The sequence below is a fragment of the Gopherus evgoodei genome, chromosome 6 (genome assembly GCF_007399415.2).
Source record: "Gopherus evgoodei ecotype Sinaloan lineage chromosome 6, rGopEvg1_v1.p, whole genome shotgun sequence".
In the NCBI taxonomy this organism is placed as follows: Eukaryota; Metazoa; Chordata; order Testudines; family Testudinidae; genus Gopherus; species Gopherus evgoodei.
The window spans coordinates 116,085,338-116,157,426 of NC_044327.1; the positions used below are offsets into that span (position 1 = coordinate 116,085,338).

At 42.2% G+C, this 72,089-nt stretch overlaps 1 protein-coding gene across 1 annotated transcript; it reads right to left on the reverse strand.

Annotated features, from left to right (window-relative positions):
• Window positions 1–470: 470 nt before the first annotated feature.
• ONECUT2 (one cut homeobox 2) lies at window positions 471–46,441 on the reverse strand. Its single transcript, XM_030567137.1, has 2 exons — window positions 45,289–46,441; window positions 471–1,310 (listed from the first exon to the last, which is right to left on the reverse strand). The coding sequence occupies exons 1-2, from the start codon at window positions 46,439–46,441 to the stop codon at window positions 1,024–1,026; spliced, it is 1,440 nt and encodes a 479-aa protein (XP_030422997.1). The 3' UTR covers window positions 471–1,023.
• Between the last annotated feature and the right edge of the window lie 25,648 nt (window positions 46,442–72,089).

Below are 72,089 nucleotides of genomic sequence, written 5' to 3' on the forward strand. Positions count from 1 at the left end.
AAAGCATCAATTTAAAAAAAACAACACCTAAATAGACTTCAGTAACAATGAAATGATAAGGAGAAACTAGATGCTAATAACTAAAAAGGACATATTAATGACCTAAGGAAATCTAGCTCTCTCAAAATGTTGTGTTTCCTCCATGCACTGTAGCAGTTAAATTGACCTCCTGAGTGTGTATCTGCATTATGTACAAACACAGAATTTGTGACAAACAGCAAAATGTGCTTGAAGCTTGTGTGGTCACATACTTTTCATTAACAACTTCATAAATTAGAGTGTCTTGAAAGAACAGATGTAGAAAGTCCAGAACCATTCTATTTCTGTATCTATTGTCTTTGTGCTTGATACTTTGAGCTCAAGTGAACTGAATTTTAGTGATCCAAGACCATGTGAGTGTTCACTGATAAGTTTAAAAAATAAACCCGAAACATAAAATTGGATCTATTTTTTTTTCTAAAACATCTAAACAAAACAATGCCTGAGATTACAAAACAGGTTCTTGGATTTTTCATTTTCCATCTTTTAAGATTTGTGCTCAGTTCTCATGTTGTCATGTTATGGGTGTGAGCTTTGGTATATTGTGGTGTGGCAAGCCTAAGCATTTGGAAAACAAAGTAGGTCAGACATGTTTGCATTTCTGTTTAGCTACCAACTCTGGGCAATCCTGCAGTACTCCCATCGCCTTAAATGCTGATCCATAGTTTAAGTCTTCATTGTCTCTCAGGAAAAATTCATGTCATGAATGACCCACTTATATTTTGGATATGCTTAGCCTGTCTTGAATGTAATACTATATAGAAAGTAATTAATTTGTGATTTGCGCCTTCTAAAACTGACTAAATAGCCATTAAAAAAGTGTCCTATGTTTATAGCTAGACTAGAATTACTTTCCAAGAGAATTGTGCTTTCAAATCACCAGTGAAGGGCCCCACTCAGAATCCATACTTTTTCTTTTCTTTCATTCTTTTTTTCTCTTTTTTTTATGGTTGAGTTGTGCCCAATTTAGATTCCTTTCTTCAATCATGCTTTGGTACAAGTGCTGGAGGCTGAGGAGGATCCCCCTGTACTCAAATCATCCTGCCATTTCTCAAGGCTGCGTCTCCTAGCGTTCATGAAGAAGTTACTGACAGTGGTAAGTTCCAAGCCCAGCTGTTGGGAGATGGTGATCTGCATTTCTTTGGATGGACGTTTGTTCTCTTTGAAGATGGCAAAAAGTGTTCTGCGCTGGAGATCGGTGAAAACCAGACGAGATTTCTTCTGGGAATTGTTCCTGTCTTTATTTGGTTCTTGTTCTTTGCGTTTGCATGCTTGGGGAACCAGAAAAAAAAAAGAGAAAGAATCAATGTATGCATAAGTACCAATAAACTGAGCTGGTGATACATTGAAAAAAATGGTAAAGCTGTATAGTGGATGTAAACTGTTAAACTTTATTGTGCAGATTGCAGCGCTGTCAATAACCACTGTTCTCAGGTTCATCTCTTAAGAATGTGAGTCACTGATCTGCCTAGTGTGGGCAGTAAAACCAAGGAGATCAATGATCTGAATTAATACTGAGTAAACAATTAGTACTTGAAAAAGCTTTCTAGGAGGAATTATATGGGGGTGAGTTTGGTTCCAACCACAGCTAAAAGGCCTGATTTTTCAAAAGTGACTAATGATTTTGAGTCACGCCAGTTCTAGGTGCTGAGCACCCATCCACTGAAAATCAGGCACCCTCAGGTGTCATCCAAAAATTAAGGCTCCCAAAATCATTATCCTCTTTAAAAATTGCAGGTTTTTAGGTCTATTCCTATTATAAACGACCCCCTTTAAGAAACATATAACTCCCCCATAAAATTTGCTTCATGATCTGACATGTAGAATACAAAATTTCAGCCTAGAAAAGAAAATTCAAACCATATCTGTCTTACCTTTCTCAGTAGCTAACAGATAGCTTCACTGTTTTCAGATATTTTTTGGGAGCTCTTACAACACACAACAAGCTCAGATTTTATTTTGCAAATGAAATTGTGGAGGCTGTTAGTCCATTATGTCAAGTAAACCATTTAGGAAGCGGATCCATGCACAGAATAAATACAAAATGGAAATGACTATTGTATGCAAGCAGAGCATGTACTCCATTGGCATGTTGGGGCAAAAAGCCTTTTCTTAGACCTAAAATTACATATGCACTCTGGCAAACTGCAAAAGGCACTGCACTACAGTGGTGAGGTGAAGGCATGAAAACAGGAGAAGGTAGAGAGCTGAACCAACATAATCCACCCCCACCCCCCTTCTTACAAAGCCTCACCACACAGATACCATCCATCTGGAGCTCTGTGGATTGAAAGGATATGTCAGCATGGTAGCAGTTTGAATCTAGCCGACAGCCCTCTACAATATTATCTGCCAGCGTATCAACGTAATTTCTATGGGAAATTCCAGAGGGAGTGAATGCTGACAGTTCCAGCGTTAATTCCTGCTGCAACCAGGAAGAGCTGCTGAAACACCCCAAGAGTTGTGGTGCTATTTATAGCCTAACTGGGGACAAGAAATACTAGAAATCTGTCAAGCATGTTTATTCTCTAGAGATTTCCAGGCACATTTTGCAAACTTGAGAGGTTCCAATAGAGTTCAGCTAAGAATCAAAAGTCTTGATGTTTATCAGACCATGAGCTAAACTTCTGAAACTTTTGAAGTTCCTGCATTGCTATTGGGAACATGTAGCACGAATGAGACATAGACGTCAATCCAGTCTTTTAATATTATTCAGACGGAAAGCAAACCTAGAATTCAGCAATTTTATTTTGACTAGCCTAGTCCAAACTCCCCACAAAAACCAAACCATACCAATCAACCAAAACCCCAAAAAATCCAAACACCCTCCCCCAGTTCCCCATATCAAATTATAAATCCCTCAAATGATATGCAGATTATATTATCCTATGTTATTTATTTAATATTAAAAACACAAAACCAAGAAAATTCAGTTAAAACTAACCCCTCTGTTTAAAAAGTATATTTCATGGTGCAATATCCTTCTTATTTATTTCTTTGTGCAGTATGAGGTGACCTAGACGCAGTGCTTGCATTCTATGATGCTGAGCATTATGGAGAAACCCTAGACAGCTACATTAGATAGAGAATTATTAGCATGCCCTTTAAAACCTTGATTCAATCAGTCTCAAAATAATATTTTTTGATCAACAACTTAAAGGGCCACTGTCAAGGTCAGTAGGTCCAAAATGTCACTCACCTTTTCTTCTCCTCTGTCTGTCTATAAACTCTATGCAATTATTTCTGGCTTTGATCCTGCAAGGTGCTGAACACTCTGGCCCTGATCCAGCAAAGCACTTAAGCACATTCTTAGTTTTAAATACATGACTCATCCCATGGAAAGCAATGAGGCTAATCACACTGTTAGAATTAAACACATGCTTAAATTCTTTGCTGGATTAGGACCAGAAAGCTCAGCACCTTGCATGATTGAGCTAGGTATGTCAGTTCAAACCTCCCCCTCAAAATCCCAAATGCTTCAATGATCTTCTTAGGAAACAGGAAAGATCAAGAGCAAGTGCCCCAAATTCATGAGCAACCCTACAATAACAAATCAATTTGTGTGCGACAGAAGATAAAATTTTGTAATGTGAAACCAGATTTCAGTTTCAAGTTTCTGTGTATTACTGTAAATCGCAGTTAGAAGAAAAAACATCTGAGATAACCCCTTCATGGCATTTTTTGCTATTGGTAAGAAATCTACAACAAGTGTATGCACGCTTGGGGGTAGAGTATCTGTGATAGCCTCTCATTTCATAAACTTTTGTTTTTTGTTTTTTGCAAAATGGAATTGTTTTCCAACCAGCCCTATTAGGACTTAACATTTCCTTCCTAAATCACCACCCCACCAGGCTCCGCAGGGGACCCTCTCTCCAGCCCAATTGCAGCCTCCTAGCAACATGAGCAGAGACACCATTCCCAACTCCCCCTTCTGTCTGTAACAGATAAACTAGTTATTTGATTCACACCAAGTAAAGAAACAGGTTTTATGGTTAATTTAAAAGCCAACATAACCTGTCAATTATGCCATGAGGTTCAGCAAAACTGTATTTAGAGCTGATTTGCTTGAAACTCATCACAGGTTCGTCAGGCCAACTGATGCCCTCAGATTAATTTAAGGCTAGTGGGGTTGCACGGGTGTCGCTGAGGGCACAATCTGAAGATAACGGGTGGCAGAGGTGTGGCTGATGGCATAATTTGGCCAGCATATTACAACGAGTATGGAACCCTAAAAGGCTCTTTTTACAATGTCATTTGTTGAGGTGGATCAGCCATTTAGTGACAAAATTCCATCATAGGCCTAAGGGCCATAGCAGAACCCAAGTCAGTGGAATCAGTTTCCACTGTACTGGATAAGGCAACTATGGAGTGGGGTAGCTGAGGAACTCCATATGACTAGCTCCATGCTTGCTATTCAGAGAGTAGAATACAGTGGGCCTTAGCATCAGGCTGAGGAGAGCTGTGGGGGCTGCTTCTCCTCTGATACCAGTTTTAGTAGCAAAACTCCACTGACTTCAGTAGTTACTCCTATTTTACACTGGTGTTAAGTGAGAGGAGAAGGGGGTGCCGAGGTATCGTGGCTCCAGTTTCAGCCTAGGGCTACAGACCTGCCCTGTGTCCTGCCTGCAGGATGGACTAGATTCGGTACACCACAACAGTGCATACAGGCTCTTCTGGATATATGTTCTGCCGCCTTGTACATGGCTCATCCACAGCTCTCTGTGTGCAGCACAGGGTGATTAGAGATTTGGGACCCCATAGGAAAGCATTTGGAACTTCTTCTTGTGCAGACTAAGCTGGAGATACTGCCTGTGACTTGTCTATGAGGCTTTCCTTAGGGAGTCGTTGAAGGACCTGCTTGTCTGGGCTGATTAGAGGGGGATGGAAGCAGCCTCCACAGCATCTGACTCTTCTGATGGTCTTAACTCCCTCTGCAGCCTAAGTGGGGAATGGGGGAGCCTCCTAACAGGACCATGGTCAGCAACGTAAATGGAAATGAACGTTCATGCACAAACCCAACTAAATATTGTCATGTGCACAAATGAGCTCCACAGCGCAATCCCAGTTGTGCACCCAACTGAGCAATCAGGTGTACAATGTGCCCTATTCAAACAAGTGCAGGTGGATGCAATTCCATTAACTCCAATTGGCTACACTATAGTGATGGTACTGCAGCTCAAAACATCCCATAATCATAGAATCATAGAAGATTATGGTTGGAAGAGTCCTCAGGAAATCATCTAGTCCAACCCCCTGCTCAAAGCAGGATCAACGCCAACTAAATCATCCCACCCAGGGCTTTGTCAAGCTGGGCCTTAAAAACTTCCAAGGATGAAGATTCCACCTCCTTCCCTATATAACCCATTCCAGTGCTTCATCACCCTCTAGTGAAACAGTGTTTCCTAATATCCAACCTAGACCTCCCCCACTGCAAATTGAGACCATTGCTCCCTGTTCTGTCATCGACCACTACTGAGAACAGCCGAGCTCCATCCTTTTTGGAACCCCCTCCACTTCAGGTAGTTGAAGGCTGTTATCAAATCCCCCCTCACTCTTCTCTTCTGCAGACTAAACAATCCCAGTTCCCTCAGCCTCTTCTTGTAAGTCATGTGCCCCAGCCCCCTGATCATTTTTGTTGCCCTCCGCTAGACTCTTTCCAATTTGTCCACATCCTTTATGTAGTGAGGGCCCCAAAACTGGATGCAATACTCCAGATGTGGCCTCACCAGGGTCAAGTAGAGGAGAATAATTACTTCTCTCGATCTGATGGCAATGCTCCTACTAATGCAGCCCAATATGCCGTTAGCCTTCTTGGTAACAAGGGTACACTGATGACTCATATCCAGCTTCTCATCCACTGTAATTCCCAGGTTCTTTTCTGCAGAACTGATGCTTAGTCAGTCAGTCCCCAGCCTGTAGCGGTGCATAGGATTCTTCTGTCCTAAGTGCAGGACTCTGCATTTGTCCTTGCTGAACATAAGAACATAAGAACGGCCATACCGGGTCAGACCAAAGGTCCATCTAGCCCAGTATCCTGTCTACTGACAGTGGCCAATGCCAGGTGCCCCAGAGGGAGTGAACCTAACAGGCAATGATCAAGTGATCTCTATCCTGCCATCCATCTCCACCCTCTGACAAACAGAGGCTAGGGACACCATTCCTTACCCATCCTGGCTAATAGCCATTAATGGACTTAACCTCCATGAATTTATCCAGTTCCCTTTTAAACGCTGTTATAGTCCTAGCCTTCACACCCTCCTCAGGTAAGGAGTTCCACAAGTTGACTGTGCGCTGCGTGAACAAGAACTTCCTTTTATTTGTCTTAAACCTGCTGCCTATTAATTTCATTTGGTGACCGTTAGTTCTTGTATTACGGGAATAAGTAAATAACTTTTCCTTATCCATTTTCTCCACATCACTCATGATTTTATATACCTCTATCATATCCCCCTTTAGTCTCCTCTTTTCCAAGCTGAAGAATCCTAGCCTCTTAAATCTTTCCTCATATGAGACCCTCTTCAAACCTCTAATCATTGTAGTAGCCCTTTTCTGAACCTTTTATAATGCCAGTATATCTTTTTTGAGGTGAGGAGACCACATCTGTACGCAGTATTCGAGATGTGGGCATACCATGGATTTATATAAGGGCAATAATATATTCTCAGTCTTATTCTCTATCCCCTTTTTAATGATTCCTAACATCCTGTTTGCTTTTTTGACCATCTCTGCACACTGCAGAGCCTCATCTGATTTCTTTTGGCTCAATCTTCCAATTTGTCTAGGTCACTCTGGACCCCATCCTTATCCTCTATCATATCTACCTCTCCCTCCAGCTCAGCGTCATCTGTGAACATGCTGAGGGTGCAATCCATCCCATCATCCAGATCATTAATAAAGATGTTGAACAAAACTGGCCCCAGGACCGACCACTGGGGCATTCCGCTTGATACCGGCTGCCAGCTAGACATGGAACTGTTGATCACTACCCGTTGAGCCCAACAATCTAGCTAGCTTTCTATCCACCTTATAGTCCATTCATCCAATCCATTTTTTTTTAACTTGCTGGTAAGAATACTGTGGGAGACTGTATCAAAAGCTTTGCTAAAGTCAAGATACATCATGTCCACTGCTTTTCTCATATTCACAGAGCCAGTTATCTCATCATAGAAGGCAATCAGGTTGGTCAGGCATGACCAACCTCTCCAGCAGACTCATATAAAATGTGAACTGCAGAGGTGACAGAATAGATGTATTCAGGATAATAGGTGCTGGAACTAGGGGTGCTGGGAGTGCTGCTACATCTTCTGGCTTGAAGTGATTTCCATTATACACAGGGTTTACAGTTTGGTTCAATGGCTATCAGCACCTAATATACAAATTGTTCTAGTGCCCCTGTGCAGGATCCTACACAAGGGAGCCTAGGGTGCGGGAATGTAATTACCTCACACTGCCCATTACCCATCTCACACAGAAAAGGAGGAAGCCACCTAGGAGAAATTCCACGCTTGTCAGAATTCATGAGGGTGGGTGGGTCAACAGATCAATTACATCAAAGGCTGCTAATGGATCTTAAAAAGTTCCGTATAGATAGCTGATTTTTTATCCATTAGCAGGAGGAGAACTTCTAGCAGAAAAACCAATGTCATCTTCATAATGTGTCCAAGGCTAAAATTAGACTGATAGAGGTATCTGCACAAAATCCATGTTTTGACATGCTTAGGTAACATGCTAAGACCAAAATATTCCTATTAGATAAGTGACTGGATTTGCAGATGTGCTGTTGGAGCTAACCTAACTTTAGGCACCTACATTTGAAAATTTAGTATCTCTGGAACTGAGAACAGAATTTGGCTCATCTGCCTCCCTCCACACTGGATGGAAAGGGGTATAAACTAAATTGACATTCAGAGAGGTGCATCCATATGCACCTGCTGCAATAAGGCACAGCTGCACGCTTGATTGCTCATTTGGGTACAGTACTGGGATTCTACTGACAAGATCATTTCTGCACATCAAAATATTTCTTTGGATTTGTGCAAGAAGGTGTGCACTTAATTCAGGGGTGGCCAACCTGTGGCTCCGGAGCCACATATGGCTCTTCTGAAGTTAATATGTGGCTCCTTGTATTGGCACCGACTCTGGGGCTGGAGCTACAGGTGCTAACTTTCCAGTGTGCCGGGGGCTGCTCGCTGCTCAACCCCTGGCTCTGCCACAGACCCTGTCCCCATCCTTTCCTATCCCCTCCCCTGAGCCTGCAGTGCCCTCGCTCCTCCCCCTCACAGCCTCCTGCACACCACAAAACAGCTGATTGGGAGGTGCGGGGAGGGAGGGGGAGGCGCTGATGGGCAGGGCTACCATTGGGTGGGAGGTGCTGGGAGCGGGGTGGGGGAGCCAATGGAGGGCTGCTGATGTATTACTGTGGCTCCTTGGCAATGTACATTGGTAAATTCTGGCTCCTTCTCAGGCTCAGGTTGGCCAACCCTGTCCTGATCATTCTCTTCCTCATAAGTTCTACCACCTATGAATTCCCTGCTTCTAAACTCCCTCTTTATTCCTGTTGGAGCTCTCTATAAACTCTCTTTCCCCCTGAGAGGTCTCTTCTGTACCCCAAAGCTCATATTCCATCTTTACGCTACCAGATAATGCTATCCAATATAATGTTTTATTATATGTCTGAGAGAAAAAGAAGGTTTTAATGTAGTCATACTGGATTTTTCCCTATTGTATTTTACTTAGTCTTTTGTCTCAAATCCAATTCCATGATATGCCAATGAAAGGCAAGGAATGTGATGTGCTCTTATATATTCGCTGAAGTTTGTAATAGGTTTTGGGACATTGGGAAGACTATGATATTTTCTAACATCACTAATTAATGTCCGAAGACATTCTGTGTATTACAGTTATTGGTATCTAATAATAAATAATGCAAAGCTATGTGCTTCTCAATGCATTCAGTAAATACTTTCCTTGAACTGTTAAGTTTACTCTTGAAAAGGAACCATAAAGGCAAATATTTTTCCTTGATGTGCATTTATCAGAAAGGAAAAATGGAGTGGGAACTGTCTTGTGAGATACAGTTATTGTCTAGGAAACTTGCTTACAAAGTGAGACTCATTTTTAAGGAAGGAGAGGAAGTAGCCATTTTGATTTTAGAAAAGTCTTGATTTTATGTACTGGAGTTAATATTGAATGTTGTTTGTAAAAGTCAATAGGTAGTTGGCAATAACTGTGAATTTTAACTGTGGACATTTGGAGCAAGAAATGCAGATGCATCTTTCTTTGCACTAGACTGCAAATAGCCTGACTCATCACTGTGTTACTCCAGTTTTACACATGCATAATGCCATTGACTTCAATGCAGTTACACTAGCATAAATGGTAGCAGCACAGTGGTGAACCAGGCTGTAAAAGAAGGACCATCCTTCCTAAATAAGGACAGTGGGTTTAATCTACAACAAAAAACTAAATCATGGGATCTGAAAGCAGCAGAACTTTTAAAAAAAATCAACAGAATTAAAAAAGACCAAACAGTTTGTCATGGTTGCATTCTTATAATGTCACTTTAGATATTAAGGAGCTGGAATGCAACTCGAAATGGGAAGTCTGCAGTTCAGTCTGAGAAGTGAGGGAGAGATAGGCGCAAACGGAACCAGTCTAACAAGCTGTGCAGTTATGTATTTTTAATCAACCTTCATTGATTAAAAGATATATTTTTTCCACTACAGAGAGACAGATTCTGATCTCAATTACAGTGGTTAAAATTTAGAATAATCTTCATAGTTACTCCAGCTTTTCACAGGTATAATTGTATTGAAATTTGGACGAAGACTCTGGTTCTGACACAGATGTCACTTGCACCACTGCAAACCCAGAGAAACTCTGGTGTGTCAATGGAGTAAAACTGGTGTTAAACCCTGATCCAGTAAAGCACTTACACACAAGTTCAGATTTAATTCCATTGACTTCAGTGAGACGACTTCCAGGCTAGAAGTGAAGCATGTGCTAAAGTGCTTTGCTGGATCTAGGACTCAGTGACACCACAATAAGGCTCTCATTTTTTCCTTTCTAACATATACAGCAGCTATTACATAGCTTTGCTCTGAATATATTACTTTTATAAGTGAATGTAGTGTTTATGAAAGCTGCCTGAAGGAGGAAGTCTTCTGTTTATCAACTGAACAGATATCGTAACTATGAACAACAATACAAACTTCTCTTCACTGCACCTGACCTGGTGGGATGAAGTCTAGGAGTGAGAGGGTTGGTCTTGTTCCAGGCTCATTCCATCCTTGGCCTCTCTACAGAGCTTGCCAAAAAGGCTGCCAGTTAGCATCATTGTCAGTGGTGATTTTGTAATGAGGCACCTGTGTCCAGTAAATCTAGACTGAGACCACCAAGTCATTCCATCTGGGCCACTGGATGGCTTTAAGATGGTAATGACTGTTGGTCACTATCACCCAGGACTGGATGCAACCTGATAATGTAGAGATGAAAATCTTCCTACCCTACTACCCATCCTCTGAGCCACCCAGACCACCTAGCATTGAGAATTTTACTATATTATATTACATGTTCCAGGGCATCTTTAAGAGACTAGTTTACTGTATATGGATCATAAGATACATTCTGGAGTTGTAATTAGAACTGGACATATAGTGCAAAATACTTTTCCTCTAATATTTGTTCAGATTTTTAAATGAATCAGGTTTGCCCATGTTCATGCTCTTTTCTATGAATATTCTAGTGAATAAGTTGGCTGGCAGGAATATTTGTGGAAAAAGTGAATTTAAAGCAAATAATGAAGAATGTTACAATTTGTTTTGAATTCTGGAACATATATATGTGCACCAGAAACTTGATTCTAAGAGATATCTTTTTTTCCAGTAGATACATATCACGTGGCTATATATCCAGTCAAAACTAAACAAAATAACTCAAATTCTGAGTACTGAATAGTCACAACAAATTGCTTGTGCACAATCTACAAAGTACGAATTATCCATAGATACTATTCACTACATGACACTACACAGCTCTAGATGTAAATAGTTAGGAGGGTATATGTATGACTGGAATCAAGGCAAATGCCATTTTGTCTGAAGCAATACAAAATACCGGCACTATATACCAGTGCTAGTTTACAGGGAAAATTATATGTCACTTTTCTTCAGTAATATCAAAAAGTCCCAATTTGTTCAACAACCTAGAAATCTAAGAAAGATGAAAGCACAATGACAAAGATAGATACTTCTCCTCCTCCTCATCATTGTTGTTCTTATAATTTTATTATAGCAGCGCCTAGAGGCCTCCATTAAGAGGAGGGCCCTACTGTGCTAAGTATCGTACATACACATAGAAAAACAGAGTCCCTCTTCAGAAAAGCTTATAATCCAAACAGAAAATGCAGATAAAGGGTTTGTGGAGGAGAAAGTATCAATAATTATTCTGTCAAGGACCCAGTTTGTCTCTGACTGGCAAATGTGACAGGCGCAGCTGACATTCAATCAAACTTTTTTTTGGAACAAATATCTTGTTGCAATAAGTCACTCTACCGTCAGTTCAATGTCCATCCTCAAATCAGTCTCCTTGAGCCATCTGCCCAGACTTAAGAGAAGGACATAGGAAACAAGAAGAATGTAAGCCTTTATGAAGCACTTCCCTGGAACAGCCAAATATGAGCATCATTAAGAAAGACAACATGGTGTGCCTCTCGTAGATGTGGTAAAATTCTTCACAGAGTTATCAACTTTAACAACAACAATACAGGAAGCCTGTCAATAAAACAAAGCTTTTTCTCAGAAGCAGAAGCTGCAGGAGCTTGAAAGAAAGGAAAACAAAGTCGTATGGGGCCATCCTGCCCTATGGTACTGTCATGGCTTAACCCCCATCATCTGCAAGGCAATTACTCATGCTCTGCACCTATGGAGGTGAGTAGCTAATTGGCTCCCAGCCAGAGGGGACAGAGCTAAGTCATAATAAGTAGACTGAAGGAGTTCAGTTGAGAGAAAGAGATGGCAGAGGAGACAGGTGTGTCTCGTTGAGAGAAGCCCAGGGTTAGGGTACACAGACAGAGGCAATGGGGCAGCACACTACAGGGCCAGCATAGACTCCTTGAGATAGGGTCTGCTAGTGAATATACCCAATTAGGAACCTGAACCTGGGGAGGTGAGTTGCTAATTGGCGCCTGACCGGAGAGGAAGGAGCTCAGTTGAGAGAGAGATGACAGAGGAGGAGACAAGTGTATCTGATTGAGAGAAGCCCAGGGTTGGTGAAGGGTCAGAATCCATTAGCTATGAATGTAAGATCTTAACTACAGTTTCTCCTGAGAACTTTTCCTATAGGCCCGGAGTTCACAGCTTGGCTTGAGCTATGGGGGCTGGCTAACAGAGAACAATACATAGCTAAGAGGAAGCTGGGGTAAAAAGATAACCTTGTGTGTTTCAAGTCAATGAGTGGAGTCAGCATAACTCTGAATGTATTGCAAGTTATAGACACATGAAGCGCTGAGAAAGGCGTCATGGTTACTCCTTAATGCAGGGAGGAGATAGTGGTACATTACCCCTCAGATCCCAGACAGAATTCGGGAAGAGGCCCAATATAAAAGACATGACTTATGACACCCTCCCCTCACAGATGTATGCCAATCCTAGCCCACAGAAATGCAAGGGTAAACTTATAAACCATTGTTATTGTTAAGTACTAATTACTGCCTTTTTCACTTTAAATCTCCAGGAATGTACCTGTTGATCAACTGGGAGAGCTGCTACCTCATTCCCCTGGACCCCAAAATTAGGATTTAACCTATACACTTTAATAGACACAGTTTGGGGGTAATTACCTGTGTGTTAGCAATATGTTAATTTGAGCCTTGGGTGGAACCATTATGTAATCTTTTAGACCATTGACTTATTGTGCTATCTTGTCTTGCTGCTAGAACCTATCCAGGGTCTTGGGAAAACCCATCCCCATTGCCTCTCTCTGCGCAATAAACACCATACATAATCTATAGTCATTAATTGTTTTGCAGTGTCTCTGAACCTGATAGGCAAAGTGACACTCCACCAGTGCTGTGCGTAATAAACTCCTCTGCTTGATTCTACACGGTGTGGATTATTGTTCCTTCAGTTGGGGTACACAGAGACAACAGGGGCAGCACATGCTATTGCAAAGGAAGCCCTGAGATAGGGTCTGTAAATAGAGAAGACAAGAGAGCAGAGGAACTATTCAGTTTTGGCTGGATTTATGATACCCCCAGAAGGGGTGTGAAATTAGGTGACTTGGCTGAGGACCGAGACCCCGACAACCTAGGGCCAGAGGGAGGTGGTTGGTAGGAGGGGCTGCAGCCAAAGATAGCGTCAACCTTCCGCACTGACGTGAGTGAGCCCCGCCAAGGGTACATGTAAAAAGCCAGAGCAAGTGGCTAGACACTGTTTACCTTCTCCACCAACCTCTGGCAATGTGACATAAATTATTTTTGCAGGGGCTAAATTCACAAAGGCACTTAAAAGCCTAACTGCTATTTTAGGTTTTTGTGTCCCAGACTTAGGCCCCACTGGCGTTGACAAATCCCACTCTTGGCAGCCACCTAGCCCTGTAGGCATCTAAACTCACTTGGCACCTAAGTTATTGCACACAAAGTTCCCATGAGCCTATGTCTCTGCCTCTGAGCAGGTGCATGGCTGCCTCACCCTAAGCATCCAGATACCTTAGTCCCAGCGAGATTCATGAACTGGGGGAAGATAGTTGCTTCCCTGCAGGGCCGAATCATGTATGTATGCTCAGAACCACCTAACTGTACATCCTGCTGCTGCTGCTAACGGTTAGGTGTCTAACTCCAGGAGAGGGTTCACAACTGTGAATCCCAAGTGAAGATAAGTGCCCCTCTGCAATCCAGGGAGAGAGGCAGGGCTTAGCACATACCCCTTTCAGCAGTTCAGAAAGCTGGCTTTTGTTAATCCCATTCTTAGGCACCTGTCTATCTCCATTCATTGTACAGAGAACCTAAGCATCTAACTCAGCCTTTGTGAATTCCAGTGATTTTCTAGATGCCTAAATCCCTTTGTGAATCTAGCCTCAGGAATACACTATAACATAATAATACGAGTGGTGGCAACTTGGAAATTCCAGACTCAACTGGGAAGCTAATTATAACATCCACGTATCATATGAGGGCACTTCCGTTTATTTAGAAAGCTAAAAGTCCATTTTACGTTCTGATGAGACACTTTTAGTGGCAGCTGGATATTCTATTTAGATGTTAATGTCTGCAGATAAAGCCCACAATTGTCAATGAACATAAGTCAGACAGCTCTGTTTTGGGGATGTTTTTGTCCCAACCATAAAACTGATTAGAGAACCAGTAAAATGATTCACTGAAAATATAAAACATACATGTCTAAAACTTTAAGGCATGGCTGCTCTCACTCACATTGGTTTTATACTACTATAACTCCAGTTATTGACGAGTATTATTATTAATCATTCTTACTGCACTAGTGCCCTGGGATCAAACAAGTCTGGAGCCTGATTGGGTTACATGCTCTACAAACACACAGAGAAGTAGAGAATCCCTGCCTTGAAGAGCTTGCAATCTAAATATGACTTCAATAGATTCACTCCTGGTTTAAACCAATGTGAATTAGATCAGAACTGAGCCCAAGAGTTTCTGATGGAATATCTTCTTGTTAAAAAAAAAAAAAATTATCATCACGGAGAAATCCATTTTAATCTATTTGCAATGACCCACAAAAAAAAGAAAATCAGAACAATTGTTCTGTAAATTCTATATAGAATAAGCCTATATTGTGCAATATATTTTACTCTGGAAACTTATTTTATTAAAAAGAAAAGACCTTGAAAAATGAGATTGGACTGGTATTTTCTTTACAAACAAACAAACAAACAAACAAACCTAACTAACTAACTAACTAACAAAAACCAAGGGAATATTATGTAATTTTGACTATATAGTATTCATGGGGAAAAATTCAGTTTCATTGTGTTTATTATTGTTATTTTATTTTGTAAGTCTTGATTTCTATTTTTTTACATATGCTGGATTAAAGCACATTTCTGAGCTGGTTAGACCTGACTGTTGATAGAGCTGTTCACATTTTTTGTACACTGAAATCGCTTTGGTGTTTCGTTATGTGCAATGGAGATCTGTTTTCTAGGTGATTTTTATCTTGGTATTTCTGAAGGATAGAAAAGTGGCTGTCTGACTCCTAGCTTGGAACAATCCAGAATTCACACAAAGGCAGACTTGTAAGAGAAGGAGTCTCTCTCCTGGGGATCACATTCTTAGTTTGGTCTTTAGGTCCCATTTGTCTCTTTCACCTCTCATATCTGAAGGGTATGCACAGAACCAGCTCCCTTTAGTGTGATCTGCTTTGTGCTCAGCATGGTACAGCCTTTGTCATACCAAGCAGAATTGTTCAGCGCTTATCTTTTTCCACTAGGTGAAGTAACTAATGGGAGCAGGAGCAGTCCTCCTAAGTCAATGAGCAGGCTCCAAGACACAGCTAGCCAGTATTAATGACACTAATGCCTAATGACATTAGGTTTAGTCCTGCACGGTACTGAGCATTCTGGGCCTGATCATAGAATATCAAGGTTGGAAGGGACCTCAGGAGATCATCTTCTAGTCCAACCCACTGCTCAAAGCAGGACCCCAATTCCCAGACAGATTTTTACCCCAGTTCCCTAAATGGCCCCCTCAAGGATTGAACTCACAACCCCCTGGGTTTAGCAGGCCAATGCTCAAACCACTGAGCTATCCCTCCTGATGAAGCAATACAACATTTAACTTTAAGCTCATTAATAGTCCCAGTGATTTAAATGGAACTACTCAAAGGGTTTGCACTCACTTCATTTAAGCCAATGGAAAAACTCCAGTTAACTTCAGTGGTGGACACTGGGGGCCATCGCATATAAAGTTAAGCACGTGTGTCTCTTTGCAGGGCTGGGACCCAGAGCTCAATGTTTTGCACAGTGGAGTCCTTATTCGTGGATAAGAAATGTCATCAACTCTTGAATGCATTGTAACAAGGTGACCATATGTGTAAAAAGCGTAAGTGATTAATGAGTCATAAAAAATATATTAACTGGAAAGCTGAGGTAATTAGTGTGAAAAATCTTTAATGAAACAGGCCTGGCATAGGCTACCATTGAGTACTACGAATGTATAGTGTTATTTGAATGTAGAAGCAAAAATATTATAGCAAAGCGTTAGTGTATTTTATCATCAGATATTATCGAGCTCACTCAAAAGTTATCTTTGGTTATAATAATTACACACCAAAACGCTATGTTAAAGGAACGTTATTTAAATTGCAAAATCAAGCACTTGAAAGTCAGATTTATGGTTGCCTCTGCAACCTTATTTCTGTCTCTCTGTGTAGCTATCTTGTGCACTAAATGTGCACCTTGCACAGAAAACAAAAGACAGGGCCCTGCACCAAAGAATTCACAATTTAGATTTTAGCCATGACGCAGCAAATGAGGAAAAAGGGATGAGAGTCTTGAGACCCGTCTAGGGCTACAACTATAAGATCATGTGGCTACTTAGCTTTGACATATGCACATCTTGTTGGTTCTCTTTTGTTTTGATTTTGAATAAAATAAAGCTTCAACTCAAAACCGCACACATTAGTATAACCACAATAAAGTCTGCATATGGCAAGATGCATCATAGATTAGGCCCTGATTCAGGAAAGGTTATACGCATGTGAGCTGAGTAAGGGAAAGCACGTAGAGGCACTGCCCCAGGAGCAGCTCTGAGGCACAATCCCTGTTTGCTCAGTGGGGAGGGAACTGCATCAGCCTTTACAAGATGCAGCATACTCCCCCGGTTAAGTCTAGGTTGGGTTGAAGGGATCTATATGCGTTTGCCTAGTCTGAATCCTTTCCTGTCTTCCTTACTGCCCAATCAACTGCAGAGGGATGTAATGGGTGCACACAGCCCTTGCTGTTTTTTCTTTAAATACAAATTCCCACATAGACCTAATCCAATTCTGAACCCCTCTTGATTCCGTCTCTAATGTTACATAAGTGAAGCAAGGGAGCTTTAACTGGGTCTCTTGGGTGACTATTTAACAGTATAGAACATTTCACAGAAGGGGCACTTTTCATATCCTCATCTGACATGTTCTTTTTTTAGACCATAAGAATGGCCATACTGGGTCAGACCAATGGTCCATTTAGCCCAGTATCCTGGCTTCTGACAGTGGCCAGTGCCAGGTGCTTCAGAAGGAATGAAAAGAACAGGTAATCATCAAGTGATCCATCTCCTGTCACCCATTCCCAGCTTTTGGCAAACTGAGGCTAGAGACATTGCAGAGCATGGTTTTGTATCCCTGCCCATCCTGGCTAATAGCCATTGATGGCCCTATCCTCCATGAACTAATCTAGTTCTTTTTTTAATCCTGTTAGTGTATTGGCCTTCACAATATCCTCTAACAAATTGATTCACAGGTTGACTGTGTGTTGTGTGCAGAAGTACTTCCTTTTGTTTGTTTTAAACCTGCTGCCTATTAATTTCGTTGGGTGACCCCTAGTTCTTGTGTTATGTAAAGGAGTAAATAGCACTTCCTTATTGACTTTTGCCACACCAGTCATGATTTTATAAACCTCTATTATATCCCTCCTTAGTCCTCTTTTTTCCAAGCTGAAAAGTCCCAGTCTTCTTAATCTCGCCTCATATGGAAGCTGTTCCATATCCCTAATCATTTTGTTGCCTTTTCTGTACCTTTTCCAATTCTAATATATGGTTTTTGAGATGGGGCGACCACATCTGCACACAGTATTCAAGATGTGGGCGTATCATGGGTTTATACAGAAGCAATATGATATTTTCTGTCTTATTATTGTCATAAACAGATAGCTAAGGGTTAATGTCTCTTTCACCTGAAACACCTGACCAGAGAACCAATCAGGAAACTGGATTTTTTCAACTTTGGGTGGAGGGAAAAGTGTCTCTGAGTCTTTTGTCTGTCTGCCTGTTTCCTCTGAGCTTTGGAGAAGTAGTTCTATTTTCTAGTCTTCTGTTTCTAAGTGTAAGGACAAAGAGATCAGATAGTAAGTTCTATGGTTTCTTTTCTTTGGTATTTGCATGAATATAAGTGCTGGAATGCTTTGATTTGTATTCTTTTTGAATAAGGCTGTTTATTCAATATTCTTTTAAGCAATTGACCCTGTGTTGTATCATCTTAATACAGAGAGAACATTTGTATTTTTTCTTTCTTTTCATATAAAGCTTTCTTTTAAGACCTGTTGGAGTTTTTCTTTACTTCAGGGAAATTAAGTCTGTACTCACCAGGGAATTGGTGGGAGGAAGAAATCAAGGGGAGAGCTGTGGGTTGGCTTGCTAGCCTGATTTGGCATTTCCTCTGGGTGAAGAGGAAAGTGCTTTTGTTCCAGGATTGGGAACGGAGAGGGGGAATCACTCTGCGTAGTTTCACAGAGCTTGTGTCTGGGTATCTCTCCAGGAGCATCTGGAGGGGGGAAGGGAACAAGGATTATTTCCCTTTGTTGTGAGACTCAAGGGATTTGAGTCTTGGGGTCCCCAGGGAAGGTTTTTCAGTGGGACCAGAGTGCCCCAAAACACTCTAATTTTTTGGGTGGTGGCAGCAGTACCAGGTCCAAGCTGGTAACTAAGCTTGGAGGTTTTCATGCTAACCCCCAAATTTTGGACGCTAAGGTCCAGAATCTGGGAATAAGGTTATGTCATGAGTGGCAGCGGCGGGATATAGACAGAATCCAGAAGCCAGTAGGAATATTATATTTTTCTTTTCTCTGCTAAGGGTTTTTTAGCAGAGAGAAACCGTTTGGTTTTAAAAGGGAACCAGAGAGAATTTTTTTTTCTGCTCTCTCTAGCAGTTTGTGGTTTGCATGTTAAGCGAGAAGACTGTTAAGGGTCTTTTGTCATGCAATAGCCCTCCCATTAGCAGGCAAGTACCAGCACTTATATGCATGCAAATAAAGTGGTTTTTCTGGTTTCCCTTCATTGAACATTAGCTAGAGAGAGAAAAGGAAAAAAGCACTGTTGCTAGGCAGACTTCAGGAGGCAACAGAGCCTGCAGTTCAAAAGGGAAACACCGGAGGGCACCCCAACACAAGAAAACAGGAACCATGTCTACCAGGACAAAAATGGAGGCCGAAGACCAATTCAAAGAAGCTGAACACAGGCGAGAGATGGAAAAACACAAACAGGAACTAGAAATAAAACAAAAAGAGATGGAGATAAAAGAAAAGGAAGAAAGCCTCAAACTGGCAGCCTTCCAAAGAGAACAGGCAGCCCAAGAGGCAGCACACAAAAGAAAACTAGAAGAAGAAGAGGTGGCCCACCGCCGAGAAATGGAAAAGCACCAAAAAGAAATGGAAAAGCACCAAAAAGAAATGGAAAAACAACAAAAAGAAATGGAAAAACAACAAAAAGAGAATGAAGAGAAGGAAAAACAGAGAAAACATGAACTGGAGATGGCAAAAGCTGGGCTGCATGTGCCAGCCAACCCTAACAACCCGGCGCCAATTATTGCTCCACAGCACAGGAAATTTCCCACCTACAAGGCAGGTGATGACACCGAGGCCTTCTTGGAAAATTTTGAAAGAGCCTGTCTTGGGTACAGCATCCCCGAAGACCAGTACATGGTAGAATTAAGGCCACACCTCAGTGGACCTTTAGCAGAGGTGGCAGCTGAAATGCCTAAGCAGCAAATGAATGACTATAAACTTTTTCAAACCAAGGCCAGATACAGGATGGGGATAACCCCAGATCATGCCCGTCGGCGCTTCAGAACCCAAAAGTGGAAACCAGAGGTGTCATTTCCCAAACACGCCTACTACATTGCAAAAAACTATGAGGCCTGGTTAACAGGAAACAACATTCAAACCTTGGAAGAAGTGAACCTCCTCATACAAATGGAGCAGTTCTTGGATGGTGTTCCTGAAGACATCACACGGTACATACAAGATAGAAATCCCAAAACTATCGCTGAGGCGGGGGAGATTGGAGCCAAATGGATGGAACTGGCAGAAAGCAAAAAAGCTACTGTCAAGGGGAACGATTACCCCAGGGGGCACACAGACCATAAACCCTACAACCGAGGACAGCCAAAGACCCTCCATACCACCCAAGTAAAGCCACAGATACCCTACTCTTCAACCTCACCAGTCTCCAGTAACTCACCTCGGCCCAGTGACCCATCAGATGGAAGATGCTTTAAGTGTAATGAACCGGGACATATCAAGGCCAACTGTCCCAAGAACACCATGCGAGTGCAATTCATTACACCACCATCACACCAAAGATCCCCAGGCCCGGATGCCTCTCAAATACCCTTGGAGCGAAGGGAAAATTTGAGAGTGGGCGGAAAGAAGGTTACTGCGTGGAGAGACACGGGGGCACAAGTGTCAGCTATCCACCAATCCTTCGTTGACCCCAAATTCATCAACCCAAAGGCCAAAGTTACAATTTACCCCTTCATGTCACAAGCTGTAGACTTGCCTACAGCTGAACTGCCTGTCCAGTACAAAGGCTGGTCAGGAATGTGGACTTTTGCAGTCTATGACAATTATCCTATCCCCATGCTACTGGGGGAAGACTTGGCCAACCAGGTGAGGCGGGCCAAGAGAGTGGGAATGGTTACCCGTAGCCAAACCAGGCAAGCTTCCAGACCCATTCCTGTTCCTGAGCCGTCCACAGAGGCCCCGTCTGTGTTACCAGAGACCCAGACAGAGGCAGTGGACCCGGATTCCATGCCTACCACTGAAACAGCCACAGCATCTCCAGTCCCAGGCCCGGAACTGGAACAGCAACCAGCACCAGCGATTGCAACCACATCTTCAAACTCAACGCCAGAGGGCGCCAGCGAGCCAGAACTGGCAGAAACAACAGACAGCCATACCCAAAAGGCTCAGCCAGAGCCTGAAATACCCTCAGGTGCACCAGCGGAGAGCGGTTCACCAGCAACGGAAACAACCCCATCACCTACATCGCTTCCAGAGGGACCAAGCCCAGGTCCACAGTCTGAGGAAGAACTGGTGACCCCAGCCTCAAGGGAACAGTTCCAGGCTGAGCAGGAAGCAGATGACAGCCTTCAGAAAGCTTGGGCGGCGGCACGGAGCACCCCACCGCCTCTTAGCTCTTCTAATCGATCCCGGTTTGTTATAGACCAAGGACTTTTATACAAGGAAATTCTTTCTGGTGGACACTGGGAAGAATGGCAGCCGCAAAAACAGTTGGTGGTTCCAACTAAGTACCGGGGGAAGCTCTTAAGCTTAGCCCATGATCATCCCAGTGGCCATGCTGGGGTGAACCGAACCAAGGACCGGTTGGGGAAGTCCTTCCACTGGGAGGGGATGGGCAAGGATGTTGCCAAGTATGTCCGGTCTTGTGAGGTATGCCAAAGAGTGGGAAAGCCTCAAGACCAGGTCAAGGCCCCTCTCCAGCCACTCCCCATAATTGAGGTCCCATTTCAGCGAGTAGCTGTGGATATTCTGGGCCCTTTCCCAAAAAGACGCCCAGAGGAAAGCAGTACGTACTGACTTTAGTGGACTTTGCTACCCGATGGCCAGAAGCAGTAGCTCTAGGCAACACCAGGGCTAACACTGTGTGCCTGGCCCTAACAGACATCTTTGCCAGGGTAGGTTGGCCCTCTGACATCCTTACAGATTCAGGGTCTAATTTCCTGACAGGGACCATGGAAAAACTGTGGGAAACTCATGGGGTGAATCACTTGGTTGCCACCCCGTACCACCATCAAACCAATGGCCTGGTGGAAAGGTTCAATGGAACTTTGGGGGCCATGATAAGAAAATTCATCAACGAATTCTCCAATAATTGGGACCTAGTGTTGCAGCAGTTGCTGTTTGCCTACAGGGCTGTACCACATCCCAGTTTAGGGTTTTCACCATTTGAACTTGTGTATGGTCACGAGGTTAAGGGGCCATTACAGTTGGTGAAGCAGCAATGGGAGGGGTTTACGCCTTCTCCAGGAACTAACATTCTGGATTTTGTAAGCAACCTACAAAGCACCCTCCGACACTCTTTAGCCCTTGCTAGAGAGAACCTAAAGGATGCTCAAGAAGAGCAAAAGGCCTGGTATGACAGACATGCCAGAGAACGTTCCTTCAAGGTAGGAGACCAGGTTATGGTCTTGAAGGCGCAACAGGCCCATAAGATGGAAGCATCATGGGAAGGGCCATTCACGGTCCAAGAGCGCCTGGGAGCTGTAAACTACCTCATAGCATTTCCCAATTCCTCACTAAAGCCTAAAGTGTACCATGTTAATTCTCTCAAGCCTTTCTATTCCAGAGACTTACAGGTTTGTCAGTTTACAGTCCAGGGAGATGATGCTGAGTGGCCTGACGGTGTCTACTACGACGGAAAAAAAGACGGTGGCGTGGAAGAGGTGAACCTCTCAACCACCCTGGAACGTCTGCAGCGGCAACAAATCAAGGAGCTGTGCACTAGCTTCGCCCCATTGTTCTCAGCCACCCCAGGACGGACTGAACGGGCATACCACTCCATTGATACAGGTAATGCTCACCCAATCAGAACCCCACCCTACCGGGTGTCTCCTCATGCCCAAGCTGGTAACTAAGCTTGGAGGTTTTCATGCTAACCCCCAAATTTTGGACGCTAAGGTCCAGAATCTGGGAATAAGGAACATGCTACAGATGGGTATAATCCGCCCATCTACCAGTGCATGGGCATCTCCAGTGGTTCTGGTACCCAAACCAGATGGGGAAATACGCTTTTGCGTGGACTACCGTAAGCTAAATGCTGTAACTCGTCCGGACAACTATCCAATGCCACGTACTGATGAGCTATTGGAAAAGTTGGGACGTGCCCAGTTCATCTCTACAATAGACTTAACCAAGGGGTACTGGCAAGTACCGCTAGATGAACCTGACAAGGAGAGGTCAGCATTCGTCACCCATGCGGGGGTGTATGAATTCAATGTCCTTCCTTTCGGCCTTCGAAATGCACCCGCCACCTTCCAGAGGCTGGTAGACGGTCTACTAGCTGGACTGGGAGAATTTGCAGTTGCCTACCTCGATGATGTGGCCATTTTTTCAGACTCCTGGCCCGAACACCTACTACACCTGGAAAAGGTCTTTGAGCGCATCAGGCAGGCAGGACTAACTGTTAAGGCCAAAAAGTGTCAAATAGGCCAAAACAGAGTGACTTACCTGGGGCACCAGGTGGGTCGAGGAACCATAAACCCCCTACAGGCCAAGGTGGATGCTATCCAAAAGTGGCCTGTCCCAAGGTCAAAGAAACAGGTCCAATCCTTCTTAGGCTTGGCCGGATACTACAGGCGATTTGTACCACACTACAGCCAAATCGCTGCCCCATTGACCGACCTAACCAAAAAGACCCAGCCAAATGCCGTTAAGTGGACTAATGAGTGTCAAAAAGCCTTTACCCAGCTTAAGGCAACGCTCATGTCTGACCCTGTACTCAGGGCCCCGGATTTTGACAAACCATTCCTAGTAACCACAGATGCATCTGAGCGTGGTATAGGAGCAGTGCTCATGCAGGAAGCAACAGATCACAACTTCCATCCTGTCGTGTTTCTCAGCAAAAAACTGTCTGAGAGGGAAAGTCACTGGTCAGTCAGTGAAAAGGAATGCTATGCCATTGTGTACGCCCTGGAGAAGCTACGCCCATATGTTTGGGGACGGCGGTTCCAACTACAAACTGACCATGCTGCACTAAAGTGGCTTCATACTGCCAAGGGGAACAACAAGAAACTTCTTCGTTGGAGTTTAGCTCTCCAAGATTTTGATTTTGAAATTCAACACACCACAGGAGCTTCTAACAAAGTTGCTGATGCACTCTCCCGTGAGAGTTTCCCAGAATCCAGTAGTTAAAAAGTGTTCTTAAAATGTAAAAGTCTGTTAGTTATATACTTAGTAGTATATGTAAAGGTGCATGTGTTGTATTAATCTGTTTATTTTCAAGTTCTAGAAGGAAATTGCCGCCAGTGAGCTTCCCCACTGTCTGCAATTTGGGGGGCGTGTCATAAACAGATAGCTAAGGGTTAATGTCTCTTTCACCTGAAACACCTGACCAGAGAACCAATCAGGAAACTGGATTTTTTCAACTTTGGGTGGAGGGAAAAGTGTCTCTGAGTCTTTTGTCTGTCTGCCTGTTTCCTCTGAGCTTTGGAGAAGTAGTTCTATTTTCTAGTCTTCTGTTTCTAAGTGTAAGGACAAAGAGATCAGATAGTAAGTTCTATGGTTTCTTTTCTTTGGTATTTGCATGAATATAAGTGCTGGAATGCTTTGATTTGTATTCTTTTTGAATAAGGCTGTTTATTCAATATTCTTTTAAGCAATTGCCCTGTGTTGTATCATCTTAATACAGAGAGAACATTTGTATTTTTTCTTTCTTTTCATATAAAGCTTTCTTTTAAGACCTGTTGGAGTTTTTCTTTACTTCAGGGAAATTAAGTCTGTACTCACCAGGGAATTGGTGGGAGGAAGAAATCAAGGGGAGAGCTGTGGGTTGGATTGCTAGCCTGATTTGGCATTTCCTCTGGGTGAAGAGGAAAGTGCTTTTGTTCCAGGATTGGGAACGGAGAGGGGGAATCACTCTGCGTAGTTTCACAGAGCTTGTGTCTGGGTATCTCTCCAGGAGCATCTGGAGGGGGGAAGGGAACAAGGATTATTTCCCTTTGTTGTGAGACTCAAGGGATTTGAGTCTTGGGGTCCCCAGGGAAGGTTTTTCAGTGGGACCAGAGTGCCCCAAAACACTCTAATTTTTTGGGTGGTGGCAGCAGTACCAGGTCCAAGCTGGTAACTAAGCTTGGAGGTTTTCATGTTAACCCCCAAATTTTGGACGCTAAGGTCCAGAATCTGGGAATAAGGTTATGTCAATTATCTATCCCTTTCCTAATGGTTCCCAACGTTCTGTTTGCTTTTTTGACTGCCGCTGCACGTTGAGTGGATGTTTTCAAAGAACTGTCCACAGTGACTCCAAGATCTCTTTCTTGAGTGATAACATCTAATTTAGAACCAATCATTTTATATGTATAGTTGGGATCTTGTTTTCCAATGTGCATTACCTTGCATTTATCAACATTGAATTTCATCTCCATTTTGTTGCCTAGTTACCCAGTTTTGTGAGACCCCTTTGTAGCTCTTTGCAGTCTGCTTTTGAGTTAACTATCTTGAGGAGTTTTGTCTTATCTGCAAATTTTGCCATCTCACTGTTTACCCATTTTTCCATATAATTTATGAATATGTTGAATAGGACTGTTCCTAGTACAGATCCCTGGGGGACACCACTATTTACCTCTCTCCATTCTGAAAAGTAACTATTTATACCTATCCTTTGTTTCCTATTTTTTAACCAGTTACCAATCCATGAGAGAATCTTCCCTCTTAACCCGACACCCTAATTTGCTTAATAGCCTTTAGTGAGGGACCTTGTCAAAGGCTTTCTGAAAACCTAAGTTCAGTATATCCACTGGATCACCCTGTCTACATGCTTGTCGATTACCTCAAAGAATTCTAGCAGATTGGTAAGGCATGATCTCCCTTTACAAAAACCATGTTGACTCTTCCCCCAAAGTTGTGTTCATCAATGTGTCTGACAGTTCTGTTCTATAGTTTCTACCAATTTGCCTGGTACTGAAGTTAGGCTTACTGGCCTGTAATTGCCAGGATCAACTCTGGAGTCTTATAAAAAAATTGACGTCACATTAGTTATCCTTCAGTCGGCTGGTACAGAAGCTGATTTAAATGATAGGTTATATATCACAGTTAGTAGTTCTGCAATTTCACATCTGAGTTCTTTCAGAACTCTTGGGTGAATACCACCTAGCTCTGGTGACTTATTACTGTTTAATTTCATATTTAATTTCACACCATCACCCCGCTCCTAATTTTTACTCCATTCAGTCTCTCTAAACAAATCCTTTCCTTTCACAGTGCACAGATCCTCCAATACTTGCTGATTTTTAGTGCTAGAACAATAGTGACAAAAGAAGCCACCATTTTTTGGAACTCTGAAAAGAACACATGAAATAACCGCTAACTGGTAAAGGAGCCAAACCTATTATGAAAAATTAAACAGTCCTTCTAATTTGAATTTAAGTAATTTCTCCACATCTTTTGCAAGGGTAAGTCACGCATATTGATCTTTAATATGTTGTTTTATATGTATGCAGTACAAATTCAGCTAAACCAAGTTATCTGCCTGATGGAGCTCAAAAATGTTTCTCAATTTGATTTCAAACAGAACTCAGTGTGGAGGAAATGTAATTATGTTAGTAATACTAAACACAATGAAATGACCATCAAAACAGTTTCCAAAGATTTAAAATGTTTTTCTTTTGATATAATTTAGTTAGGGCACCTCTTGTATGTCTGTGTTACTACAATCTCTTAAAAAGTAGGCCTCAGAAATCAATTTGATTATCTTTCTGAATTAAGTATGCACAAATGAGAGCAATTGAGATCAATATAAATTAGGTTAAGTACTCCACTGTGTACAAAACCATTATGTAACAAGAAACAATTTGAATGAAGACGCAAATAAACGCATTGTAAGCGTGTGCAGCTTGTACATGTTTATCTGCCTATTTCTGTCTGCTACACAGACATTAAACATGCTTGACTTTTTTTATCCTTATTAATGCGCTTTAAAGGCACTTGTCCATCATGATCAAATACGCACACAAATGGCAATGCAGTAGCAAGTGTGGATTCTGTTATTTCAGGGAAGATCAAGCAATGGACTTTATGGATTGGAAAGATCGCTTAGGTCACCTAGCCAAATCCCCATTCCAGTATAGGAATGTTCCTTATGGTATATTTTCTAGTGCTTTTCCCTGGCTATTTTCAAATGCCCCAATATATGGGGATTCCATCACTGTCCCTGGTGGGGATATCTTACACTGCAGCTGGGTGAGAGTCCCCCAGTGCAGATTATCAGACTTGTGTTAGTATTGCTCCAGGTAGTATGGTAAAAATAGCAATGTGGCTGTTCTGGCTTGGGCTTGAGTTCAGGATCTCAAGCACAGAGCGACAGAGCCTCACTTCCAGGTCAAGCTGGAGCATCCATATTGCAATTTTTACCATGGTAGCTTGAGCCCCTGTAGCATGAGCCTGTTAACCCAGGCTGGGAGATTTCCCACAGCCTCAGATTTCTCATTATCAGGAAAATTTTCTTGATAGCCTAAATTTTCCCTTTCTTCATTTCATCTCAAGGATCCCAACTATACCTGGACCACGTGAAATAATTCCTCTTCCCTCAGTGTTTGCCATCCTTCTGATATTTGTCAAGTATCAGGGGGTAGCTGTGTTAGTCTGTATCCACAAAAACAACAAGGAGTCCGGTGGCACCTTAAAGACTAAAAGATTTATTTGGGCATAAGCTTTCGTGGTAAAAAACCTGCTTCTTCAGCTGCAACTCCTTGCTGTTTTTCCGATATTTGGAATCTCAGCAACAAACCCAGTTCCAAAGTTGTTAGCAAGGAAACCTAATAGTCAGCACTTTGTTAACATTATTCATTACTTTAGAAAGGTACTTCACTGCATAGAAATTACACTTTTATTCATTACTGGCCTGTTCCAAGGCCCACTAAAATCCAGTGGATAGGCTCCTATTGATGATTTTAATGGAGGCTCGGATCAGGTCCTAAACGTATTCGTCTCCTGTATTAAAATATATTCATAAAAACTATTCTTTTCCCCTTTCAGCTTCTTTTAAAATATTAATTGTGAAAAAAAAAGAAAGGATGAAAGGAAGAAAGAGAGAAAAGGAAGATGCTGAGGGTTTTGTTTCTTTATGTCCATGTGCAGTATTTAGCAAGTCTCAAGGTAGCTCAGTGATAGGTCCCTTATAAATATGATCTATAATTTAAAGATTAGATTAGAGTGTTATTTTTCGGGGGCAGGGACTATTCTTTACTACATGTTTGTACAACACCTATTATGATAGTGTGCTGATCCCTGACTGGGGTGTCTAAGCAATACTGTAATATACAACAACAACAATAATGATAGAGCCCATTTATTGCACTCGAATGCAAGCGTGAGTGGAGGCGTGGTGTGGGTACAAGATAACTTAAGTGTCGTCCTTTCCACTAAATGGTTGTAAGCCTCAAGCTTGGACTTGTGTAGCCTCCACAAAGCAGCTCCACTCTGCGTCCTGGCAAGGACCCTGACCCCTACACATTTATACACCTGTTGCACAGCCCAGTTACTTATGGCTGACACTGGGCAGGTAACTTGCCCTTTAGTTATTAAAAATGTATTAGCCCTGGTCTGGAATACCAAACTGCTTTGGTGTATGGGTAGAACATTCTAAAGGCAGCTGCTTCAAAACTCTTTCATCATTCTGAATGTAAGAATTGGTGCTATCCATTTTAAAGCTCTGTACAATTCATTGATGCACCAATCTGTTCCTGGGTTATGACTCTTCAGGTAGATTGTATAGCAGATTGTGCTTCAACAGAATATTGCAAACAGCCTACAATAAACCAAATCAAACTTACAAATTGAAGACAGTAACACATTTACTGTAAGTCATGGAACCCATCCCTCAATTAAACAAAAAAGTTTGGTGATTGAATTTGACTAATTACATTTTGAATTTATTTCCTGTCATGGGTCACTTGTAGGGTAATTCACGCTAAGGCTGATCACAATGACAGCAGGACTGGCACAGAACTGGCATCAGAACCAGGGGGAGATGAGGTCAAACATCTCTGTAGCAGCTTTCCTCTCTTAGTCAAATGCCATGTTCACTAGGCACAAATGAGGATGGAGCTCACCATGTCCATTCAGACTTTTCATGCTACATTTATTAAACCAAATCAAGAGTAATTTTGTGCCATTCAGCAAGGTAGGTTCAAACTATGTTCATTAATTATTAATGACTTTGCCCTCTGTCCTCACTAGAAGGTCTCAGAGCACTTCAGAATCAGTAGAGAATTAGGCCTTCCCAACACCTCCATGAAGTTAATGTAATTCTGTTATGGGAAAACTGAGACCTGCCAGTGGCAGGAGTGGTACTTAGATCTCCAGATTCCTAGTCCTATGTTTTCCAGAGATTGTGATTCATGACTGATAAGAGAGAATAATGACTCACTCAGAATGGCTCATGTTAATGGGATACAATGGGGGTTAGTGGACTTTTGTGCATGTGAGTCCTTGTGTGTAATATTTTGACTGAAAAACTTTTATAGTCAGCAACTAAGCCATTTATAGGCCTGATCCGAAGTCACTGAGGCCTGGTCTACACTGGGAGAAACAGCGTAGCTGAAGTCGACATATCTTAGATCGACTTACCTCCCGTCCTCACGGCGCGGGATTGACGGCCGCGGCTCCCCCGTCATCTTCGCCTCTGCCTCATGCCCTGGTGGAGTTCTGGAGCCGACGGCAGAGTATTCGGGGACTGATTTATCGCGTCTAGATGAGACACAATAAATTGATCCCTGATAGATCGATTACTACCCGCCGATCTGGCGGGTAGTGTGGATGTACCTTGAGAGTCTTTCTATTAAGGACCAATGTAGATTGTCCCCAGCCCTTGCTAAGGATGGTTGAGGGAGCAGACTTTTCTCAGCTGAGGAAGGGCAATTAAGTCAGATTGTAGCTTTTTGCTGCTGAGGGGACCAACAGGGGCTGTTCACACATCAGACTGTGAGCAAGTGGGCAGGGTGGGGGCAAAGAAGGGCAGGGAAGGGAGCAGAGTGGAGAGTAATCTGCACATCCAGAAAGGCATGTAGTAACTTCCCCCCTCCCAGAGGAAAGAGGAGCAGGGGAGGAATTGTCTTTCTGCAGAACAGTCCTTTCCTGGAGCACATATTCTTCTCCTTTGTGCCATCCCTGAATCTGGGATGAGCCTGATGGTTCAGTCTAGCCCTTAACTTTTTCTCTCTCCATATCACCAGAGGAGATCTGCTGGAAAAAAGCATGCCCAACTCATCAATACATTCCTCAGTTATTTAGAGACAATTTTGGTCTAAGCGGTAACGTGGATCTTAAGAAACAGCCTGCATCCAGTGCTAGCCCAAAACTTTTTCAGCTGTGCACTTCACCAGTATTTTGAACCCACTTTTTCACAATGTAATTGCTTGATTTTTGTGCTTTATTTTTCCCCTGATGGCTTTTTTCTTTTGCATTTTCCTTCCAAATGAATGCAATGGCTGGTTGACTCCTGAATATTTTGCCTTATTACTAAACCCATCTGAGAGAGGAGCAGAATCCTGCATGCAAAACTCACCCAGAAATCAATGGAAGTTTGCGTGGAAAAGGATGCAGGAGGCTCTTTCATCGAGGAGAAAAAGATAATATCTAGCACACACAAACCGAACGTTGTCTCAAGACATTCATGTCCCAATCATGACTGCCTTTGTGCTAGAGGTGCCCTCTCCACCCTAACAGCTTCCATTCTGAAGGCAGCCATAAAAGGGCTGCTCATCTCTCTGAACCAAGGAGGGGCCTGCTAGTACCAGAGTTAGATGCCCCAGAGGAGGGTGCAGTGGGGGAGACTGGCCATAGCTGAGTGATGTGTGTCTGGAAGGGATGGAGGCATGACCTCCAGTTTGTGGCTGAGAGCCGCACATACTATATCTTTTCCAAAAGTGTAACAAGGACCACTAGCAGGTGTGCTCCTCTGAATCACCTACAGGCATCCTTCAGAAGTATAAGTCTTAGTCAAGCCTACCTACCCTCATGAAGAACAAGGGGGGAAGGACAGTAGAGAGTGATTGACAAAGAACACTTTTGTTCTCTTTTTTCAAGTTTGCCTGAATGTGAATTAGGGATGGGAAAATACGTTCTGCCTACTTTAGAACATCAGAGCTTTGGAAGTTCTGCTTGACTGCTAGTGGTCAAGACGCAGGGAGGAGTGACTGAGAAAAAAAATCTAACAAAGAAACAGAGAACAGTAATAGCCAGAGTGAAAAAAAATACAGAGAGTGATTTAAAAAAAAAAAAAAGAGAGAGGAAAATAGAAATACATCTAATGAAAAACTGAGTCAGACCTGCATTCAGCAACCAATCAAGAGAGTGACAAAAATGCATTGGTTAATAGAGATGACCTTCAATTAAAAGGAGAGCAGAATTGTGATCAGTGTGTTTGGGGATCAGACGGAGCAATAAGGTAGGCCTAGTGGTTGCTTTAAAAAGCTGGCACATGATAAATGCAATTTATCACATGGCAACACAATTTCTTACATGGATGGCAGGTACTACCCACCAATCCATATCTGATGAGGCTACTTCTAACATTTGGAGACACTAAGCACCTTCAAGACAGTTTATAAGAACTGAGATATTTAGTTCAACATTAAAAATACAATTCAAGAGATTATTATTATAAATATATACTATTTATAAATATTTAACGTATTTCCTTTAATATTTATATATGTTGTAACTTCTTAATTTTGAGCTACATCTACAGGAAATAAAATATGCAGTCCCACAAATCCATTCAAAAATTTAGCTGAAATATAGGCAGACATACTGACATAGATGGTAAAAATGCACCAATGAACAGTGAATCATGATGCATTGAAAGACCATCTAGAGGATAAAGAAGTCAGAGCAAAACTATATCCTTATTCTTACTGCTGAAGGCAGTGGAATAAATATAAATGTCTGTGTGTGTCCTAGAAATTGCACCAACAAGTTTCTCCTTATCTAAATAAGAAAGATGTTCCAGTATCCTAACCAGCATTCCTAACCCCTTTCTAGTTCTTTATTAAACCAGCCATCAAAGGGTCTACTTAGCAAATCCCAGGGAGAAGAAAGAACCTCTGGGACTGAGCCCTCTGGTCTGCAGGAACATGCAGATTTGGGGCTGGTCCATCTCTTAGCCCACATAGTCTCTTAGGAAGAACACTGGCCTGATATTTTTGAGGTTGCAAAGCAGTAACTGTTCAAGGTACTGAAATTAACATGAAGATCCAGTTGCAAAAACCATTTGTATGCCTGGTATTACTGTGCAAAAAATGCAAGCACACACTTGCCTTCCACACAGCTATGGCATTCAGGACATATAGTTCACATTGCCAAAGAATGCTATTATGTATCCCAGTGTGTTCCTCTAATTTCTCTGTAATTGCTGTTAAGATGTCTTAACTTTTTAATGAATGTAATGTCATGAACTTCTGTCTGTTATCGTCTTCCTTTGTTGATAAAAAAATTCATATTGAATTTTCCTATCTTAGTGAATATCTTATACTGGCCACAGAAGTTCCACGATATTGCCCATTACATACAAATACATGATTTTACCATATAGCAATAAAGCATAGTCGCAGCAGAAGAAGCATTTCAATCTTGGGGAAATCATCACTGCATCTATGTAGCAGATAGGCAATTAATATAAGAAAGAGGAAGAAGAGCTTTCTTGGGTGCTGGTTCAAGACTGTGGAACAAACTTCCACAGAAACGAAGTACCACCACAAACCTCGCCTCTTTCTGTACCAAATGCAAGGTACACTTCTTTGACCTTGCCTTTGCTAATAGTAATATATATCTATCACTTAACAACAACTACAATAATAAAAGCCATTGCACACACAATTTCTCTCTTGGGAAAAGCATGAGAAAGAGAGCGAGAGCAAACCATACATGACAGATATTAGCCATATCTCTTAATGCACCTCTGGAAGGTGCTCCGATACCATGGGGTTGAGGGTGGTCTAAGAACCAGAACAGAATAGAATAGACTTTGCCAGCAATTGTGCATACAGTGAATGTTGTTCATGGCTAAGATTTTCAAAGCAGAATTCTTATAGCCACCTCAATCCTTTTTTAGGCCTCTATCTCGAAGTGGCCTGATTTTCAAAGATGTTGAGCATCCACAGCTTCCTTTGACTTTAATAAAAGCTGCTAGGCCCAGATGTTCCAATGGGAATCAATGGGATTTAGGCACCTAAATCCCTTAGGATCTGGGCCTCAGTAACTTTCAAAAGTGCTGAGTACTAATAGCTTCCATTAAAGTAAATGGAAGCTGTGCGTACTCAGCTCCTTTGAAAATTAAACTTCCTTTATTTAGGTGCTTGAATATGGATTTAAGTGCTTAAGTTTTTTGGCCACTTTCTGAAGATAAACAGCTTACAGATAGTATCAGAGGGGTAGCCTGGATCTGTAAAAGCAGCAAAGAGTCCTGTGGCACCTTATAGACTAACAGACGAATTGGAGCATGAGTTTTTGTAGGTGAATTCTCACATGCATCCAACGAAGTGGATATTCACACACGAAAGCTCATGCTCCAGTACATCTGTTAGTCTACAAGGTGCCACGGGACTCTTTGCAGCTTATAGATAATACACCAGAAAATATCATAATGCCACTATGTAAATCCAAAGTAACCCACACCTTGAATACTGCATGCAGTTCTAGCCAGCCCATCTCAAAAACCATATATTAGAATTGGAGAAGGGCAACACAGGTGATTAGGAGTATGGAACAGCTTCCATACAAGGAGAGATTAAAGAGAATGGGTTCACCTTATAAAACAGATGACTAAGGGGGGATATGATAGAGGTGTATAAAGTCATGACCGGTAGGGAGAAAGTGAATAAGGAAGTGTTATTTATCCCTTCACATAACACAAGAACTGGGGGTAACCCAATAAAATTAGTAGGCAGCAGGTTTAAAACAAAACATAACGAAGTACCTCCTCACCCAGCACACAGTCAATCTGTGGAACTCATTGCCTGGGGATGCTGTGAAGGCCAAACATATACCAAGGATCAAAAAAGAATTAGATTAGTTCATGGAGGATAGGTCCATCATTGGCTATTAGCCAGGATGGTCAGGGATGCAACCCCATGCTCAGGTTTCTCTGAACCTCCAACTGCTAGAAGCTGCAACTGGATGATGGAGGATCACTTGAAATTGCCCTGTTCGTTTTATTCCCTCTGAAGGAAGCATCTGGCACTGCCCATTGTCAGATACTGGGCTACATGGACTCTTGGTCTGGCCCGTTTTTTGGGGTGTGTGTGTGTGTGGCGTTTTTTATGTGACAATAAAGCCACTAGTAGATGGTGCTATGGTTCACAACTGGAAGGGACTCTCTTCCACCTCTGTTTGGAAAACAGCAGCTCAGAATTCAATGTCTGTCTCCTGCAGCGTTTGCGTATTTGCCTTCATCTTGATCCTGCATTTATCCAGACTATACTCCAAATAAAAGCACTGTTTGCACATTCATGTTTGCTGAAATGCACAGTAATCAAGTGAATATAAATAAAAAGTGGTCAGTGGAAGTATTTTGCATAGATGAATCATTGATGGCATTTTGGTACAAAAATGTTTCATCATCAGTAACACGATTCAGCAATCAGGAAATGCAAACAAGTTATGCAAGCACTTTGCTGATCTGCCTAGAAAAATCAGAAGTATTTACAGAGTGCAGGATTGGTCTCACCCAGTGTTTTGCCCTCCCTGTGAACTATCATTTTTTGTACACTAGGGCTAATTGTGAACATTGAATTTTCAAAGCAGCAAACAATTTGGGTGGGGTTAACTGCACTTGCTGCAAGCCCTGACTGTGTAAACAAATGTCTTATCCATTTTAATAGAAGCACATTATTCTGAAGCTGATTTTCAGTCCAAGCTGCAGCAGCTGCTCTACAGGTCAGTGGTACCAATAAAGCAATTTTCCACTGAGAAAACACTTCTCACCCAAGGGGACAAGATTTTACCAGGCATTTCATAACCAAGTTGAGCTTGGTAACTTACATAAGACTTAGTAATGAGAGCAATTTTAATTGCATTCTTCATATTTCTGCTTACCTTACATTTGGTGCACTATTTGCTTAACAGAGATTTGGTGCACCTTCTAAGTGATAATATTCTGACTTTTAGTACTTTGCAGGCAACACAGACATTACGATATGGCTTTGTGTTCAATTAACCTGAACCATAGTTGAACTCTGCCCTTTGAACTCCCTAAACAGATAAATGCATTAACTTACCTAGGGATCATTAATATTTTTCATCATGACAAAAATTTAAGAACTGCACAATTAAGCCCAGATCAAATAGAGAATTAAAACAGAATGTCTCCTTATTCGTTATTCATGCAGTTAAAAGGCCACAGAATTAGTGAGACTGATCTAGCAGATTAGTGCTGTAAGCGAAAGAGCCTTTCACAGTCTGTAGTTATTGGAATTAGCACAACACATTAGTATTGTCCAAGGAATGTAGCAGTCATTCCTGTACTATGTCGTATTCTTACAATCCTATGGACTCTTCCCAGGGCCCATCTAACATCATGACTACCCCCAAAATGCCACATGAAAACTCGTTGGAAGAGATCTCAACTGGTGCAAGTGGTTGCAAATCCATTGGTTTCAATATATTCTATACTTAAATTGAGCAGTTCAAAATTCTGGCCTGGACATACATTTGAAAAACAAATTGGCATTGAAATACAAGTGAAAAACTCATTTATTAAGGCTATGTTACAATTTGTAAGAATATTTGTACATGTCCTTTCCAACATGTAAATACACTAAAGACTCAATAAAAAATAACATACAGTATCTGAAGGAGAAATAATTGCACATTTTGGCAAATATTTTAGGGCTTGCCCCTACAAGTCCTTTCTCAGCCAAAACTCCCACTGACTTCAGAATTGACTTTAATGGGAGTTTTACTGGGCCAAGGCTTCAGGATGGGCCCTTAGTTTTCCAATATTTAAAATCCCATTGTATTTTTCTATCTTGCTTTTTGTTTGGTTCTCAGGTTTAATGCTGCCATACTACCCTAGATGAGACCACTTAAAAGAATATTGCAAGCATGAAGGATAAATCTATTGAATGGGGGGTCTTTAACTATGTGGTTTCCTTAAAGGGAAAGATTGGATCAATAGGATCAACACAAAAGGTTTCCCTGGCCCTGCATAAAACAATAAAGAGCTTCTCTTTTCACTGGTTTAACTTTCCTCTCTGACAAATGCAAATCAATGGATCTGTGTTTACAACAGATTCTCTAACAGACTCAGAGAATTCCTGCTTAAACCAGGGGGATAAGGAGTTTGCCAATTGAAGGGGCTGTACTGGAAACTGGGCAGCAATCCCAGGGTCATATGAATTTGCATAAAATGGAGCAGATTGAAGCCGCCCTCTTATATTTAATGTGAAAGTCTGGTCCAAGGACTTAGAAACACTGGAACCTATAGTCAACACAGGACATGCTTGCATCATAATTATGATTAATGATCATTATTGTTATTATTTTTAATAAATTGACTTCAATCATTCACCTAATGGTATAATGAACTAATTAATAACACAGGCACCTCCGAACACTGCACGAAAGTACGTTTAAACCAGTAAAATTCAAAAAAGGTACTAAAGCATAATCACTAAACGAATAGCCTGCTCCTGCTCCCACGGAAATGAATGGAAGCTTTGCCAATGACTTTAGACAGAGCAGGGTCAGGGTCTGAGCATTCAAACCAAGGTATTGGGCCTAACTCTGAACTCTTACTTGTTTTGCACCAATGTAAATCCATTGACTTCAGTAGCGTTGCTGCTACTGCAATCTGTGTCAGGGAGATTAGAATTAGGCCCAAAGAATCCAAACCAAACCCAACTGACTGGGGAAGCTGATGGTCAACTCTGTAGAACCAGCACTTTGGCTACTCCTGAGCCAGCAATCCTCACCAGGCAGGACTCCAATTGCAAATGGCTATTTTATTATTCATAAGACCTGATCCTGCATTGTTTATTCAGGCAAAAGTCCCGTTGGCTTCTGCGGGACATTTGGTTGAGTAACGATTGCAGGTTCCTGGTCAATATAATATTAACAGAAATGAATCAATGACGGGGGTGCCTACATTACATATTGAGATGGTAAACACTCTGAAAAAGGGAGGTGGATGTACAGGAATGCACATTCCTTCCTCATTAAAAACAATCATAGTTATTTTGTCCTCTATAAAAAGTCTGATTCTTTTTTCTTAACTGTTCCCGTTCTGTTTCCTGGTTCCATATGATTAGTACTTGTGACATGCTTCAAAGTAAATATAGACTATACACATTTAAACTATTTTCTTCCTGCAGGAAAAAGTATATGTATATTTGATTACACAAGCTGAGGTCCAAGTCCGATTAAATTACTTTAGAGGCATGCTTATAACCCAAACAATGTCTGCCTGTTTGCATGAGAATAATTCATCCTAAAATGATATAGAGCAGCCCTGCATGAATACAAATATATCATCCTTTGAATATTTTGTGCCTGACTCTTCAGGCCCTACAAAGAAAAAATTCCCAATGAAAACAATAGGAGTTTATCCTGGTGAGCATTGCAAACTAGCCACTTTGTGTGCAATGTGGTCTATAAACTCTTACAGCCATTTTTAGATATTCTGACAACTGCCATTTGAGATTCTGGCCTTTCCTTAGAATATTACTACCTCAAGCTTTGTCATACATATATGACCTCACACAATAGAAAACTTTTGGAAAGATTTGTACACACATGCACACACTGAGGCAATGGAAATAATGTTATTGTATCTTCAAAACATTCGATGAACAACTAATTCATTAACAGAGACATGGGAGCCAAATCTTGGCCCTATTAAAATCAATTGCAAAATTAATGGGATTTGACCCATAGCAATCTATGTATAGTGAGCTTTAGCTATATTCCCCTAGTTCAATAAATCTGAGATCATGACTGAAATCTGTGCTGCCTGAGCTTCTTCTACATCTCTAAGAGCTGGGCAAACACTGCAGACAGTTTTATACCCAGGGTTTGCCCGGAAGGCCATAAAGCTATTAAGCAATTTTGATAATTCAAGTACAGAAACGTTTGGAGATGAGCAACCGACCTGTTCATAATCTATGAAAAAAAATAGAAACACTAGGTTCAGCCACACCGCTTAACGTTACCTGACAAGCAGGGACGGGATTCTCCAGGAAGATAAATAGTTAGCTACATTGGAGAAGAACTGGCAGGAAAGAGGACAGCATGAGGTGCGCGTTACTGTAACCAGAGCAGCGTTTGGTTCTTCCTCTCATTCCAGGGGAAGGTCAGGGTTGAAAGAAGAAGAAAGAGGAGAAAGGAAAAGCAAACACCGAGGCCATGAGACTGCATATTCTCACGTGCCAGCCAGAAATCAATGCTCCGGAGAACGCTGTAATTTACAAAGGTCCTTCCCCGCGGTTCTCCTCTCCCCGGGAGAATCAGGTGCCAGGCTGGACGCGGGCACATGGCAGAGATAGGTGCTGGGATGGGATGTGCGTGAAACAGGGCACTCTTGGCACGCAAGGGCTGCCCTCGACGTGCTCCCTGAATCGGTGGGGCTTCCTGCTCCGTGTTTACAGTGCACTAAAGGCAAGCAACAAAATGGTCAGGCCACGGTTACAGAAAGTGAGCTGCTGGAGGGAGGGAGTAGGCTTTATAAGCAATAATTAAATAAATCCCACACAAAAAAAAAACCCGTCGGGGCGTTTCACTGTTACCACCTGAGCTCAGGGAGTAAATGCGCTCCGGTTTTATCAGCGAGCCAGAGCACAGTATAGTTAGACCATCTGTATCTTCCAGCCCATCCGCACGCTCCGGTCCGCTCGGAGTTTGTGCACGTTTACAAAGCATCCCGGATCCGTGGAGGGGACCCCGCTCTGCACCGAAAGTGTTGGGGGGATTTGCGTTTCCAGAAAGCAGCTAGTCCCAGAACCGGCAGCAATGCGGTAATGCGATTGGAAGGAGAAGCGGGAGGAGTACACTAGTGGCACGGCTGGAAACCCAAAGCTGCCCTTCCCCATAATGTCTCATCGGACACTATACACGGGCTAGGTCTGGGCTAAGTCGTTCCCCTCTTATACACCCGGCGAGCTAGGATCTCCCAGCAGTCGGCTCGGATCAGCTGAAAACCACGGCTTTAGGGACTTGCCAAACTATTCCGTGCAGGAGGCGACAAAAATGAAACGACAAACAAGTCCCTTGCAGAACTCGCTTCGTTCCAGAGGATATCCACCGACCCACGAAGGGAAAACGCCTGGAGAGCACCATTTAGAAGGAGAATCGGGGGAGATAGATTTATCGTTGTTGAGTTTTTATGTTTGGTTTTAGTTTGTTATATGTACAGTTTTTTTTTAAAGAATGCTTGGATACTTCCAATTAAAACACAGAGAAAATTCTTTAGGTGGCAATCTAAATACCTTTAAAAAACGAAATATCAAAACAAACAAACAAAACCAAACGAACAAACAAACAAACGCAAAACCCCACCATCCATCTCATTTTGAGGCTCCATCTTAGCCACAAACAAGCAAACAAACTCGGATCCACTGTATACATTTGGTTTTGTTCTGAACTGAAATATTTTTGTGAGAAGGGTGGAAAGAACTATATAGCAAGAACGTATGTGTTGTGCGTGAGTGTGCGACACACACAGAGGGAGAGAGAAAGAGAGATCAAATATATATATTTTTTACCTAAACCTCAAAAAATATATTCAAGTTTAAAGTTGGAATTTCCTCCTTATCCACAAGTGTGGGCAGGGCTTTCAGGTGCCACACTCCTTCATTTAGTGGGGTCAAGAAGTGAAATAATTTCCACTCGCTAGTGGCTAGACTACACGGGGGTGTCAAAGAAACCCTTAACGCTGAAACTTTTGTGTTTTGGTTTCATTGGATCGTTACTCCCAAAATATTTGGTTGTGCTTTTAAAAAACGGAAGCTTTTAAAAAATGGGCACAAAGAGGTAGAAAAACAGACTGAAGGCCGATTATTCAGAAGAGTTTAAAACGTATGTTATTGCTCAGCGAGTAACTGTCTACTGTGTAAATTACCTGTGTAGGGAGTTTTTAAATCCCTCTGTATTGATCTAAGAGCAGAAACCCCTTGTTAGCTCGTGTGACTAGTTAAGGCTGGGATGCTGTATTTACATGGACATCACGTACACGGTCATTTATAGTATGCAGAGTTTGTAAGCAAGTTAGGGAAAGCAATGACTGCGCATGCACAGCAGCAGCTTTCCAGATTTGGGGGTTGAGAGAAGGAATTGGGAAGAAGGGGTGATGGAAGCCCCACTTCAATCTGTCCCCGTTAGTCTGCTCAGCCTGATGCAGTATCAGACAGCTTCTGCTCGGAGCTGGGAGCTTTCACACTGAGAGCCATCTCCTAGGAAGATGAGACAGGCACAGGGGGTCATTTTTGTATTGGTTCAAGTGAAAAGCGTCCCCCCCTAACGCCGGCCTTTCCTTCTGCTAGCTTAGTACCGCAATGAAGCAAAGCACCCAGCCGTGTGCTCACCTCTGGACATCACTCCTGGGGGAGAGCGAGCCGGAGGCACGACCCGCCGCTTGCTTCCCCACAGGGCTGCAGGATCGGCTCCTTCGGGGAACCGAAACCTGGTTTGTAGGGTGAATCTCCATGTTGGCCATTACCTTTCACAATCTACTTAGCCAACGTTTTGGGAAGATTCGCAGCTGGGCATGGGGAGAGGGAGGGATTGCGACACACACACACACACACACACACACACACACACACACACACACACACACACACACACACACACACACACACACACACACACACACACACGTCTTGTGCTGGGAAAGCCAGCGCCATCAGCTTTACTGGAAACAAGCCGGATCAGGTTCCAGATCAATGAAAACTGGGTCCACACGTTTATGTTACTGTTGCCAGCATTAATGCTCTTTTAATCTTCTAAACATTATCAGCATCGATCTCCCTCCATATACACATTGGTTTGAGAAAAGTGACATAACCACATGGCTGGAAAGACTGGAATAAAAATAAATGTTGGAGCCTTCTCGCTTGATGGGATCCTGTTCCCCGGGCTGTTTCGCGTGTGGTATTCTCTCTCTCTCTCCTACCCTCAATGCTCTCAGGGACCCAGCACTAATGCATATTAGAAAGGTGTTATTGATTCACAGGGGACTCGAAAAGACAAGGACAGTAGTGAGCTAGCTCTTCAATTATTAATTTGATCGGCTCATCAAGCAAAAGTATGTCTGTGTTATGTACAAATTTTAATACACGTTTCTATAGGGCGCAAGGTGCATACTGACTACAGTGACTTGACACCGTAGGTACCGGATTATGTTTTGCATTGGTTATAACAGAATATTCCATGTGATATTATAGTATAAGATGTGGCTACACACATAGGCATATGTCTATTCCCATAAATGCAGCTATGGCTGAGATTCTGTGTGTCCACACACAAACATATTCAGCAATATCTATTCTCTCACTGAAAGAGTTAGAGAGAAATGTGAACGCTCTGTCTAATGTAATTACAGGAATGGGTTAAAATATTAGGAACCCTTAGCCATAATCATTAATAACTATTAGATGCGTCTCTTTACATCGTTTCTACCCTCTCTGGGTTTAGCTGGAAGGAGTGCGGCTAGCATCAATGAACAGGGCTTCCAATATGAAAAGTTAGAGCCCAATCCTGCCGTCCCGGAAAGCAGCAGAAATCCCATGCTGAATTAAATGTGTTAGTCTCTAAGGTGCCACAAGTATTCCTGTTCTTTTTGCGGATACAGACGAACAGGGCTGCTACTCTGAAAAAAAGAAATGCCATTGACTTCCACAGGCTCAGGATAGGGTCTGGAATGTGGAGCTCGCCTCTTGGTGTCAAAGGGACCGTGTCTATAACTGTGCCGAGAAAATAACGCCAGTTACAGGGATCTGGGGCGTGCATCCGCCATGCGAACGGCACTCCTTTGTGGAGAGACAGAGGCTGGGACACGCTGGACGTTACTCGAAATGACAATTTCCTAAATGAGCTATCACAGATCCCTGCAGGAAAAGTCGCATGTTAGAATTAGCGCCACGACAGTTACATCCCCCTCCGCCCTAAAGCTACAGCCGATGACTGGCCTTACTTTTAATTTCTTCCCCGATGTAGATAAGGCAACTGGCATATTCGTCACCTCATTATTGTATGCAGAGCTCCTCTGCCTTCGCTAGTGATGTTTCCCTAATTGAAAATCGTTCAATTTCGTGTGCGCGCGCGTAAGTGATTGTATCACAAAGGTGAAAACCATTAACGCGTGATCTCTTCCGCCTCGAAGGCATCGTAATTTGATTAGTAACATTAAATGTGCATCCCGCTCCTCGAAAGCCTCCTTCCGAAAAGATCCCAGAATTGATTCGACTTCTCTCCTTTGATGCCAAAGACCGTTTCTTTCCAGGATCACATCGCTTCAGACAAACACAGACTCTGCAGCGAGATACACTCATAATGCTGAAAAGGCGAAGGAAGAAATGACCCCGCCGCCCATCTCACCCTGGTGTGTTAGAGAAGATACCATGAATTTTTAATAGTCTACGGAGTCAAGAACAAAATCACCTTCCCACTCCTGTGCTCTTTCCCCCTCCCTCAGCCAGACGGGGCCACTGGAATAGAAGGGAAAAAATTACCAAGCCCACAGCACTGCCGTAAAAATGAATGTACCCAGGTGGCTTTGGGCCGCCTCCTTCCCCCTGGAAATCTCGAAGACCCTCCGTGGTGGATTTAGACCCGAAAGCCCAGGCTCCGGGTTTGTGCCTGTTTAACCCAAACGAAAGTAACGCTGGCATCTCCAGTTGTGGGGCGTGCAGAGATTTCCATCAATAATGCATGGAGAGATGGCTTCTGTTCTCCCCCCAGACCCCAGTCCCTGTAGCTACACTGAGTACATAATACCTACTTACTCAAATGCCCGCTACGGCATATTTTACAACAGGAGAGTGATCTATTGACCAAAATATAGTCTCCGATGATATACAAGTAAGCCCTTAACGCACTTGTGGTTGCTAATAAAACCACACAATAAATGGCAAAATCTCACCTTACTTTAGCTACTAGATGCAATCTGGATACTTGCATAGATCTATTTAAACGCCTCTCAAGAGCAGTATATTTTATATGCTTCTCCTCTTTATTCAGGACTTCAAGTGAACGATCATAACTTATCCTGCAATTTTAGCAACTCTGACCAGTTCCAAACGGTATCTCTGCATGAATCCGAACAGAGCCCCAACTACTCTGTTTTGTACATTGCACTTGGGGAAAAAATCGTGGTTCACACAAAGCTTGCCATATCAGCTACACTACTACCAAAGGGACACACTGCAAGAGTCCCACTGACCGCTGAGATAGGCCAAAGAGATCTATTCACTCAGGACTTCACACGTGAATTGTCCCTAAGACCGAATAAGAAAAGAGGAAGGGAGAAGAACTTGCCTTTCATTGTATAGTGTTTCCAAACTACATTGTTAGAAAGTGTGCCAACTACACACACACACAAACACACACAACTAGAAACAAAGGATTTCAAATCTCACACCAGGTTTCAATGGGACATTCTTAACAAGAATAATGCACACAATTCCTCCTACCTTTTGCGTTTCTTTCCATGATGTAGTGTGTAATACAACAACAACTACTACTACGAATAATAATAACAATCAATAATTATAATTAGTAAGAAATCATCTCAGAAGCTCCAGAAAGAAATTAACAACCAGGAAACAACAACAACAATCACCTCCACTGCGCACAAATGGAGGGTGGATTTTGAAGCAAAAAGTAATCTTTCCGAAAGGTTGTTTCCTATTTACCCTCCGCTAATCAATAATACCAAACGATTAATTGCTACAGATTGGAATCAATCCAACCACAGGTGAACGAGGCACTTGTCAGAGCAGAAATCCCTTCTAAAATGCGTTTGTAAACGTGCAGCTGTCACACTATAAAATGAGCCACACACACTATTTTATTTATATATGTATAATGGGAACAAGTTTGTGGGAAAGGGCTCATATGTGTCAAAAACAAGTTGCCAATATTTTATGTTATATGTTAAAATGTGATGGACAGTGAAGCAAATTCTAATTAATGCAGATATGTTAATTATTGCCTATATATATTTCTTTCCAGATGCAGAGCCAAAGCAATGCTGAAAGGACTGCAGATGTTCGTCTAGGCAAACACTTTCCCTCACTGTGTGGAAACCCAGAATATAGGTTTTTCCAATCTTAACAAGTCTATTTTTGAAGCATAAATACTCTATTGGTTCGCTCCTCCACTGCACACTATATCAAGGAAAGAAACATCTATACATAATCCCATGTACATTTTCCGGATAGCGATTTAGTTTTCAACCATCTGTATTATTATACTCCACTCCCCTCAAATAGCAGCCTTAATGGACGATTTCTTGTAATCTTAGAACAATAGAGGGTTGTACTTCTCTTTGATTACAGCAGAGGGAGCACAAAACAGCTCACCTCACATTAGAACAATATACCAAGTGTGATTGTCTTCTCCCTCGGCTTCAAATCCATCTCTGTGCTCTGTACAAAAATAAGCGCCCGTGTATGCAAAGAGGATATTGCAGCCTTATACTTTTAGATGCAATAAACTATAGCTTAATTTCTCGGCACGTAATTTATCACACGCCTAATGTGCTTCCTTTTACTGAGGAATCTTGGAGACTTTGAAATGATTCACAGAACCTCGACAGTGCAAAGGAAATACACATTTTGTGATTTGTCTAATAAATGTGTTGATGTGACAGCTATCACTACCAGAAATGAGAGATACTGGTGCTAAAGGTGAAAAAATCAAACTGAAGCACCCAAAGCCGGGAGAACAGCTATTCTAAAACTGCCTCCCACAAAATGCGCCATTCTTTATAACAGATTTCTCAGGATCTGATGCTTTTTCGTCTCCTAAAATTGAGGAACTACATCAGACACCACCCCTGGACCTCTCGTTATGTCCAAGGAAGTTTTCCGAGAGAAATAAACAAAACAAAACACCTCTATCCTAGAAACAATAACGTACCTTCCATACATCCTTATCGTGGGTCAAAGCTGAAGAGCCTTTTGCTGGATGTATTAGGGATTTTCCAAGTGCAATAGGAAATGTTAAAAACTCGGCACTATTTTAGCCTAGATCATGTGTAAAGATTACAGAGCAGGGTGAAAACAAAACACCCAAACCATTGTCCTCTTAGCAGTGCCATCACACAAGCCAGTCTGGTAGCACCCAGTAGCTCGAAGCAGTCAAATTAAGAATATTAAAGGGAGACGTTAAATCAAGACAAGGGCAATCAATTCATCGTGAAGCGCCTTTAAAAGACCAGCCTCTTGAATACATCAAGCACTAGGCTATGCCTAAAATCTGTACCCGCAGCAACACATTACACTTTTCAGTGGCGCTTTCGCTGGGACACCTTGTCTATTTGCATGTGCACATAGTATTACTGGTGCCAGAACTCACCTGCAAGTCTTAAGGCTGACATTCTCTGGAACTCGGGTTCCTGCAGCCATTTCCACATTCTCCTGAATGTCTCCCTGCCAGATTTCAGCTTACTCCAGGGTTTAGGGTTCCTTAGCAGGTCTGAGAGGGTCCCCTGAGAACGGCACAGCACCCTCTGGGCAAAGATCGCCTGGGGGATGCTATAGCGCTTCAGCTCTGCAGTGATCCTCTGGGCCACTTCTTTGGTGTTGATCTCTTCTAACTGCCCAGAGTTGTTGACTTGAGATCCAGAGGAGGAGGGCGGCCTTTCCCGGCTGGAAGCCAACACGGGCCCGTGAGGCTGCGCATGGCCAGGGTGCCCAGGATGGTGCATACCGGTTAAGTGGGACATCATGGCCGCAGGAGGGGTAGCCAGCCCCCGGGAGAGGTGCTGCTCACCCCTGGCCAGCATGGCAGTGTGGGCATCGAAGTTGGGGCTGAGCATCTTGTCGTGGCTGGGGGGCCCATAGTTATGGAGGCTCTGCTGGGTATTGTGGATGGACCCCAATCCGTTGCCCAGTGGGGTGCCAGCCAAGGGGGACAGGCTCTGCCCCATGCCGGACATCTCCTTGTAGGGGCTGTAGAGGTTGTTCATGGCCGGCAGACCCCTCTCGTCCCTCATCAGGGTGAAGCTCCCGCTGACATTGCCGGAGAGGCGCTGGTGGTGGTGGTGGTGATGGTGGTGGTGGGCATGGGGGTGGTGATGCGGGTGGTGGAACTTGTCGGAGACGGTGGAGATGGGCGGCAGGGGCTGGAGTGGAGTCAGAGTGGTGTAGGTGCTGCTCATGCCCATGCCAGGGGGCGAGGAGTCACAGGGCATGCTCATGGCATGGTGGAGGGGGATGGACAGCTCCGGGCGGTAATCCCCTGCCCCGTCTAGCAGGGAAGCCATGCTGGACACCATGGCCGAGCGGGAAGAGGCAGAAGCCAAGTCCTGGTGCGAAGGAGGAGGATGGACCCGTAGCGATCCGGCGCTGCGGCTGGGGTGGTGCGGGCTGGGGCTGCCCAGCAGATCCTGCTCATGGCTGGCTGCCCCATGCAAACTGCCCAGACTGTCCATTGTCATCTCCGGGTTCATGGCGCAGGCATCCAGCTCTTTGGTGAGGCATCGATAGGCGGTGTAGGCAGTCTTCATTCAGTTCATGGGGGTGCTGGGCTGGCGGGATGCTCGGAGCTGGGGCGGGGGGGGGATAAGGCCTCTCAGTTGTGTATGTGTGTGCGGGGGAGGGTGCGTTTGTGTGTGTGTGTGTGTGCGTGCGTGTGTGTGTGTGTAGGGGGGGGGAAATCACCAGTCTCTATCAGCCGGGCCAGCGCCGTTCCCTCGCCATGTCCTAGCCCTTTCCTCCTCTTACGTCTTCTGTTTAGGTAGCTGGAGCTGTCCAGAGTGGGTTTGCTGCTCAAACAAGCAAGCTAGCCCGGCGGGGCAGGGCTTGGGCCGGGACTGACAGGCAGCCCAGCCAGAGGCCAGTGTGGGAATGCTAAGCCCTGGCTTTGTCAGGGAGAGCCCGCCAATGGGCAAGGGGATGGGTGGGACTGGAGGCGTAAAGCTTGGCTGAGATTTCAGAGCTCCTTCCCCCCCCCCACCCCCGCCGCTGGAATCAAACGTCAAGGAGAGGGCGAGAGCGTGGAAGATGCAGCGTCCCCCCTTGTCCAGGGGAAAGGCAGGCGCTGTGTCTCCGAGGCGAAAGCGCCCCCCCCCAGCAGCTGCGAATCAGAGATGCAGAATTTGCTCTCAATAATAAGTCAAAAGTAAGATGCTACAATCGTGACTTGACAGAAATACTCGTGTAAGCGACCGTTTGCCGCTGCCTGGTAATTCAGTGTCACGGTGCAATACAGTGTGATTAAGCGCAACCTCCCCCCGCCCCAGAACTGTCTTTACACCGTGCTTGCCAACCAATGGTCAATATTTTAACCCCGTCACAGAGTCGGGGTGGGGGGGGGTAGAGGGATTGCGTTTGCACAGCGCCCGCCAATGTAGTACAGAGGCATTGTTTTAATTGTGCAATTGCTCAAGTTAATTCTCATAAATCGCTCGTTTGTTAAACTATTCTGTCTCTCTGAATCCCTGCCGACTGTAAAACAAAGCTGGAGCTCTGGACACTTCAGAGATGAATATTTTAAACTAAAGTGAAGGACTCAGTAACAACAATGCCCCGAAAGAGTCTAGCTACGTGCTCTAATTACTTGTAGTAACAAAGTTTTGCAGCCCCCCGCCCCTAGTTCTGCAGCACGTCCGAACAGCCTGCTCCAGGCTCATTTGACTTTTTAAAAAGCTGTGCACCACTTTTTCTCCCAAGAAAAGCCAGGCATTATGCAGCACACGCTGCCATATGGCTTTGAAATCTCTGCGTTCCAGAAGGTAATACACTTTTTGCATAGTCCTAATTCTGTTCCGAAATGGATCAGTGGATTCTGAAGGCATGACCAGGGCCTGTCTTTCAGTTTTCCCTCCTCTCTTTAAAAGCCCCTCTACATATCTATTCCTTGAATCTATGTCCTCTGTAAACCGCGAAGAAAGACGATCACCAAGAGAAAGGGCATTGCAGCCAACAGCCCCTGCCTGCCCCCCAAAGTAACAGATTCTTGAGGAGCAGGTTGCTCTCCCTCTGTTATTCTGGAGGTTTGAACAGGCTGAGGTTGCGCAGATGTTGCCTTTGTTTAAAGAGACAGTAATTAAGGGCAGGATGGACATACGTTTGAAAAGCGTGACCTATTTTCTTTTGATCAGCTGTCAAAAGAAGAGCAGGGGGTCTTCTTAAGGCAGCCCCTTCCAACCACTTCCAGCTGTTAGAGAAAACTTGATAAGAAAAGAAGGAAAAGTGCCCAAAATACAGTGTGTGCCGTCTTGACTAGAAAAAGATTTGATTCATTTGGAAAACACTTCTGACTCTCCCTTGACCTTTCCCTTTCTCTTGCTAGCTGCACAGGGAGAAAACATGAATATACAGTAATGTTACGGGGTCAACCTTAGAGAGTTCTGGTCAGTGCAAGTATTCTCTTAACTGACCCTTCCTTCCCTCTTGCACCAGATCTATTTAGTAAGTTGAAGTACAGGTGCTGGTAATGCCTTTTGTAATCTGTGCTTCATATGCAAGGTCTAGACCCGCTATCTTCACACTGGCACAAATTAGAAGCGCTTCTTACATCAATATATTAGCACATTATTTCTCTTCCTTTTCTGGGAGTGGTGTTGAGGTGTGGGAGTGCTTTTGTGCGAACTAAAATAAACCTATTTTCTATCCTGATCAAGATGTACACTGTGAGCAGCACTCCTGGCTTGAGAATGATCACGTGTGATGGAGTTTAAAGGTGAGTTGTTGCATGCTCCCACCTCCGGATCAATACTGGGTTTCTCTGTGAAATCATGCAATCCTATTTCTTTCCTTGTGTATCAACCGGGCAGGATTTCGACAGGTTTCACGTTTAGTTTCTAATGGAAACGGGACATTTTGAGGTTTACCCTTAGCAAACATTTACATGAGAGACGCACAGCCTGAATGAACCACAGACTAAGGTTCTAATTTTAAATGAAGTCTCTCCTCCCCCTTTTAGTAAAATATTGAATTGTGTCTTCCCATTCAGGTTCATTTATAAGTGGCAATTTTGATAGCAGTCAGAGTTTTTTGAAGTGTTAACTTATTTTGTGGGTTTTTTTAATGGTATCATTAGATGAAAACTACAACTCCAAAGGCCACGAGAAGAGCTTTGAAAACTGCACATTGCAGAATTTAAGAGTCCATATTTTACTCTTTTGATTCCATTGAGTTTTCAATATTCCAGTAAACAATGCAGAAAGTGTGATACATGGTCCATACAATCCCTTCGTTAATAATATTTAGCCACACTATCCTGTAAAATGTTATAACAAAGCACATGGTAATATTCCACTTTAAATATGACAGGTTGGAGAGTATAATCACCGTGCATAACAGTGTAATAAAAGTAGACACACAAATATTTGGAAAATAAGCTGTTTCATGCTCTATTTTGTTCTTAAATCAAGACCTCAGGCAAAACAATGAGAAAAAATACTTTCAACTAGTTTAAATATATCAGCAATTAAAGCTTGGTAAATATACATTATTAATGTAAAATAAACAATATATATATACATATATACTTACAGAAATAAACAAATCTCACAACTCACATATGTCTTTACTTATCTTGCTGATAACACAGGTCTATTTTAGAGACTATTTGAGCCATTTTCAGAGTATTCAAAAATGCCTGCAATTCTTTGAAAAAGCATTTATTCTCCAACTAGGGTTATTAGAGAAGCACAAAAAGACACAATAATAGTGAGTTGATTTGAACTACTTTATTTTTGTCCTTACCAAAACCATCTGGCATGTGAGTGCAGGGGTATTGATCAGAATCTGTGTGCTGCAGACCCCATGCTAATCTATAGCGTTACTGGCAATCAGCTTCGCCAATGAATTGCATCTGTCTGTACGGCTATCAAACAAACATCTTCCAAAAAGTTCCCCTTTCCCAGCGTAATCATCCATTCAGGGGTAAGTCAATCCTCTTCCTTTCTGATTCTGCTAAGGAAAATTAGATAGAAAGTTTGTGTTGTTGGGTTTGAAAGGAATGAGAGCAATTTTTCTAGCCAGTGAATGATAATGGTTTTCCAGAAAGGCCTCAAGCGTTTGTATTAATCTGACAACAAATTCAATTTCAATATTGTAGGGGAATTTTTAGGAGAGGCAGAAGAATCATTATGCTACCTAAAACTGGAGAGCTACATTTTAACCACTAAATTCTATTTCTGTAAGAGGACTGTGCTGATGAGTGTGTATACATTTATATGAATATGTATGGAGGCGTAAACATATACAGAGACAGACAATCTCCAAAGTAGATCTGTGTATCTTCTGACACATGTAGCTGGATTCTATCTAACCAGTCAATAGGTGCAAGAGGAGAGGAAAAGTACATAAAGCCAGCCTTCGAGTGAAAAAATATATGATCAACATAGAGACAAAAAAACCCATTTAGATCACGAACAAGAATTGTTTCCCTGGGTAACTGCTGGGAGGCGAGGAATGGCTGAAATGTGCAGGATCGCCTCCTTCGTTAACCAAACGCGAGAAGTTTTTTGTTTTGGCTGAAAGTGCAGTTTTTAATCCAGTTCGTGCTTGCTATGCTGTTACTTCGCCAGGACTCATCACGTCGGGTTGGACTGTAAATACAAGCCGGGAAAGTATTGGACCACCAGACAATGAGTTCTCTTAGCTCCAGGCTGGATCTGGAAGTAACCAGAGCTCAACAACCATCGCTCTGATACAGCTCTGGCCTTCGCACGGATTTGGGAACTTCCCCCGCTACAACTTTGATAGATGGAAGGGGCTGCGGGGGTCGGCGGGAGGGGAGCGCAAGAAAGAAGGAGGAAAAAGAGCAAATTATGCCAAACTCCAGTTAGGCACTGAGTTAGGAATGGGACTTGCTGGCTTTGAACAGGAGGCTATTTGCGGACCCAGCACCAGCGGGACCCGCTTCTTCTGCCTTATCCCGCCAGGGCTGTGAGCCGGGCTCTGAGCTGAAGGCAGCGGGGTGCAGGGCAGCGGGAATTGTTTGGATCTTCGTTGGTGCTGAGTTCGCTGCTGCTAAGTACACCAGTTTTTCTCAGTGCCAGCCAGCTGCAGCTGCAGCCTCCTCCATTTTAATCAGTAACGCAGAGACGATAACTTTGAGAAATGTTGTCCTTGTGTTTTATGCTAATCTTATCGAGGACCCCGATAATCATCTTTGTAGTTTTTTAAGGCTGCATCCATGTATTTTTTTGAGGTGGGGATAAGGCAGATGGTTTTGACAGAACCAGAGAAAGTTCAGTCTGTTTGGATCCCTGAGAAATATCAGGGAGGAAAATTCCTAACAGGAGAAAGGAAAAAAAAAGAAAAAGAAAAAAATGTCCTCAATATTAAAGCAGCTCAGTGTTTTATTTAGAAAAGAAAATTAAAAAAAGAAAAGAAAAGGTTGTGAATTGCCATCCGTTCTGTTTGTGCATATGCAAACTGCGCTCATGGAGTCAGCTTAAAGCAATTTAAAAAAAGTATCCTCTTTCTGTGGTTAAGGATAATTGTTGTGAGTTTGAGGGAGATATTGTCAATCGCCTTATTAAAAAAAAAGATCAAATGGTCAACTCTGTTTTCATGTTACATACATCTATACCTGTAAATAGCTATACAGAAAAATAGACATATTGGTATAACTATAAATAGACTTTATATCAAGATATACTTTGTATATAGCTAGATATACTTTATCATACTTTACATATACATTTATCTAGCTATATATATTTTATTATACTTTACAGATACACTTAGTCTAGCTATATACACTTTACATATAATAAAACCTGGCTCTTATACAGCCCTTTCCTCTGTCGATCCTAAAGCGCTTCAGCTACATAACTATATATCTGTACTTTATATTCATTCCTAAAGCTCAAGTTAGTTTTCAGAACTAGCCCCCAAGTGTGTATAAAATTAGGTCCTCCCCCACCCCCATTGTCAGCCTACGACAGAAAAAACTGGCGTGAGGTCTCTTTGTTCGGGGCAAGTTATGCGTGAAATCTTTTTGTTGTCCTTTCTAAAGGAAGGCAAAAGTTGCAGTTGATTGTAAAAAAGACAAATTTAACTCTCTGAAAGCGGAAATGTTTCTAAAGTTGGCCTTAGACACTAAATTCTGGCGTTGCTTTTAATTTATTGCCTCTTTAAATGTTTCATTTAAACATTAATTTAAACTGGAAGCGCACAGGTTTCTGACCATGGAAATTCAACCGACCCACGCCAATAGAAGTTTAACAGGAAAGTACTTAAATGTTTGTGTATTGAATGCTTACAGCATCAACAAATGACTTCCATTTGGACAATTTTCCCGGTTATTCATTAACAGGAAAGTGGAGTTTTTTTAAACAACTGATGTTAAACATTTTAAAAGTTGTTTCGATTTTAAATGTTAGCATTTTGTTAACATTTTATATCTATCTACACACCGTTTGCTGACATTTATCTATATCTACATCATGTATTTAAATCCAAAGATTTCTATGTAAAACCTTCACACATAAGGACATGCACAGCGGTGTGATTAGTTATTTAGCTGCATAAATACTGTGATCTTTGGATTTCCACAGCTCTGCAGTTTCACCAGGGAAGCAAAGAGGGCTAGCGAGCGTTGCTCCTTTATTGGACAAAACTTTGAAAAGGGACTCAGGGTTTTTTAAGAGCTTTTCACTGACTTTCAAACAGTCACAAAAGTGCAACCGTGTCTGCAGAAAGCTGTCTTTATCTGTTGCCTTAGAAAAATATATAAAAAGCTTCTGAACAGTAGTTAAATGTTAATTTCTAATGGCCAAATTAATAAAATATTTATAGCACCCATAATTATATCAGCAAGTATATATAGGGAATGGGCTATATAAGAGAATATATATGGCTGTGTACGTATTCGTATACATCTATTACCAAATATACATAAAAGTGCTGTCTATACATATACATGCAATTAAAAGAACTTTGCAGTAACAAGATCTTTCAGGATTTGAAATACTATTTAGAAACCCACTGGGGATTATGCTGGCAGATCCAAACCACGGCTTTTGAAGGAATCGATGGTTTTCCAGCTACCTAAAGATCTTGGATTAGAAGGCATGGAAGCGGGGGTGAGGTCGGAGAAAGCAAATTCGAAGGGGAGGGGAAAAATCAACCCGGGTTTATTAATTCCCTGCCTGCTTCTCTCCCCCCACCACCCCTGGGCACCATGCTGCATTGGTTTGCAATATGACTGATTCAAAGGGAATATGCCTGTATAGACTCCTAAAAGCTGTGTTTTTAAAGGCATCTGCAAAGTGTGAGAGGTTTAGGGTGGAAGGACAGTGCACCATCGGGCTGCAAACAAACAAGGAAGAAAGGAAGGCAGGGAGAAAAGCAATCCTGAAAATGTGTTTGAGCAAGAGACCCTTTTCCAGGTGTGTTCTTGAGGCTGGCAACTTGCTGCTGATGTAGTGACGGGCAACTGAAAAGGGATCTCTCTCCTTAGAGCCCTTGAACATTTGCAGTTTTGGGATCCGAGCCTGGGTCCCCAGGGGGGCTCCTTAACGCCCCCTTGACTTCTATGGGAGAAAGGGGCATGTCCGCCCGGGGGAGGGAGGAAACATCTTGTGACACGCTTTTGTGGATGTATATTTGTTTGTGTTATTCTTCTCCAGAAGCAAACCCAGAGTCCAGAAGGGGGTGAATCTCCGCAACTCTGCTGAAAACAAACGGTCAGTGTTTGTGCAGAGATTTAACACCCTCTCCTAAAGGATGGGGGGAGGGGGAAATCAGGCACAAACTCTTAAAGGAGATAAAATTGGGTTAATCAGCCAGATTAGTCTGAGAGGTAAGTACAGTAACAATAACTCAGCCGAGCTCCCAGTGTGAATGCAGGATCCGGCTCCCCAGCTGACTTAAGTATAACAGTGACAACGCACAAGAACTCAGCTTTGCAGGGAATTAAACGAACTCCTTCCTTCCACCCCGAAGAGCCACTTTTCCGGTGGGTTTGGATTTTAGCAGCAATAAAATGTCTAACACAACCCAGGGAAGGGACACATTGAAAAGGACGTCGTGCGACAAACTGAAAAAGAAGAAACGACTCTGAATGACTGTGTTTAGCGCACACCTGATTTTCTAATGCAGCATATTTTGCATACATGGCCCCTTCCCCTCTCCCCTAGAGGCAGATTTGAGGAAGTTAGGAAATTCTCTGAAGACCACTCCGCCCAATTCCTAATCTTGCTTAATGCCAGGAGGCCAGGTCTTTGATTTAATTATTCGCTGATGCAGCAGACAGCTGCAATTATTGTGGACAAGCAGCAGGTCCCATCGCTTCGGTTTTGGCTAGAACTTAACCAGGGTGCTCAAGTTTTTCCCCACTCACGTGAACGGAGGGTTGGACCATTGAAAACTTTGTGTTCCATCGCCCTGCGCTGGTGTGTGAGGGACATAATCCTATATGGCCTAAAAGCTAATCACTTGATGCAATTGGAGAAGTATCATCTCATTATGAAACTAATTAGATCTGGTAATTTTGGGGGTCGGGCAGGGAGAGATCTGGGATAATCTCCAGGCATCACTGTACACTTTAAAACTGTTTTCCATTAGGGTCTCAGTTCTAACCTACTCTATTGCAAGTATTATTTCCTTCAGCAAAACTAAATCAATAATTACAGTGCAATTCCTCTTTCTCTTGCTGTATATACATGTACATGTATATATGCAAACTCAATTTATATATCTTTTTATTTCCCTTTCTCTCTAAAACAGAGCTTAAACAAGGCATGTATTGCAACACACACACACACACACACACACACACACACACACACACACACACAGCAAACTAGGAAAAGGCACAGAGATAGGGTTAACTTCAAAACAGGTTGCTTGTTACTACCCCATTGTAAATAGCTTTATAGATCACAGTCTGCAATGATAAATTCACTGCAGCTGCACAGAAATTCCCAATGTGTGTGTGTGTGTGTGTGTGTGTGTAGGAAGAATTTCCTTCCAGCACAGTACCACCCACTCCAGTATAGTTGTTGCCCTCAATGGTAATGGCCCTTATTTGCTGGGTAAAGATGAGATGTGTATTGAGAAGGATGGACATGGGAATATTGCGCTGTGCTCAGGTCTCATTGTAGCATCTCGGAGGTCACTTGATCCATGAACTGCCAGATTCCCCCTCCTCTGCCCCCACTCCAGGGCACAGGGAAGCAAAGGTCAGCACCTTCAGGCCTGGTCAGCACTGGCTTTCCTATTAGCATGGGCCTTTCATTTCAGAGAGCCATTGGTAGAAGGAAAATGAATGCATTATCTCATTAGGAAGGAGCTCCCAAGTCACCATCTAACCTTTATTTCAACATATTTTGTCAGGTTAGAATTGCAGAAGAGACAAAAAAAATCCACTCTCTATTAGAAGGTTTAGTTTGTTATTGATAAATAATTACATTTGATTATAAATTATTATAATGATTAGTAGTAAAAACAAATAAAACAACAACAGCTTATTACACTGATAGTAAACATTTACATTAGTGATGAATCAAACTTTGAATACAAAGCTATTGTCTTCATTACATTAATAAATTATGCAGCCACGTCACCAGCAATTATATTGTATTGTACATTGTGTGTGCTTAGAGTGATATCTGGGATCCCCATCTCCCTGCCTGAGAGCTAGCTTAACATTCTGCCCATGTAAGCCTGTCAGGAAAAGGTAAGTCATTTTCAGTTGTACTGGAGAGAAAAGCAACAAGCGTTAATCTCTTAAATCTGGTCTACACGTCGGAGGGGGAGGGGTGGGGTGTCGATCTAAGATACGCAACTTCAGCTACGAGAATAGCATAGCTGAAGTCGACATATCTTAGATCGACTTAGAATCACTTACTTTGCATCCTTGCAGTGCGGGATCGATGACTGCTGCTCCCCCATCAACTTTGCTTCCGCCTCTCACTGAGCTGGAGTTCAGCAGTCGATGGGAGAGCGATCGGGGATTGATTTATCGTGTCTTCACTACACACGATAAATCAATCCCTGGTAGATTCATCGCTACCCACTGATCCAGTGGGTAGTATAGACGTAACCTTAGGGAGAAATTCATGTATCCTAGGCAAAGTGCCAAACACTGACCCTATCTAAGGCTATGTCTTCACTACCCGCCGTATCAGCAGGTAGCAATCGATTGCTCGGGGATCGATATATCGCGTCTCATCTAGACGCGATATATCTATCCCCAAACGTGCTTATATCGATTCCGGAACTCCACCAACCCGGAGTTGCGGAGTCGACATGGGGAGTTGTGGACATCGATCCAGCGCCATGAGGACGGTGAGTAATTCGATCTTAGATACTTTGACTTCAGCTACGTTATTCACGTAGCTGAAGTTGTGTATCTGAGATCGATTTTCCCCCGTAGTGTAGACCAGCCCAAATACTGTATCTGAGTAAGAGGCATAGAAACTTGTCAGAGCATGAAATGGATGGATAGATGGATCGATCTCATGACCCTTTTTACATTCCTTGGGTGAACTCCCGGTTCCATTGTAGCCAACCAGAAAACTCCCGTAGACTTCAGCGAGGTCAGGGTTCATCCTCTCTCTCTAAAAGCCAACCATTTGTGGAGCTCTGCTCCATCCAGTGGAGATGGGAAGGTACAGTGTATGTGCAGTGTCTTTCTGATATCAGGGTGGTGGCTGGAGCCATTAAGCCAATCCAAAGACAGAAAGGGGTGGGACCCTGAATACCTCAGCAGCACTTGAGTTGGATACTTCTACTCAGGGTGGCAGGCTCCTTGGCCCCACTGGCTCACAGACTCTGCCTTTGAAGTGGATACCCAAATGTTTTGCTAGTAGAGTAATTTGCTTCCCTACAGCTTCCCTCAACCCCCCACTCCCAAACTGACACCACCACTCACTGGGACAGCACAACACTGAAAAGGCTTACAGTGTAGTTAAACTATACAAGACAATATGACCAGCTAGACAGTCCCAGATCTTTTCTGAAGCAGTAATAGACTCCAACACACAGACTGTTCATGGTCCTCATAAAACAAAACCAAAACCAGATTGACAGCGACCAATAAGCATTGATAGATAAGAAACAAAGGAAGTGACTGCTAGCACCATCATCACAAATGCAAACAACTGAGGCCTGTGTCTGAGGCTAGTAAAATATTCTCTTCCATGAATTGTGTTTGCTGCTCATACCAAGCAAGTGCACCTTAACAAAAACAAGGGATTTACGTTCCAAGTGACAATTTCCTAATTCAAAAGCTATGGCCTCATGGCTGCATGAAAAAATAAGACAACAATGAAATAGTGATTCACGTAACAACACTTAGCAAATAATACTCATTGCCCACTAAAACGGGAAAAATGATTTAAGACCTCAACTGTTTTATGAGAAAAATGTGAATTACTTACTTGTATGCTGAAAAGGTACCTTCCTGTGTAGCAAAAGGGAAAACATCATTGTAAAATACCTGCTCATAATTATATCTACCTGCATATTCATCTATAGAACATAATAAACTGCTCTTTCAAAAAGATTATGCATCTTTTGAATATCATGCCCACAGATTTGTAAAAATGTTACAATACTTGTTGCATAATTTAGTTGAATTAAAATATTTGTATAGAACAAAAATTTAACAGTGCTTCCCTTACATTATTGCTTATTGATACTTTCTTATTTCTAAAGAGCCTACTATCCACTTTCCATCACCTTCCTCTTCAATGTCCTGCTGCCACAAATCCCCCTATCATTGGTTTGGGGGCAGCATTCTTATTTGTTAAGGTTCTGTAGTTAGCTGCTGTAAGCCTAGTGCTTGTATCCTCTTTTCAGATCCATCAGGCAGATCTGAGATTAGTGGCAGAGATGATGGATTATCTCAAATGTAATGCAAAAATGTTATTTGATCCCTCTGTGCTCTAAATCAATTGACTTAAATGAGCCTCAGATCAGGTCCTGAGAGACAGATTTTGCCACCCTTGCTCACAGATAGTTGTACCCTATTCAAGAAGGAAGGTGCTACAGAATGTGGTCAGGGGTGGCAGAATCTAGCCTTTGGATGGAAGACTTCAAGTGTACATCCAGGTGCTACAAAAATGGGGGCCTGATCATGCCAGTGCTCTGAGTACATAACTCCATATAAAGGCCAGATTCTGTCCCCCCTGTTCATATTAAGTACCTTACTCCATAGGGTCATTGAAATCAGTGGGCTAGATTTTCGGAAAGGGGGGGTTGTCCCTTCCCCTGGACAGGGGGGCTTGTTAGTGCGCCATTCATTTGGGCGCCTTTGAACAGACCCCACGAGTTAGGAAAGATTGTTTTCAGAGGGTTTAGTTCATCTGGCTTCTCAGTGAATGTTATGGATTTAATTATTTTTCTAAAAATCACAACGTCAGCTATAACAAGACGTCAGAGCCATTTTGCTGCCAATGTGGAGCAGTCCTACAATGAACATTTAGAATATAATTAGCCACCAATGTACCAACTCTCCTAAGCAGGATAGGAGATAAAGCTTTCACCATATCAGGTAATTTAAACCATGAAAAAGGGAAAACCATGGCAAGAAAAAAGGACGTGTATTCTTTTCAGTAGGAACAGAGAAATCAACTCATGCTTGGAGTTCAGCACCTGCTTAAGGCCCTGATTCAGCAAAGCACTTCATAGGCTTAACTTTAAGCACACATGTCCTGCCTTGAATACAGGGGACTGGACTAGAAGACCTCTCTAGTTCCCTTCCAGTCCTACGATTCTATGATGTCAAAGTCCTATTGACTTTAATGGGACTTGAGCATACGCCTAAATTTAAGTAAGTACTTAAGTGCTTTGATGGACTGGTGCTAGAGTACTCAGCACCTTGCAGCCCCCCTTGAATGAGTTATGCAGCCTCACTCAGTTTAACAGCATTCATATGACCATAATATCAGAGTGCTACTGTCTAGCATGAGTGATTCTGAAGGCTGTATAACTGGAACTGTAAAACAGCTGATCTATTGCTCATTCAATCCCCTCCACAGTGGAATGCTCTTCCACTTGGTGGTAAAATACAGAACAAGTGTCATCATTTCAAATCTGTTTCCCCTTGGGTTTGCGGGGAGCAAGTGTTGCCTAGTGCATAGAGCACTGGACTGGGATTCAGGAGATTTGGATTCTATTCCCCTCTCTACCACTGGTCATCTGGGTGACTGTGAGCAAAACGCTTTGCCTCTCACAGCTCTGTTTTCCCACCTGTACAATGGGGATAATGATACCAACCACCTTTGTAAAGCTTTTTGAGAGCTGCTGATGAAAAGCACTATATAAGCCCTGAATATTAATTATTATTATTAAGCTCATTTTCAGCTGACTTTCAGCATTCCTTTTTCTTTTAGGGCTGTAAGATTTTCTTTACAAAGAGCATTGTAAAATAAGGCCTCAGTCCTGCCATTTACAGAGCAGGCTGGGCTGCTGCACCCTCATGGAGCCCTAGCAGTATAATCCAACCAAATGCTATCTATTGCAGGATAGGGGGCTTCAAATGTAATCATGAAGGTTACAAGTATTATGTTCAGTGACTGCTGCCTACATTACTTACACCTTTATTTTCCTTTAAAGCCTTAATAAAGGGCCCCGAAATGTATTTTTGATTTGAGCAATATGCACTAAACAAACACCATTTTGAACTGTTACAGTTTCATTAGGAGAATGGCAAATGCAACAGTCTCAAATAGATATTGCTGAAAATGCCAAGAGATCTGAAAATTTTAGGGTCTGGTCCTGCATGATGGGAGCAGGCTGAGCCCTCAATTATGCTCTCTTCAGATTAACACTAGAAAAAAAGGAGAAAATGAGCTTTTTGACAAAATGATATTTTCAAAATTCAGGCTATAAACATGGAAATTTGATTTTTTTGTTTTTTTTTAGCTAAGTCAGCTATTAGGATTATTGCATTTTGCAATTACATTGTGTGGTCTCTTTTGATGTCTAATACAGGCAACTCGCCAAATTTACATCAAATGTGGCTGGTAATAAAATGAAAAAACATACAAATAAAATAATAATGTACCGAAAATAAAATTATAATTAATAAAATACCAAGCAACAAAATCAGAATATAGCTCTTTAAGGGTCAGAGCCTCAGCCTCTTCTCTGGCCCCTTTGTGCCTGAGTAAGCCACCTTAACAGGGTATCTGGGGATTCACCTTCCCTGGTGTAAGGTTTGTTTCATATGTGGAAATGGCACATGATGTACTCTGACAATTTGTGCAGGCATAATAGCCTCCAGGGCCATTAGAAGATGGTTCAAGTTAGAGCAGCCCTGAGGCCTCAGGAATGCTCTAACTTGTAATAAGGAATCAATCAGTTTCCAGGATTCAAGGGATTGCAAAAATGACTTAACTCCACCTTTGATCACCCCTGTCAGCCGTGTGGAGTAAGCTTCTGGCACACTTGAGCGTCTGGGCCTATACCCTCAAAGCATTGTATTGAAGTATTATAGGCAAGATTGTCTTCAGCCTCTGCATGGAGCATGAAAGGAACAGAGAGAGCAGAACAAGTTTCCTTCTATCTTGTGGCCCCACAGTGCAAGTGCTAGGATCAACAGTAATCTTTTTATTAAGGGATCACAGGACACCACAGAGCCAGCACCACCAGCCGTTGCAAAGATGGTTGCAAGCCTCTCAATAAAGGCCTCTCCATGGCTCTTCCTCCTTCGACTCCCCCTCACTGGCCAGCAGATCTGGCTGGGTACAAAGAGAAGTGGACATTGTATTCTCTTCAAAGGACTGATGTAGAATGTAAGAATGGCCATACTGGGTCAGACCAATGTTCCATCCGGCCCAGTATCCTGACTTCTGACAGTGGCCAGTGCCAGATGTTTCAGAGGGAATGAATAGACCAGGGAAATTACTGAGTGATCCATTGTGTATTGTTCAGTCTCAGCTTCTTGCAATCAGAGGCTTAGGGACACCTAGAGCATGGGGTTGCATCGCTGACCATCTTGGCTAATGATGAAGTTGTCCTCTATGAAGTTGTCTAATTCTTGAATTCGATTATACTTTTGGCCTGGCAATGAGTTCCAGAGGTTGGTTGAGCATTGATTTAATTATTTTACCCTAATGACTGTTGGTGCAAGAGTGGGTCCTGGAAGTCTGAATACTGGGATCTGCTTAGGTGACGGTAACGGATGCACAAGCCCTGTATGGCAACAGAAGCTGGCTTGACCAGGTGTCATGGTTTTAAACATGATAGTCCTTGTCTATGCTGAGTGTTAAATAGTGCTTTACATTGCATTAGTTAACATGTGTTACATTTCCCACTGCAGGCAAGCCATCAGGACCAGTTGACCCATCAGACTAGAGGACCAGATTTTTATGCGTACCCCTCTCAGGGGTGATAAGTGCACCTATGTGAAAACTGGCACACAATTTCATTCGAAAAAGTGCCATCTGCTTCTCCCAAGTCTGGGTTCTGACTGACCAAGGCTTTATTTCATCATTACAAATTTCTGTCAGTGAACAACGGTAACTCCTCAGTCTCTGTTCAATAGAATCACTGAACAAATTGGTGGTGTCTTTGGTGACACTAACAGTGAGGACAGGGGCTGACTGGAAGGAGATGGTGCTGGAAACCCAGGGCAACTAGCTTAAGGCTTAGACTGTAACAAGCTTTCAGTGCCTAGTGGGAAGAGATGTTTTCCTTGACACACGTCTGCATTTGTCAGGGGCTTTTCTTCTTTCTCTTGAGCATGTGTATGTGTGTTGTGTTTCTTTGTTTCCTATCTCTCTCTTCTTCCCTTCCCCCTATCCTCTCTGTGTGAGAAGGATTCGCCTTTCCTCCATGCCCAATTGCTAGATACAATAATTTCTTTTTCTTTTCTTCCTCTGAAACATCAGGTATTGGACAGTGCCTGAGGCAGCCTACAGGATTTGATGTACCATTGGGGTCTGACCTATTATGCCTATATATTCTCCCTTCATTACCTTTTCAGCTACTTCTCCACTGGGTTTTTTCATGTTTAATTTGCTTCCCTTTTAAGACCATAAGAATGACCGTACTGAACATCAGAAGCTCAGTCCTGCAGTTCCCTCATACAATTGAAGCTCACATTGCCTCCAGTGGAAGCTTTTGATGTCCAAAGAATAGGGGACTGGCCCTTCAGCACTACTCTTCCCCAAACTCTAGAGGAAGAAAAGATCTATAGATCCCTGGGTTCTCCTTTTACCCAGGGAACAAATGATCTCCATGCAACACATGGCCATGTCCTGTTAGCATAAATGTGGGATTTTGCACAGGCACCAAGGGGAATATTAACTCCTAAAACAGCAACCACAAACTAGCGAGTGACAGACACAGACATGCCTTTTTTGCTCCTTTAAACAGACCTTTCTGAGTATTTTCTTGTAATATGTTTACATAACATTTGCAATTCCTTTCCCTCCTGTGTCAAGGCATCAGGACCTGATCTAGCATCTATTGTAATCAATGGGAGTCTTTCACTGATTAGGTGAGAGATGGACTGGGCCATAATGGAGGCATTTGTAAAGCATTTCACCTTGTGTGGGCTCGCTGCACTGGAGTGAGTTTCACTCAGAAGAAGGGAGCAACAATGACTCTCCCAACCTTCTTATGGCCACACACGATAGTCAATTTTGTAATAAGAACAACGGGCAAAACAGTACTGGGCAATAGGTGATTTATTTGTTCCAGGATTTGGCTGTGAGGCAGAATAGGATTTAGAAAATCGAATCTATATTAGAATCTGGAAAGTAACGGTATAATAAAGAGGGATGTTGGCTAAGTGGTTTGGGTACAGCTCTGAACCTTGAAAGATGTGAGTTCAATACTCTGCCTTGTCAAAGATTTCCTGTGAAACCTTGGTCAAATCACTTCATCTCTCTGCCTCATTTGTAGAATAGGGACAATCATGCCCCCCTGCCTTGTAGGGGTGTTGTGAGGATAAATACATTAAAGACTGCAATGGGCTTTGACGCCACAGTAATGGGGGACTTATAAGTACCTTAGCTAGATAATAATTCTCACATTTATACCACAGTACATCCTGATGGATCCTAAACCACTTTTCAAATGTTAATAACTGACTGCACAAGCTATTGGCTGTATTCTGAATATGAACATGGAGATCTATTGGGACCAAGTGCCGTTAGTTTTACTGGGACATGCGTGGTTAAAAAATATTGATAGAGACCCTAATGTGTGCAGATATAAAATATGTCTAATCATTTAATAACTCACTTGCATTTTTACAGTGTATTTCATTCAAGCATCTCAAAGGCAATTTACACATCAGAACAAATAAAGAAAAAGTATGTCTTTCAGATGGGTTTGAATTCTGGCAGGTATTCAGAGACCAGTAATCCTCAATGGAATAGAACTTCAGCAAACAAGGTCAGAGGGCCTGAGTCTGTCCGCACTTACACCTGTTCGACACTTGTGGTAACTCCATTGACTTCAGTTGTTTACTGATCCTGATTTCCATCAGTGTAGGTAAGATCTGAATCAAGCCCACAGTTTGCAAAAATGCCTCTTAATAAATAGCACTGTTCTAAAACAAGCAGCAATGAAAATTTTGTCTGCCGATCAAGGATGCTAGGGTGGGAATGGGAGACAAGGAGAGTTCCTGAGACCCAGGATAATCAGGGAGCACGTAGCAGTAAACAAATGTGTGTATGTGTTAAATAACAACTGGTGGGTGTAAGGAGTCCTAGGGGCAGATTCTCCATTGACTTCAATGGAGCTTTGACAACTGAGGATGCTCTTTAGTATCTCAAAATGTCCTGAGGGTCCAGAAATGTTCTTTTTAGCCCTACCCAGCAAGTTCTGGGTAAGAAGGTTATGCAAGTAAAATGAAAAACATGCATGCAAGCACTGGAAACTGAATATCTACTCACCGTCTTTAAAAAAAAAAGTCAGTGTAGCATTCAGGAGACTACAGCCAGCTGTGACCAGAACCAGGATTTAAACGCAACTCTCTGTAGAATAACGGCGAATGCACTAAAGCATTCCAACCATAATAATGTATTTATCTGGTCATACACAAAAAAGTGAGTACTGTAGTACATATCATTATTTGTGCACCAAACCAAATTGGCTATTTCAGATGTTGATACATACAGTGATAGAGATTTAGAACATCACAGTATATATCAGATCTTTTATGAGCAACGAATGTTTTGTTCTCAATCTGGACTATGACTCCACTTCTGAGAAAGCAAAGCTACAGATGCAATTATTTTCACCTGCTAGGCAAGCCGCATGACTGCACAGACAATTCAGGGACTTAGGTATCTACTTGACCTAAATTGCAAATGGGCAAATATGTGTCATGTCAAAATTTGGTCCAATATTTGCCCCTGCAGAAATGGATTCCAGTGTCTTGAACACATGGTCCTCTATATTTTGGTTTTACACCATATTCTGTATATTAACAAAATAGAAATATACATGTATATCATGGTATGTTTGAACCTTATAAGCTGACATTAATTTTTCATTATACATAAGTTCATTTTCAAGGTCCATTTTTCTGATATAATAAAACATATTTTTATTAATCAGACTAAATAAAGCAGTAGAAAATATATAGTACAACAACCCTCAAATTGGCAGGGGATGAACTAGATTATCTAATAGCCCATTTCTCTAATTTCTATGATTTTACAAAAATTCTTATACACCAGCTAGTCCAGACAACTTCTTACCAAAACCACAGATTCTGACAGGTCCCAAAACTACTACTTCATGTCATTTTTAGTTTTGTTATTTTTCTCTGCAAATATATACACGTAAAAAAACCCTAAACATGTAAGTTGCTTTGCCAATAGATTAGGCTTCAGTGATGGTTAGTGGATCAATAAATAAATAAAATAAAACCATAAATAATGTTAGTAATAAATTATGATGTTTGTACTCATATGGAAGGTTTCATATGAGTATCTAAATGTGCTTTATAGCTATTTAGGCCTACATTTTCAAAGGTACCTACTAGTCTGGAGATTTTCATTTTTGGCCACAGGTTGCCCACCACTAGGATAAGGCATTATACAGAGAAAACAAGACTGTCATTAGATAAAAAGGTGGTAGGCCATCACCTGGAGCACCATGTTCATTTCTGGCCAACTCATCTCAAAATATACCCAGAGAAACAGAAGGAGTTCAGAGAGGGGCAAGAAAAATGTTTAGATTAAGGATCCATATAAGGAGAGACTGATAAGTGCAGGACTGCTTAGTTTCTTAAAGAAATTAATTAGAAGGTAGATGAGAGAAATATGTAAAATCATAAATGATATAGAGAAGGTAAATTGGACAGTCCTATTTTTCAGAACACAAGAACAAGAGGACAGCCAATGGAATGAAAGACAATAATTGGAAAAAGACTAAATAAGGACATTATTTTTTAAAATTTCATAATTAGCCTGTGGAACTCCCTGGCACTGGGTATCAGTGAAGCCAAGAGCTTAATAGGATTCAGAAAAGGATAAAACATTTATTCAGATAATGAGAATATCCACAGTTAAATTAAGCAGAATAAAAAAATAAAGGATATTAAAAAACCCATTATGATTCAACCAACCGCTGCCTGCCAGGGTTAGCAGACTTCCCCATGGAAATTTGTTCAATGATTGTCCATTAAAGGGCTCGTCCTTGATGCAACTGGTACTGGCTTCTCTCAGAGATGTGATGTTGGACTAGATGGACCCCTGACCCGGGCTACCATTGCAGTTTCTATGTGACTGTAGTATGCGAGCTGCCCAAGATCAAACAAGAAGTCAGTTGTTGAGCTGGGAACAGAGATCTGGCCACATGAGGATTTGATGTCAAACAAAAAACCAGAAGCTTCTTACTCCAAGTCCAAAGCTTTTTTCATTTGGGATCTAAAATCCTCATACATTTGCTTGTGAAAATACATACAAATCTCACAATCCTTTGCAGGTACAAAAGATCATGGGACTGTGTCAGTGCTTAAAGTACGTGTGTGTGTGTGTGGGGGGGGGGGAGGTCCATAAAGGGGTGCAGACTGAGTTAAAAATTAAAGTTATCATGGTAATTGAACACTTTAAGCATTCTCTCAGCAAAACTGCTCTGCCTAAACTCTTTGTCTGCACGACTGACCTTTAGATCACTTTAAGCACTGGGTAATGCCAATGGCTTTGGGTGGAGACTCTGGTAAAGTTTGGGGTGGACAATGAGGGGGCCCTAGGAATTATGGGTGACACTGAATTCAGGGCTGCTGGTTATGGGGCTGGTGCTGGGTGTCAGTGCCGAATGTAGAGATTGGGGTTGTGTATGGTAGGGACAGGTGGGATTGTTAGGGAGGGGTGCTGGTGTTGAAAGGAATGGTCACTTCTCCCCTTCTCACTGCGCTGCCAACACAGCACTCAGCTCTGTGGACAGCTCTGTGGAGCTCCAGTGGGAGTGGATTGGAGGTGGACTGAGACCAAGGCAGGAACACAGCAATAAGGAGAAGAGGTATTCCTTCCCTCCTCTTAATTTACTCACTGCCACCAGGTCTCAGTGTTCAAGGGTCTTTGAATGCTGTTTTTCCATTCAACCTGTGGGTTGTAAACCAGTGGATCACTGTCACAAGCTACTTGTGGGTCAGACCCTATGAGCTGAGAAGCCATTTTGTTTTAAGCTGCGGAGAAGACGCACACTCTGCTCTTTCCCAGACACTTTCCTTAGATTGAAATAGTATATTTTGCTCTTTGTATACAGAAAAACAATACAGTTAGGACATGTGCATTCATTAGAAGTCAATTGTATGGGCTGCGATCTTTCTCAGCCAATCTGATCACTGCTACTTTATAAATGCTGAATTATTTAGTTCACACAGGCATTAATCCAACCAAATATTTCAGAGAGTTAATTAGTTCTGAGTGCAGTGGGGGAGTTTTTGGTGTTGGTTAACATTGATTTAGCTGATGTAAAGTGTTTAATATGCTGTTGTATGTAGACTTTGCGGCGGATTGATAACTACACTGCATAAATTAAAAAAAATAAGGAAATAAAATTCCATCTCCTGACATTTGAATAAAAAAATTGCCCTAAATTACTGAAGTCTTCACTAATCACAGGTGCCCAATTTGAGACAATCTGAGATTCAAAACCTGCAACTCCAGGTGAAGTCAATGGGAGCATTCAGCATCTTTGCAAATAAACACATTTCAAGTTGGGTGCCCACAAATGACACCCAAAATTAGTGGGCACTTTTGTGAATGTTGGCTTTTGTCATCTCTGTTGTGCTCTGTAATTTAGAAAAATATTTCTATCTAAATATTGTAACCTGGGAAAAATAGTTTAACTTTATTCATGCAAATAATCTGAATATGTTTTTATTTTAATTAGAAAATAATCATTGATATTGGGATAGTGTATTAGCTGATCAGGGTCATTAGCATGACGTTTAATTTTTGCTAATCAGCTTGAGGCAGTAAGTGTATGAGAAAGATCACTGAGTCATTTTATGGTAGTTTGCAGTGATCAGAGCTACTGATGGTAATTTTTAAAATAATTATTTCTGAGTGAATTTAGTTCTTGGGAAGTATGTTGGTATGATGATGCACTCAGATATAACAGTCTCGGGCATGGCATAAAACTCCAGCTAGAATAACAGAGAAGAATAGACCTGACAAGCCTGAAGACTGTTTATCAAACAGAGTTGGTGCAGCAAGTGTTCCACATTAGCCCAACAATGTACCTCAACTTCTGACTTGGAGAGGCAACCTCCATGGCTCAGAGGTTAGTTCATCCACTATTGTCATAGATGCTCAAGCCCTCAAAAGAAGGATGGTCTTGGAGTTAAGGCAGTAAACTAGGATTCATGAAAGCAGAGTTTAATTCTTGTCTGCCACAGACTTCCTGTGTGTGTCCTTGGACAAGCCATAGTATTTGTTCAGTTAGACCATTGGGATGGCACTTGTCCTTTCCAGTGTGTTTGAACAGCACCTAGCACAATGGGGTCTGATCTCAGTTGAGCCTGTAGGTGCTACTGGAATACAAATGATAATAACAACTGAAAACTGCTGAGCATCCTCAACTCCTATTTAAACCAATGGTTCTTAGGGATGCTTAGCAACTCAGTCCTTGGTCTCTCAGATAAAACTATTTAAAAAGATACCATTTAATACAGTCTTGTGGACACTTGTCTACTATGTACTGGACTGAGGAAATCAACCATATTGTGCTTAGGCCACTGAACACGTATAGGTGTTTGGTCACTTTCTTCTTGAGATAAATCCACATCAATGACCTTGAAGTGAAAGGCTACATATCCCATTATCAGTCTCTTGATTCACCCAGTAAGAATGAATTTAATTTTTATGTGTGTAGCTTTTAGATGTTAAAATCAGACCCAAAGAAAACATACTATTGTATTGATTTGTTCTCAGATACTTCTGTGCCTGTTTTGTATCCTGCAAAATATAAAATACTTTTTGATTAAAATTTTGTTAAGGAATTCAATACAGTGTTAGCATCTGACCCAGCTCAAGCAGTCAAAAGCAGGACTACAAACTACAAACAGTTAAAAAATATAGGAAGGAAGAAATACACACTGCTGAGTTTCACAGATTTCCAATGCACAATAAAATATTTTATTTAAAAACAATGCATTCAATATTGTGTTTTGGCACGAGTCGATGTTGCAGGCACAATCACACCGAACAATAACATTGTGAAAAGATTCAAAATGAATCATTGCGTTTCCCCCGCTCCCCACAAACTACAGTCACAATAAATATGCAGGATTCCTCTACAAAAGGAACAGGTTCCTTGTTCACAAATATGACAACATATTTACATGTACATTACACTGTGCAGGCCACATTCAAATCTCAGATGTGTGGCCACATCGAGTACATATTAAGTAATGCCCTGGGGCCTGATCCTGATCCCACTGAAGCAAATAGTGACTTCAATGGGAGCAAGATCAAATACCAGCTTTTGCATGCAACACATTTTGCAACATGTGCAGCTTTGCACGCCATTCACCTGAGATTATATCCTGGCCCATAATGGACATTAACACTATTTTAAAAATAAATAATACTTCTAATATGGCCATTAACTAATAAATGGTTTATTACAATTATGGCAGATCTGTTTTTAATTTTTTTTATTATTATTTTTACTTTTTTAGTGAAAACAACTCCATTAAGCATTGAACTGCATGGTCATTAGAATAAAGAAACATTCATTTACAGAAAAACTGCTTTCAAAATCAATTCTTTTTGCAGCCTCCATTCACAGTTAGTTATATTTCATAATCCTCACTTTTTGGTATACTCAACTGTTAAATAAACAAAGTGATAGCCAAAATGATTTTTTTCGTGTGCCCTACGTACATGTAATATTCACTGAAAAAATGCTATGTACTAAAATGTTAAATAAAGATATATTAAGTAACAGAAGTAATACACATACATCTCCAATTTTTATGTACAGTTTTGTTTTATGTTTTACTGCTCTCCTGCCCAGTCCCCAATATATAAGCTAACATCAAGATCAGCACTGTTCTTGTATTACACTCTCACACTTCTTTGTGAGTTTACACATGCATATCCTCATACCTTCACAGGTCTTCTTTATAGGTGGATGGCTTATACCCACTGAGAAAGAAAATAGGCATGCAGTTGCTCACATAAATTCAGTCACTGACATTATTGGAAGCAGGATAGGCCTTTATGGACTGTGCAACAGTATCATGAACATCAACAAGTCCTGAGGTGATCAGAGCTAAGATCTTAAAACTTCAGCTCAAAAGAGCTTAGGGCACTATTTATAGATAAAATTCACCCTAACGGGTGGTTCTAGGGATTTTGCCGCCCCAAGTGCTGCAGGCAGGCTGCCTCTGGTGGTTTGTCTGCGCAGGGTCCGCTGGTCCTGCGGCTTCAGCGGACCTCTCGCAGGCGTGGGACCAGCGGACCCTCTGCAGGCAAGCCACCGGAGACAGCCTGACTGCCGCCCTCTCGGCGCCGGCAGAGCGCCCCCTGCGGCTTGCCACCCCAAGCACGCGCTTGGCGTGCTGGGGCCTGGAGCCGCCCCTGCACCCTAATGGATGTCGTGCATCAAAAGTCCTCCGTGGCACCACGATCAATACTGCCCCAGAACAGCATCCGTCCGAACATTGTGCTCACCTAGAGACCTTATAACCCTATCCTATCTTGTCTCCATTTGCAACCTGTCCCATGGTAGGCATCCTACCCTCACGAGACAGGGCTGTATTGGTTTTGAACAGTTCAGTGCCCTTCTCCTTGGAACGAGTATCCATGATTCAATATGTTAAACAAAAATGCTTTGAAATGACACATATCTGCATGCAATCGACACATATCTGCATATAATGTCCTATAGCTATGCCTATCTATCAAGACATTCACTTGTATTAGTGCATATTTACCCTTCGCAATCAGGAATCCATTCAGATTGATATAGACAAGAAGGAATTCAGATTGCAAGAGAAAGGCAGGAAGAGTGTAGCCAACAAGATAACAAACGTAGGCAAGATTCACTCTCCTCAATACCTGGAGTGGGGTGCAATTTTTGTCACTTGACACTCAAAGAATCTGATCAGCTGGAGGAAAGCAGCTGGATGAGTTGCTTTAATTTATGTGGGGTCTCCCTGTCAGTCTGCTTGGAAGATGTGGTGAGTCAGCACACTTATTGGGTGCTCCTGGCCCTGAGCCTTCCCAATTCAATTCCATTCATTTGTTTGTCTTGGCTTTGATCTCTCCATAAAACACAACCAGAGTCTGCCACTGGGAGTAGTCATGGAGTCAGGTGCTAACTACTCACTGTAAAAGTGGCAGAATCTGGACCATCAGTGACTGGCTTGTGAACACTGAGGTGTCAAACAGGACCTTTAACTCTTTTCAGGTTCACTCCCCTGAAAAGGGTTACATGGGCCATGAGTGAGACACAATAGGAGAAGGACACTGATCTCAATCCTGCAGTCCTGACACAGGCAAAACACCTGCTGTTGTTAAAGGGAGTTTACCAGCACAGATACTTCTGGATCATGCTCTTAATGTGAGTTTCTCCAAACAAACTAATATGAAATTGGAGATTTGGGACAAGGAGAGGGGCTTGATCCTGCCCTGAATGAATCATACAGGAGTCTTTCCATTCACTCCAATGAGAAGAGTATTGGCCCCCAAAATAGTGTTCCTTTCAATTTGCATAATGAATCCAGCCATTTTTGTCTCTAAACAAAAGCAGATATGAAAGACCATCTAGAAAAACAGAAGGATACAAGTAACACATTGTTTTAAAGCGTGGTTTCCACATTGCAGCAAACTTGAACAAAGAATATTGATACCAAAAAGCAATTTTCTTTGGGCCTTATTGTGTCATTGATTTTGAAGCAGAACTCCCCGCTGAAATCGATGGCTCTGAAATGTTCAATGGGGTTCTGAAAATACAATGGGGAGTTATGCGTAAAAATCAATGGTATGATATGGCCCTTTGTCAATAATTTTCTGAATTCCTGTTTCTGATATTTAAAGATATTTGTGTTTCTCACTTAGCATCTAGTGCCTCTTTCTCCCTGCTATAGCATCACAGTAGTGCTTATCAAACCACAGTCTGTTTTCAAGGGGAAAATTCTCCTGTCAAATGCCCAGAGTGGATCTCACCCCTGATAGAACTCTTGGGAGTTCTTTTCCTATGGAGAGAGCAGAACTTGGAGTCTAGTTCCACTGTGTACCTCTGAGAGGAGACTTTTGTCCTACAGTATCATAACTTCACTGCAAGAGAGAGTGGGGAGAGAGAAACAGGCTTTAAGGGAGGCAACACTGTTTAAACTGAACAAATTCAGCCCTGGTATAAGTGGCACAACTCCATAGTCTACTTCCTTCAACAATTAGGGATATAGTTTCAGAAGAGTGACCTCTCTTTTACAGAGTTATTTGTTCCCATAATTTTTGCACTTGCAATTCATTTTGTGGGTGCAAAAGAGCAGGCACAGAAACGGAATCCAGCCCTCAGATGAAAATAATAGCAAGCAAAATTATATAAAAAAAAAGCTGCAGATTACAGCTGTGTGGAGACTGGAATTTCCACTTTACACAGGATTTTGAGTTTTCAAAATTTGTTGTTTTTCTGATAAAGAAAGAAATCTGAACATTTCAGAATTCTTTGCCAAAGAAAATTTCAGAAAAAAAAAAGAATTGGGGCTGAATGAAATGCTTTGTTTCAATTTTGGCTTTTTACTGTATATTATATTAT

Coding starts and splice junctions, on each gene's coding strand:
- ONECUT2 (XM_030567137.1), bottom strand. CDS start 46,441: ATGAAGACTGCCTACACCGCCTATCGATGCCTCACCAAAGAGCTGGAT. Junction 1,311..45,288: donor GTCAGCCTTAAGACTTGCAG/GTGAGTTCTGGC, acceptor TGGTTCCCCAAG/CATGCAAACGCAAAGAACAA.